The sequence below is a fragment of the Rattus norvegicus genome, chromosome 10 (genome assembly GCF_036323735.1).
Source record: "Rattus norvegicus strain BN/NHsdMcwi chromosome 10, GRCr8, whole genome shotgun sequence".
Taxonomy (NCBI): domain Eukaryota; kingdom Metazoa; phylum Chordata; class Mammalia; order Rodentia; family Muridae; genus Rattus; species Rattus norvegicus.
The window spans coordinates 34,173,015-34,237,037 of record NC_086028.1 but is presented as its reverse complement, the minus strand read 5'-3'; the positions used below and the strand labels follow the sequence as shown (position 1 = coordinate 34,237,037).

The window sequence follows — 64,023 nt, the reverse complement described above, 5'->3', positions numbered from 1 at the left end:
TCACTAATGGCACCATTCTGGACCCATGCTGCAAGATTTGTATTGGAGCACCACATGACAGCCCTTTTGGAAAAAAAGGAGAAAATGTAGAATATAACAATAAAGTGTTAGTATGTATGCTACTCTAATCAACACAAGTAAGGAGATTGAGGGGATTAAGTGCTGTGAAGCATTTTTAAATTTTGAGAGATGTGTTGTGCAGACTTTTAATACTTCTGTGTCCTATCAATGTTCTTTAAAGACTATCAAACTGGATCTGGTGAACTTACTCAGCATTGTGCCCTCAGCTCAGAGTGCAGCATTGGAGGGGTAAAAGTCCCTCAATGAACATTTCCGGGTGAATTAATGACTGTGTTCCATACCCTCATATTGTGAGGGAAACACACAAACATCTCAGGTATATTTATTTTCTGTGTAATAATGAGGAATTAACAATGTCTTACCATCATTCAGTGATACTCTAGATGGTTAGCCACTCATGCTGTACGTGATAATCCCAACTGTATTTGTACTATGATGTAGACATTTTTTAACATTCTTACAATTCAAAAAAACATAAAAAATTACATGAAAACTCCTGAAATCTTGTTTCCCAAAGCCTTAAACCCAATGTAACCAAGAGCTACAGACATTAAGCATCTTCCACAGTCTATCAAACAACACTGAACAGGCAAAATTCAACTGAGGTTCAAAACCTCGCCTGGACAGAGATGGAACTGAGAGGACCGTTCAACAATCATTTATGTTATGAGTAGAAACGAGAAAGTGACCCTGGAGAAGTGTTCAAAGAGTCAGTGTGAATGAGTACTGCCCACTTGACTAATGGATTTTAACAGATGCAAGGTAAGATTGGATAACATTCTGGTCTAGAACCTTAAAACAAGACCCTTAGTTTGGGAGGAAACTCAAAGGTAATTTCTCTTCATGTGAAGCATTCTCAAACCAAACTTGCTGAATAAAGCCCTGAGCTAGATTCTTCATGGGAATTTCTCTCTTTGACTCATTGATATATCATTGATATATTTTCTGGATAATATTTTTTAGTTTTCCATTTTCTTATGAATATAGCTATGAAAAATGCAGGTTTTTATAGATTCCCTGACAAAACTCAGTTTAGGAAGTTGGACTATTTCAGACTTAGGTACCTAGAGTAATGACCAATGCATGCAAGTGATTGATATACCCCTGAGTCTACAGGGATAGACTGGTTCTAGATTTGAATGGGTGCTTAGGCATGAAGCACTGCCATTGTGTCTGTCTTGTGTAGACAGTCGGGTGCAGACATAGCCTTGTTTACTTGGAATCTGATCTTGTATTTGAAGTCTAGTGTGCAGTGAGAGTCTCAACACCATGCTGACTGTAGCTTAACATTTCTTCATCTCTGCTCCACTGTACTGACTTTCCTCAGTCTCACCAAGACTCAGTCCTGCTTCTGTTTGTGAGAAAGGATCTGAGGTTCTGATTCCCATGACTCTACAGAATAGTCTGATCTTCACAACAACAGCCTTGCTGTCTGAAGTGAAATTCTAAGTCACATTTGAAACTGATGCTAGTGATGGTCTGCATCTAGTACAGCTTACCTCCCTCTCCCTGTGTACCTATTACTTAGGTACCATTTTTTGCACTAATGATAACTTCCTCTGTCTCACAGAGCTTTCCTCTACTCTTTCCTGGACTCAGATGTGCTAGTCAGCCTCATTGTATCTATTCTGTGAAGTCAAATAAAAATATCCTGTGAGCCTTTTCTAGTTTTCAAAATTAGATTCAAATTTATTCAATATGAACTTACATAGGTCCTTCCCATCATTTGTAGTTCCATATCTTGTAGCCTAGGTGAAGATTTGATTGTAGTTGCACTAGCTCAGGGACTGCGCAGCACTGAGCTTCCCTGTGGCAGTCCAGTGTCTGTGGAGAAGAGGTGAGGAAGGCAGAAATAACAGATCGTATTTGGTCAAAGACTGAAAATAATGGAAAATAGTGACATGTAAGCTCGAGTGAAGCTGACAACTTAAAATTTCTATTTCACTTCATGTTGCTTAAATATTGTATTCCAGGGAAGAAGAGAATGATGTTTATCTGACATATAACCATTCCATTATGGCTTCTGTTTCCATCCCATCCATCCACTACCTTCCTGCAACTGCACCACTAAACAAAATATGATGCCTGATATCAGATAGAATGCAGAGGATTAAGACATTGGTGGAAGGTTGCTTTAAAACTCTGATAACAGACCAAAGGACAATAAGGTTTACAAAGCATATAAGCATTGTAGATATAGAGCAGGTGATTTAAATAGAGCATTTAGATTAGAAAACAAGTGTGTAAATTCTTTAAAAGCAGCACACAGAAAACTCATCCCCTTTGCTTTGTTCTTAAAAGGTCCAGACTTAACCCACTGGTGACATTTCCAAGAAGGCAGGTTGTGGCTTAGTGTGAGCAGAAGTGACAAAAGAACGAACTGGTCTAAACCTACAATGATGCTCACTTAGAGCTGAAGATTTGATCAGAAAACTGTAAAACAGTCCTACGGGCATTGGCTGATGCACTGCGATATTGGAGACTACATCTCAGCCCTGATCTTTGTTTTGTAGGTGTTTTAAAAGTTTATTTTTTGTAGCAAATCTCTTTGGGCCACACAAACACTCTTGACATTTACATTCTTGATTTTTGGCTACAGCAAGGCCAGTGGATATCTGTGTTCAGCTTTCTGTGTGTTTATGTGCTTGACTGTGTGCATAGGAAAAGGTGTCCATACATAGTCTCCATAACTACTGTACAGATCAGGATTCATGGTTGATTTTATCTTCTAATAGCACGTGTTGTTTCATGTTTCATGCCAGTCCACTAATTTAATATTGTCAGGCTGCAGTGGGACACTATTCAAACTGCAACATTCAATCTTCTATCTGAGCAAGGGGTGGGTGGGAGATTCTGAGGAATTTTTTTCTAATTGCCTTTCCTGTTCATTGAATTTTACAATCAAGTCTAAGTCCAATTCTTTCTATCATACCACACAGGAAGCTCTGTCCCCCATGTCTGAGCTATCAACTTACTATCAAACAATTTCAGGTACCAGACCAGCCTCCTGCCCCACGTGTTCAGCTACAGGAGCAATAACTCTCTGATCAGGATATTTTCCTCCACACTAGAACCATAGCACCCCATACTGTCCCACAGGCGTTTCCAGGATGATCTTCAATACTGAGAATCACTCAAAACAACATGATGACAGTCAATGTACTGTCACAAAATCATGGTTTGAACCCTGCTACCTTTATTTCAGATGAAAGACTAAATTGACAAATTGCTTATTTTGTGTCTCAGTCTAAGACTTGGTTTCCTTTCCTTGTCTATCTTCCAGAAAGTCTTCCTGGTTTTGAAATTTGCAAGTTTAATATGTTGTACATGTTCAGGTTAGAGGATAGATGCCAATGAAGAATATCAATAATAAAGCATGACTTTTCATAAATTTAATGGTTTTATGTGCTCCAACCAGGAAGGTGGAGAGTAGGACCCAGTGTCAACTGCCCAGCAGAATATTGCCATTAGGAATTGTACACTGAATCCTGAGAATCTCATTCAATCATTACTCACCTAGAGCTCCAGGAGACAGAACCATTTCATTTACTCCCCTAGATTCTGTTGGCCTGTGAGACACATTTAAGACTGTCTGTATCCAGAGAGGTTCAAGGTAGACTTACTTCTTTGGTGTACTCATATCTTTTATGGGGTAGAGGTTTTGGGACAGGGCTCCCATCCTGGAGAAGTCATAATTAACCTTATACCTCTGTGCAGTCAATATTTATTCTAGCCAATGGAGACCTGGTAGAAGTACCTTGTTTATCAGAGGACCTCTGGATTTTAAGACTATCTACACATATCCCTATCCTCAGAGCATGAACACCTTAGTTCTGTCCTGGGGGTATTGTGTATTTCTCCTGAAAAAATAACCTGTTTATCAAGAACGTCCTTGGAGAGCTCTGTGCCCCAATGTGGCAATTAAATGCACTTGGCAGACTCTCAAAGACCTGTCCTACAGATCTGGCTATTCTCTATGCTGCACCCAAGCTAAACAGCGCTGTTCAGCATGCTCACAACATACCTTACTCACTCTTGAGACTCTGAATATTGAGATCTGCTTTGGCCCAGGTCCTCTCCACAGTCAGAACAAATTCCTTGTTTCATTTGGAATTTGACCACACATCTCCTTCAATGGACTCCTTAGACAACCCATTTAGTCTTTCCTATAGGTGACCATGAGCCAACTAAACATTTGTTTCCTTGACAAAAAGCTTGAAGTGAAATACAAAATATTGTATGTCACCACCAATATTTATTGTTTCATTTCTTATTATTATTCTGTTTTGTCCACAATAAATTTTAAAATCAATATGTTCTGTGGCAATGCAGACTCAGGTAAAAAAGGGAGATTTTAAAGTAGCCAATGGACAACCAGGGCACTGAGAAAACTGTCCTCAACAAGTTCTAAGCCTTTTAAAAATATGTTTCCTGAGACTTGGCCATCTCTGCAAAGAGGAAACCCATAAATGAGGGAATCTCTCTCCTTCTAAAGAGATCAGCCTTCAGCTCTAGTAGTGACTGTGTCCTTGAAGACTTTGGGTACTCAATGTTTTCTGGTGAAGCCCCTTTACGGATAACCATGCGATTGATTCCTCAGGTGACTCGGCACTGCAAGTACAAGTTCAAATATTTGTTTAGACAAAAACGCTTTCTTTTCTGCCTTGATTTGGATTGTGTAGTAACTAAAAAAATCACTAAAGTGTGCAGTATAGGGGAAATTAGTTGTCTCTAGTGGAATCTCCCTGGGCACACAAACCATGTTTAAGGCAGGCCCCATGCCCAGCAGTAGATGTCCAAAACCAGGTGAACTCAGTGGCAGTTTCAGAGGATGTGTCTCTCATACTGCTGTGTTTTGACATTTTTAAAGGACAAATCCTTACCAGGCTCTTGCTTTTCAATTTTGTATTTTTACAGGATTTTTCAATAGTCAAGTGTGTGTGAGTATGTACATGGGACACTGGAGTCTGGTCATCTTCCTCGGGGTGGGCGGATCAGCTGGTCCAGTATGAGTGCAGTGCAAGTGGTGACCCTGTCCACTTCAATGGCAGTCATCATCGTGGTTAGCAGGACAACGAAAGGTCCTTTTCACCTGGGCTCCACCATGTTCTGGTGAGGTCTTTTCATATAGACCCAGTCTTCTGGTTGAAACTTTTGTGGTTCTGGAATCAGGCCGGCTGCATAGAGGGCACAGAGTTTAGGCCAAACATACTTATATGAGCCCACTGGATTGCTCTGATCCTAGTTATTAATTCATCATCTTCCAGTTCTGCAACTGCAGCCAATTGCAGGTTAGGTTCAATGGGGGCAGGGACAACATACATAATCCCTAAAGGGGTTAATCCCATCTGATAATGAGAATTCCTTACCTGATATAGGGCAAAGGGAAGGAGCATCATTCAGGTTCCACCAGTCTCCATGGTTGATTTAATTAAGGTCTCTTTTAATGTTTTGTTCATTCTTTCTACCTGTCCTGAACTTTGGGGTTGATATGCACAATGTAATTTCCAATCTGCCCCAATAAATCTTGCTACATCCTGGCTTACCTTGGACACAAATGCTTGTCCATATTCTGACCCCATATGAGGGAATTCATACCTGGGTAAGATATTCCCCAGCAACTTCTTAGCTATTACCTTTGCAGTCTCGGTCTTCACCAGGAATGCTTCTATCCATCCAGAGAATGTGTCCACAAACACCAAAGTGTTTATGTAGGCATACTTCCCTGGCTTGATTTCTGTAAGATCAACTTCCCAGTAGGCCCCCAGTGACTGACCTCACAGTTGAGAACCTGGATGTTTGGCAGTGTTGTGGGTATTGTTTAGCTGGCAAGCTCTGCAGCTTGACACTGTATTCTTGAGGGCTCTCTGCAGGTCACTGAAAGTCACCTTAGATTGTCTTCACTGTGTCAGCCATCTCTCTGACTCCCATGTGAGTGACTCTATGGATTTTTCTGTGGATGGCTTTTGCCAAGGAGGTGGGTAATGTTGGCTTACCTTAAGCCTTTTGCCACCAGACTTCTGAATATTGACTCATGGGCTGATTCTTAGGCCATCTGATCACCTCTTCCATACAGACTGGGAATTCTGGCAGGTTGGGTTTGGGTGGCTCAGGCAGGATGCAGGTAACATGGAGGCAGCTGTTTCTTCCAGGGCTATCTCCTTAGCACTTTTGGTCAGTGTTGATTAGTAATGTCTGATATTGAGTCATGTGGGCATTACTGAGCCACTGATCAGGCAGCTGTTAGAGTATCCCTTCAGTTGCATGGGGTGTAGTTATGGCTAAATTCTGTCCCAAAGTTAATTTATCTGCATCCTTAACCAATAATGCTGTAGGCAAAATGATGGTGGCCATCCTAACTTCTTTGACAAATAAGCCCCTGGCCATTTCCATGGCCCCAGAGTTTGGGTAAGGATCCCACTGGCTGTTCCTTAATGTTCATTAACACAAAGACAGAATGGCTTAGTAATGTCTGGGAGCCCCAAAGCAGCGGCCGACAGCAAGACCTTATTTATTCTCTCAAAGGCCCTTTCATGTTCCTGATCCCAAACAAAGTCTTTGCCTTCTTTGGTGGCTTCATATAAAGGTTTGGCTTTCTCAGCAAAGCCTGAAACCCATAATCTGCAGAGCCTGTGGACTCCAAGAGCTCTCTCCCCTGTCATGGTCTCTGGGGTGGGGATGTTGAGGATCTTCTCTTATCTAAGCCATTGCTGGCCTTCTTTCAGAATATAACTAAGATAGGGGACTTCTGTCTTACACAGCTGTTATTTTTTTGGCAGATGCCCAATATCCCAAGTTCCCCAGGGCCTGTAGGAGATTCTGGGTCCATGTTTGGCAACTCTGTTTGGTTTCTGCTGCCAGTAATAGTCACCAATGTACTGAAAAAGAGTTATGTCTGGGTTATTAGCCCAGTACTCACCCAAGTCCTCATGCAAAGGTCCTCAAAATTAGTGAGTGAATTTTTATAGGCATGAGGCAGGCAGGTCCAGGTGAGTTTTCCGTTAATGACTCTTTGGGTATCATACCATTCAAAGGCAAAATATTCCTGGATTTTGGGAGCCAAGGTTAGGCTGAAGAGGGCATGTTTTAGGTCAAGAATGAAATACCATTTCTGAACTAGTGGCACTAGCTCAATAAGGAATAAAGATTAGGCACTCTGGTGGGGGTGGGGTGTATGTCCGTTACCCCGTGGTTAACTCCCCATACATAGGTCCTGGATGGGGCAGTGATCATTGGAATTTGGCTTCTTCACAGTCAATAAAGTGGTGTTCCAGGCTGAGTGAAATGGCCTGAGGACTCCCAGACCGAGCAGTTTTTGGATATGGGGGATGATCTACTTCCGTGCCACTTGAGACATGGGATATTGGTGGACTCAGGCTGGGTCTGCCTCATGGCTTAAGCTCTATAAATACAGGGGGCTGATGTTTCCCCAAGCTCATGCCTGGGGAACCTTTTTCAAGCAAACATCCAAATCTTGTTTGTGGGTGTGGGAGTAGGCTGGTGACTCATATAGTCTATGCTCATGTTCAGAAGCCTAGTTAAGTGTCAGTACCTGGATCAGATCACTGTTCTTATCCATTCACCAGACTTTCCCAGGTTTAAAATGAATTTGGGCCCTCAATTTTGCTAGGAGATCCCTCCCAGGAAGGGGTTGGGGGAATCAGGAATGACTATGAACAAATGGGTTACCAGTCCCATTCCTAAGTCTGCTTGATATTCTTTGGGTAGTCCATGAATATTGTTTGGTGCCTGTGGCCCCTTGGACCCAGTAGTTCTTGGAAGACAATGACATTTCAGCCTTTAAGAGCACTGAATGTTGAGCTCCAATACCCACCAGGAAGTCTTGAACCTTCCTCTCTACTCTAAGGGTTACCCTGGGCTCAAGGAGGGAGTTTGAACCCTGTCTTGCTCGATCTTTCTCAGTGATCATGGTCTTAACCTTTGGCTTTCTCTTTGAGCATTGTTTAGCCCAAGTCCTTCCTCCTTACAATAGGTGCATTGGTTCTTACCTGAGATTGGTCAATGACCTCCTATAGGCCCTTTCCCTTCCACCATACTTTGGAGCTGACACTTCCTTTCTCTCTGGTCTGGAATATTATTGGCAAGAAGGATTTTGGCCAAATCTCTGTTCAATATCATTCCTGTCTTAATCTTCTTTTCATCTTTTGTCTCCCTATTATGGTACATCTTCTCTGCAACCTCCACTAAATCCCTCAATGTCTTCTCTCCTAATCTTTCTAACTTCTGTAACTTCCTTCTGATCTCTGGTGCCAAGGGATGTATAAACACCAGTGCTATTGTGTTAGAATTTTCTGCCTCCTCAGGATCTAGGTGCCTAAAATGGTGGAATGCATTCATAATCCGCTCAAGAAACACTACATGGCCATCATTATTCTCCTGTCTGACATCATAATCCTTGGCTAAATTTGTGGGTCACTGAGCAGCTGCCCTGAGATCTGCCATTAGAGTTTGGTGATAGATTCAGAGATGCTCCCTACCTTCACCTGTATTGTATTGTCAAGATGATCTCCTGAGGGAAATTCCTCATCTATGTCAGCTGTGTTCTAGGTTGGAGTGCCATTAGCTCCCAGGACATTCTTTCGGGCCTCCAAAATGATGCCTTTCTTTTCCTCAGTGGTAAAGAAAATCTAAAAGAGCTGCTGACAATCATCCCAAGTGGGATGATTAATGAAAAGGATGGTGTCTAAGAGTCCGATGAGCTCTCTAGGGTTGTCAGAGAATCTGGCATTCTCTCACCTCCCATTATAAAGATCAACAGTAGTGAAGAACCAGTAATGGTGGGGTTGATTCCCTTGTTGCTTGGCTGGCCCCATTGCCCTTAAGGGTAAAGCAGTGGAATCTGCCTCTGGCTCAAAAGCCTCAGGAGGAGTTATGAACAAAATGGATTTAATAGATATCTACAGAATCTTTCATCCTAAAAAAAGAATATACCTTTTCCTCAGCACTTCATGGTTCCTTCTCCCAAATTGACCACATAATTGGTCACAAAAAATCCCTAATAGAGACAACAAGTTTGAAATAACCCCATGCATCCTCTCAGATCACCACATATTAAGGCTGGTCTTCAAAACAACAAAAATAACAGAAATTTCACATACATACAGAAGTTGAACAATCCTCTACTCAAAGATAATTTGGTCAGGGTTGAAATAAAGAAAGAAATTAAGGATTTTTAAAAAATTTTTTTTTCAGTTCATTTTTTTTTTATTAACTTGAGTATTTCTTATATACATTTCGAGTGTTATTCCCTTTCCCGGTATCTGGGCAAACATCCCCCTCCCCCCTCCCCTTCCTTATGGGTGTTCCCCTCCCAACCCTCCCCCCATTCGCCCTCCCCCCATAGACTAGTTCACTGGGGGTTCAGTCTTAGCAGGACCCAGGGCTTCCCCTTCCACTGGTGCTCTTACTAGGATATTCATTTCTACCTATGGGGTCAGAGTCCAGGGTCAGTCCATGTATAGTCTTTAGGTAGTGGCTTAGTCCCTGGAAGCTCTGGTTGCTTGGCATTGTTGTACTTTTGGGGTCTCGAGCCCCTTCAAGCTCTTCCAGTTCTTTCTCTGATTCCTTCAATAGGGGACCTATTCTCAGTTCAGTGGTTTGCTGCTGGCATTCGCCTCTATATTTGCTGTATTCTGGCTGTGTCTCTCAGGAGCGATCTACATCCGGCTCCTGTCGGTCTGCACTTCTTTGCTTCATCCATCTTGTCTAATTGGGTGGCTGTATATGTATGGGCCACATGTGGGGCAGGCTCTGAATGGGTGTTCCTTCAGTCTCTGTTTTAATCTTTGCCTCTCCCTTCCCTGCCAAGGGTATTCTTTTTCCTCATTTAAAGAAGGAGTGAAGCATTCACATTTTGATCATCCGTCTTGAGTTTCGTTTGTTCTAGGGATCTAGGGTAATTCAAGCATTTGGGCTAATAGCCACTTATCAATGAGTGCATACCATGTATGTCTTTCTGTGATTGGGTTAGCTCACTCAGGATGATATTTTCCAGTTCCAACCATTTGCCTACGAATTTCATAAAGTCGTTGTTTTTGATAGCTGAGTAATATTCCATTGTGTAGATGTACCACATTTTCTGTATCCATTCCTCTGTTGAAGGGCATCTGGGTTCTTTCCATTTTCTGGCTATTATAAATAAGGCTGTGATGAACATAGTGGAGCACGTGTCTCTTTTATATGTTGAGGCATCTTTTGGGTATATGCCCAAGAGAGGTATAGCTGGATCCTCAGGCAGTTCAATGTCCAATTTTCTGAGGAACCTCCAGACTGATTTCCAGAATGGTTTTACCAGTCTGCAATCCCACCAACAATGGAGGAGTGTTCCTCTTTCTCCACATCCTCGCCAGCATCTGCTGTCACCTGAGTTTTTGATCTTAGCCAATCGCACTGGTGTGAGGTGAAATCTCAGGGTTGTTTTGATTTGCATTTCCCTTATGACTAAAGATGTTGAACATTTCTTTAGGTGTTTCTCAGCCATTCGGCATTCCTCAGCTGTGAATTCTTTGTTTAGCTCTGAACCCCATTTTTTAATAGGGTTATTTGTTTCCCTGTGGTCTAACTTCTTGAGTTCTTTGTATATTTTGGATATAAGGCCTCTATCTGTTGTAGGATTGGTAAAGATCTTTTCCCAATCTGTTGGTTGCCGTTTTGTCCTAACCACAGTGTCCTTTGCCTTACAGAAGCTTTGCAGTTTTATGAGATCCCATTTGTCGATTCTTGATCTTAGAGCATAAGCCATTGATGTTTTGTTCAGGAAATTTTTTCCAGTGCCCATGTGTTCCAGATGCTTCCCTAGTTTTTCTTCTATTAGTTTGAGTGTGTCTGGTTTGATGTGGAGGTCCTTGATCCACTTGGACTTAAGCTTTGTACAGGGTGATAAGCATGGATCGATCTGCATTCTTCTACATGTTGCCCTCCAGTTGAACCAGCACCATTTGCTGAAAATGCTATCTTTTTTCCATTGGATGGTTTTGGCTCCTTTGTCAAAAATCAAGTGACCATAGGTGTGTGGGTTCATTTCTGGGTCTTCAATTCTATTCCATTGGTCTATCTGTCTGTCTCTGTACCAATACCATGCAGTTTTTATCACTATTGCTCTGTAATACTGCTTGAGTTCAGGGATAGTGATTCCCCCTGAAGTCCTTTTATTGTTGAGGATAGCTTTAGCTATCCTGGGTTTTTTGTTATTCCAGATGAATTTGCAAATTGTTCTGTCTAACTCTTTGAAGAATTGGATTGGTATTTTGATGGGGATTGCATTGAATCTGTAGATTGCTTTTGGTAAAATGGCCATTTTTACTATATTAATCCTGCCAATCCATGAGCATGGGAGATCTTTCCATCTTCTGAGGTCTTCTTCAATTTCTTTCCTCAGTGTCTTGAAGTTCTTATTGTACAGATCTTTTACTTGCTTGGTTAAAGTCACACCGAGGTACTTTATATTATTTGGGTCTATTATGAAGGGTGTCGTTTCCCTAATTTCTTTCTCGGCTTGTTTCTCTTTTGTATAGAGGAAGGCAACTGATTTATTTGAGTTAATTTTATACCCAGCCACTTTGCTGAAGTTGTTTATCAGCTTTAGTAGTTCTCTGGTGGAACTTTTAGGATCAGTTAAATATACTATCATGTCATCTGCAAATAGTGATATTTTGACCTCTTCTTTTCCGATCTGTATCCCTTTGATCTCCTTTTGTTGTCTGATTGCTCTGGCTAGAACTTCAAGAACTATATTGAATAAGTAGGGAGAGAGTGGGCAGCTTTGTCTAGTCCCTGATTTTAGCGGGATTGCTTCAAGTTTCTCTCCATTTAGTTTAATGTTAGCAACTGGTTTCCTGTATATGGCTTTTACTATGTTTAGGTATGGGCCTTGAATTCGTATTCTTTCCAGGACTTTTATCATGAAGGGGTGTTGAATTTTGTCAAATGCTTTCTCAGCATCTAATGAAATGATCATGTGGTTCTGTTCTTTCAGTTTGTTTATATAATGGATCACGTTGATGGTTTTCCATATATTAAACCATCCCTGCATGCCTGGGATGAAGCCTACTTGATCATGGTAGATGATTGTTTTGATGTGCTCTTGAATTCGGTTTGCCAGAATTTTATTGAGTATTTTTGCGTCGATATTCATAAGGGAAATTGGTCTGAAGTTCTCTTTCTTTGTTGTGTCTTTGTGTGGTTTAGGTATAAGAGTAATTGTGGCTTCGTAGAAGGAATTCGGTAGTGCTCCATCTGTTTCAATTTTGTGGAATAGTTTGGATAATATTGGTATGAGGTCTTCTATGAAGGTTTGATAGAATTCTGCACTAAACCCGTCTGGACCTGGGCTCTTTTTGGTTGGGAGACCTTTAATGACTGCTTCTATTTCCTTAGGAGTTATGGGGTTGTTTAACTGGTTTATCTGTTCCTGATTTAACTTCGATACCTGGTATCTGTCTAGGAAATTGTCCATTTCCTGAAGATTTTCAAATTTTGTTGAATATAGGTTTTTATAGTAAGATCTGATGATTTTTTGAATTTCCTCCGAATCTGTAGTTATGTCTCCCTTTTCATTTCTGATTTTGTTAATTTGGACACACTCTCTGTGTCCTCTCGTTAGTCTGGCTAAGGGTTTATCTATCTTGTTGATTTTCTCAAAGAACCAACTTTTGGTTCTGTTGATTCTTTCTATGGTCCTTTTTGTTTCTACTTGGTTGATTTCAGCTCTGAGTTTGATTATTTCCTGCCTTCTACTCCTCCTGGGTGTATTTTCTTCTTTTTGTTCTAGAGCTTTTAGATGTGCTGTCAAGCTGCTGACATATGCTCTTTCCTGTTTCTTTCTGCAGGCACTCAGCGCTATGAGTTTTCCTCTTAGCACAGCTTTCATTGTGTCCCATAAGTTTGAGTATGTTGTATCTTCATTTTCATTAAATTCTAAAAAGTTTTTAATTTCTTTCTTTATTTCTTCCTTGACCAGGTTATCATTGAGTAGAGCATTGTTCAATTTCCACGTATATGTGGGCATTCTTCCCTTATTGTTATTGAAGACCAGTTTTAGGCCGTGGTGGTCCGATAGCACGCATGGGATTATTTCTATCTTTCTGTACCTGTTGAGGCCCGTTTTTTGACCAATTATATGGTCAATTTTGGAGAAAGTACCATGAGGAGCTGAGAAGAAGGTATATCCTTTTGCTTTAGGATAGAATGTTCTATAAATATCCGTTAAGTCCATTTGGCTCATGACTTCTCTTAGTCTGTCTACATCACTGTTTAATTTCTGTTTCCATGATCTGTCCATTGATGAGAGTGGGGTGTTGAAATCTCCCACTATTATTGTGTGAGGTGCAATGTGTGTTTTGAGGTTTAGTAAGGTTTCTTTTACGTATGTAGGTGCCCTTGTATTTGGGGCATAGATATTTAGGATTGAGAGTTCATCTTGGTGTATTTTTCCTTTGATGAATATGAAGTGTCCTTCCTTATCTTTTTTGATGACTTTTAGTTGGAAATTGATTTTATTTGATATTAGAATGGCTACTCCAGCTTGCTTCTTCTGACCATTTGCTTGGAAAGTTGTTTTCCAGCCTTTCACTCTGAGGTAGTGTCTGTCTTTGTCTCTGAGGTGTGTTTCCTGTAGGCAGCAGAATGCAGGGTCCTCGTTGCGTATCCAGTTTGTTAATCTATGCCTTTTTATTGGGGAGTTGAGGCCATTGATATTGAGAGATATTAAGGAATAGTGATTATTGTTTCCCTTTATATTCATATTTGGATGTGAGGTTATGTTTGTGTGCTTTCATTCTCTTTGTTTTGTTGCCAAGACGATTAGTTTCTTGCTTCTTCTAGGGTATAGCTTGCCTCCTTATGTTGGGCTTTACCATTTATTATCCTTTGTAGTGCTGGATTTGTAGAAAGATATTGTGTAAATTTGGTTTTGTCATGGAATATCTTGGTTTCTCCATCAATGTTAATTGAGAGTTTTGCTGGATACAGTAACCTGGGCTGGCATTTGTGTTCTCTTAGGGTCTGTATGACATCAGTCCAGGATCTTCTGGCCTTCATAGTTTCTGGCGAGAAGTCTGGTGTGATTCTGATAGGTCTCCCTTTATATGTTACTTGACCTTTTTCCCTTACTGCTTTTAATATTCTTTCTTTATTTTGTGCGTTTGGTGTTTTGACAATTATGTGACGGGAGGTGTTTCTTTTCTGGTCCAATCTATTTGGAGTTCTGTAGGCTTCTTGTATGTCTATGGGTATCTCTTTTTTTAGGTTAGAGAAGTTTTCTTCTATGATTTTGTTGAAGATATTTACTGGTCCTTTGAGCTGGGAGTCTTCACTCTCTTCTATACCTATTATCCTTAGGTTTGATCTTCTCATTGAGTCCTGGATTTCCTGTATGTTTTGGACCAGTAGCTTTTTCTGCTTTACATTATCTTTGACAGTTGAGTCAATGATTTCTATGGAATCTTCTGCTCCTGAGATTCTCTCTTCCATCTCTTGTATTCTGTTGGTGAAGCTTGTATCTACAGCTCCTTGTCTCTTCTTTTGGTTTTCTATATCCAGGGTTGTTTCCATGTGTTCTTTCTTGATTGCTTCTATTTCCATTTTTAATTCCTTCAACTGTTTGATTGTGTTTTCCTGGAATTCTTTCAGGCATTTTTGCGATTCCTCTCTGTAGGCTTTTACTTGTTTATTAATGTTTTCCTGTGCTTCCCTAAGTGTGTTCATGTCTTTCTTGAAGTCCTCCAGCATCATGATCAAATATGATTTTGAAACTAGATCTTGCTTTTCTGGTGTGTTTGGATATTCCATGTTTGTTTTGGTGGGAGAATTGGGCTCCGATGATGCCATGTAGTCTTGGTTTCTGTTGCTTGGGTTCCTGCGCTTGCCTCTCGCCATCAGATTATCTCTAGTGTTACTTTGTTCTGCTATTTCTGACAGTGGCTACACTGTCCTATAAGCCTGTGTGTCAGGAGTGCTGTAGACCTGTTTTCCTCTCTTTCAGTCAGTTATGGGGACAGAGTGTTCTGCTTTCGGGCGTGTAGTTTTTCCTCTCTACAGGTCTTCAGCTGTTCCTGTGGGCCTGTGTCTTGAGTTCACCAGGCAGCTTTCTTGCAGCAGAAAATTTGGTCTTACCTGTGGTCCCGAGGCTCAGGTTTGCTCGTGGGGTGCTGCCCAGGGGCTCTCTGCAGCGGCAGCAACCAGGAAGACCTGTGCCGCCCCTTCCGGGAGCTTCAGTGCACCAGGGTTCCAGATGGTCTTTGGCTTTTTCCTCTGGCATCCGAGATGTGTGTGCAGGGAGCAGTCTCTTTTGGTTTCCCAGGCTTGTCTGCCTCTCTGAAGGTTTATCTCTCCCTCCCACGGGATTTGGGTGCAGAGAACTGTTTATCCGGTCTGTTTCCTTCAGGGTCCGGTGGTGTCTCTGGCAGGGGTCCTGCCGCTCCTGGGCCCTCCCCCACGGGAGCCCAGAGGCCTTATACAGTTTCCTCTTGGGCCAGGGATGTGGGCAGGGGTGAGCAGTGTTGGTGGTCACTTCCGCTCTGCAGCCTCAGGAGTGCCCACCTGACCAGGCGGTTGGGTCTCTCTCTCACCGGGTCTGGGAGCAGAGAGCTGCTGCGGGCCGGGATCCGCGGGTCAGATTTTTAAAAATTTAATGAAAATGAAGGCACAATATACCCAAACTTATTGGACACTACAGAAGCAATGCTCAGAGGAAAACTCATAGCTCTGAGTACTTCCATAAAGAAATTGGAGAGAGCATAGACTAGAAGCTTAACAGCATGTCTGAAAGCTCTAGAACAAAAAGAAGCAAATACACGTAAGTGGAGTAGATTGCAGGAAATAGTCAAACTCTGCGTTGAAATCAATCAATCAGAAACAAAGAGAATTATAGAAAGAATCAACAAAATCTACTATATAAAAAAACTAAAAAACCCCCACATGATCATCTCATGAGAAGCTGAGAAAGCACTTGACAAAATTCAACACCCATGCATGTAAAAAGCATTGTAAAGAGAGGTATTTAAGGCCCATATGTAAACATAGAAAAAGCAATATACAGCAAACTATTAGCCAACATCAACCTAAATGAAGAGTACTTTGGAGCAATCCCACTAAAGTCAGGGAGAAGACAAGGCTGCCCACTCTCCTCCCCCACCCCCACCTATTCAATATGGTATTCAGACTAATTAGGTGACAAACATCAATCAAAGCAACGCAAATTGGAAAGGAGGAAGTGAAGATATCATATTTGTGGATGATATGATAGTATACATAATTGACCCAAAAATCCATGAGAGAACTCCTACAGCTGATAACTTCACCAAAGTGGCTGAATATAAAATTAACTACAACAAATCAGTAGGTTTCCTCTACTCAAAGGATAAATGGGCTGAGAAAGAAATTAGTTTCTTCTCTCATCAATAAAAGTATCTTCGCCATAGTAATAAACAAAACAGTAGTCCATCTGTGTAGCTTTTGATGCTTTTATTTGGTGCTGTTTTACAGATTTTGTATTTTGTTTAAGTGTAATGATATCATATTTAAAACTCTACAGGTTCAAGGACCTAGTTATATCCACAGTCCCCTTTTATTTCTGTAGTAACAGGAACTAAAAGACTTGAAAGACAGAGGCGACCTGAGAACCCAAATCCAAAGGAATGAGAGGATGCTGAGCTAATTAGGAAACAATGTGGTGAGCAACGTTCTATGCTTATGGGCAAAGTGTCATCTAGGTGACATACATTTGGGAGTCACTGGCTTTGGAAAAGGGATGTGACAATCAATTAACTCTTCACTCACCTCCGAAATCCCTGTTATTTTCTGAATGTGGTGAGAATACCTCATCTTCTCAAACTTTCTTGTGCAATGTTTGAGATGAGTCAACTTTTACTTTTTACTTGTAAGGAGCTTAGACATTAACAGAGAAAAAAGTTAAAAAGATCTTGATTTCAAGTTCCCAATGATGAAAACAACAAAATTCTGAGACTTACTGCAGGTTACTTCTTTATTTGTATAAAAGGGTAGACTTAAGGATATGAGTGTTATCACAGAAAGTTGTAATGGTCCTGCTTTTTTCTCTGACTCCTAGTCTGTGCCTCTACCTAGCACCTTCCATAGAGCCCCCTTCACATCCTTGTTCCTCAGGGTATAGATCAGAGGGTTGAGCATGGGGGTGACAATAGTATAAAAAAGGGCAACAAACTTCCCCTTGCTCTCAGAATACGTGCTCTTGGGTTGCAAGTATGTGTAAATGGCTGAGCCATAAAACAGAGAAATCACTAGAAGGTGAGACCCACATGTCCCAAAAGCCTTTCTGCGTCCAGCCATTGACTTTACCTTTAGTACTGCTCTAGCAATGTGTCCATAGGAGGCAAGAATTAATGTTGCAGGGAAGACCAAGATTATGGCTCTGGCTACAAACATCTTAGCCTCTGTGTCTCCTGTGTCCTTGCAGGCCAACTTGAGGAACACAGGCATCTCACAGAAGAAATGATTCAGTCGGCGTCCACAGAGAGGCATGGTCATCATGAGTCCTGTTTGAATCAGAGAGTTCAAGAAGCCTCCTACCCAGGAAGCAATGGCCAATGCCTGGCAGAGAACAGGGTGCATGATGGTCGTGTAGTGCAGTGGACGACACACAGCAGCATAGCGATCAAAAGCCATCACCACCAGGAGCACACACTCAGTGGATCCCAGAGCAAGATATATGAAAAGCTGGGCCACACACCCTCCATAGCTGATGGTCCTGTCAATTCCATGAAGGTTGATCAGGAGCTGGGGCACAGTGCTGGTTGTGAAGCAGAGGTCCAGGAAGGAGAGGTGTGAGAGGAAGAAGTACATAGGGGTGTGCAATCGAAGGTCCATTCGGGAGAGAGCAATGATGGTGGTGTTACCAAAGAAAGTTAGGGAGTAGACAATTGAAATAAAAACAAAAAGGATGAGTTCCAGCTGAGGCCAATCTGAAAAGCCCACCAAAATGAATCTCTCTTCTAAAGTGGCATTGAAACTGTCCATAGCCTTTTATGTGCACAAACAGCAATGGGTAACTTAGTGTGCACTATGAAGATCAGGAATTTATACAACATTCCCTAAACCAGGTACTTTGATTTCCATGTTGCTGCTCAGTTACATCTGTTGAATAGTCTTTCTCCCGTTATTATAGAGATCAGTGGATTAGAATGATATGGCATTTGTTTGAACGTTAGCCCTACTGCCTGTGTTTTCCAGAACTCTAGTCACGTTTGTCAATTCCTTGAATCTGATGCTTCCTTTTGTGAAAGTAGAGGTGATATCTTGCCTTGCAAACAGAACAGATATTTGTATCCAAGTGCACTAACTTGGAAATAGCATTTAAGAAAAAATGAAGGGCTGGTGTTTGTCTTGCCAATATGGTGTTTCGCTTTGGTTCCAAGCACTTCAAAAGTCAAGCAAAATAAATGAAAATTGAACATGCAAAAATGCAATACAATTCTGTGGTCTTCTCTTTGCTTCTCTACCAGGTACAGTGTTCCTGTCTATTAAGTCCCAGGGCTAAGCAGACAGAGATGACATGTTTGTCCCCTTCTACACATCTATGGCCTTCTTCTTGCTGTATGTTGTTTTTACACCAATCTGCAAAACCTTCTCACACCAGAGCCACTTGACTTAAAAGATTAAGAAGAGTGGAGTTCTGTAATTTCAAGGGAAAATTACTCATAAATTTGTTTCTCTTCACGAGTCATTGCTCTTCCGATTTATGGCACATCTTCAATCAACTTATCAACCCACCTTTGGAGTATCCAGGAGGAGTTGTTCTTATTTCTCAAATCTAAAGTTCCTTGCATCAATATTCTCTAAAATTTGTTACAGTTAATGAAAATCTTTCTCATCTCTTTATTCTTCAAAAGCTCCGAGTTTCTGGCACAATACAACACAGTGAGTTTAAAAAGACTTGTCATCCCTTATAGCATGGTAATCTTAATAATATTGACAAGTGCTATGTTACTGTTACTTTCATCCAGAGCATGTAGAAGATATAAATTATTTTGTTTTTTGTGAAATAGCTGATTTTTCTCTTCAATATAGTCTCACGAAATATTATTATCCATGAACACACTTTGATGAATTATAGCAATGGGATACTCATAAAATTCCTTGTCATTAAGGTTTAATAGTTCTTGTGACAAAATAGTAAAAGTATATGAAAAAGTTCCTCACAAAGAAAGAAATCAGTGTTGACAGAAGTCTCACCTCTGCTTAGTATGAGAACTTCTGCCAAGTTTATACAATGCCTTTTCATTAAATCTATATTAGAATCTATATACTAATGGCACCATGCTGGTTCCATGCTGCAAGGTATGCACTGGAGTACCACACTACAGCCCTTTTGGAAAACAATGGAGAACATGTAAATTATAAACATAAAGTGTTAGTATATATGCTTCTCTAATCAACACAAGCAAGATAGATTTAATTGGGACTAAGTGCTGTGATGCATTTTTAAATTTTGAGAGATGTGTTGTATGCACTTTTAATACTTGTGTGTCCTACCAATGTTTTTTAAAGACCACCCAACTGGATCTGCTGAATTTACTCAGCTGATCACAGTGCACAGTGGAGGAATAAAAGTCTCTCAAGAAACATTTCTGGGTGAATTAATGAATGTGTTCCATATCCTGGTATTGTGAAGGAAACACATGAATATCTCAGACATATTTACTATGCAATAATAATGAATTAGCAATGTCTTGTTCTCGTTTATGGTATGCTAGATCCTGGTTACTCATGCTGTACACACTAATCTCAATTATATTTATACTATCATATAGACACTCTTAACATACTTACAATTCAATAAATATCAAAGAATTATTATATGAAAATTCCTGGAAATCTGATCCCCAAAGCCTTTAACACAATGTAACCAAGAGCTACAGACATTAAGCAGCTTCCACAGCCTATGAAACAACACTGAACAGGCAAAGTTGACCTGAGGTTTAAAACCTCAGCTGGACAAAGATAGAACTAAGAGGACCGTTCAACAATCATTTATGTTATAAGTAGACACCAGAACGTGACCCTGGAGTAGTGTTCAAAGAGTCCGTGTGAATATGTAGTGTCCACTTGACTAATGGACTTTAACAAATGCAAGCTAAGATTTGATAAAATGTTGGTCCAGAACTTAAAAATAATACCCTTAGTTGGGAAGAAACCCAAAGGTAATGTCTTCTTCATGTTCAGGTTCTCAAACCAAACTTGCTGAATAAAGCTCTGAGCTAGATTCTTCATAAGAATTTCTCTCTTTGACTCATTGATATATCGTGCCAACTATCTTCAGGATAATTATATCTTTAGTCTTCCATTTTCTTATAAATATAGCTATGAAAAAACGCAAGTTTTTATAGTCTCCCTGACAAAATCAGATTATGAAATTGACCTATTTAAGACTTAATTACCTAGAGTAATGACCAATGCATGAGAGTGCTTGATATACCCCTGAGCTGACAGGGATAGACTGTTTCCACATTTGAATGGGTCCCTAGGCATGAAGCACTGCCATTGTGTCTGTCTTGTGTAGACAGTTGGGTGTAGACATACCCCTGTTTACTTGGAATCTGGTCTTGAGTTTGAACTCTAGTGTGCAGTGAGAGTCTCAACACCATGCTCACTGTAGCTTAACATTTCTTCATCTCTGTTCCACTGTACTGACTTTCCTCAGCCTCACCAAGACTCAGTCCTGCTTCTGTTTGTGAGAAAGGATCTGAGGTTCTAATCCCCATGACTCTACAGAATAGTTCGATCTTCACAACAACAGCCATGCTGTCTGAAGTGAAATTCTAAGTCACATCTGAAACTGATGCTAGTGACTGGTCTGGGCTGCGTCCAGTAAAGCTTACCTCCCTCTCCCTGTGTACCTATTATTTAGGTATCACTTGCTGCAGAAATGATAACTTCCTCTACGTCACAGAGCTTTTCTCTACTCTTTCTGGGGCTTGGATGTGGAAGTCAGGCTCATTGTATCTATACTGGGGAATCACAAAATAAAATATCCTGGGAGCCTTTTCTACCTTTCAAAATTAAATTCAAATTTCTTTATACATGAACTGATGAGTCCTTCCCATCATTGGAAGTTCCATATCTCATAGCCCAGGCGAAGATTGGATTGTGCTTGCACTAACTCAGGGACTGGGCAGCACTGAGCTTCCCTGTGGCAGTCCAGTGTCTGTGGATAAGAGGTGTGGAAGACACAAATAACAGATTTTATTCGGTCAAAGACTGAATATCAAAGAAAATAGTGACATGAACTCTAGTGAAGCTGACAACTTAAAATTTCGATTTCACTTCATATTGCTTAAATATTGTATTCCAGGGAAGAAGAGAATGATGTTTATCTGACATATAACCACTCATGATGGCTTCTGTTTCTATTCCATTCATCCACTACCTTCCTGCAACTGAATCTGTAAACAAATAGGATGCCTGACATGAGACAGAATGCAGAGTATTAAGTCCTTAGTGGAAGGTTGCTTTAAAGCTCTGATAACAGACTAAAGGACAGCAAGTTTGATAAAGCACATAAACATCCTACATGTTGAGCAGGTGATTTAAATAGAGTTTTTAGATTAGATAACAAGTGTGTAAATTCTTTAAAAGCAGTACACAGACTGTGCACCCTTTGCTTTGTTCTTAAAAGGTCCAAACTCAACCAACTAATGACATTTCCAAGATGGCAGATTGTGGCTTAGTGTGAGCAGAACTGTAAAAAGAATGAACTGATCTATAAGTACGATGCTGTGAATGGAAGGGACTCCCCTTTACGTGGAATGATGCCTGGACACTTAGAGCTGAAGATTTGATCAGAAAACTGTAAAGGCACCCTGCAGTCATTGGCTGATACACTTCGATGTTGGACACTACTTTCCAGCCCTGATCTTTGTTTTGTAGGTTTAAAAGTTTGTTATCTGTACCAAATCTCTTTGGGTCACGCAAAGCACTCTTGACATTTACGTCTTGACAATACTTGATTTTGGCTACAATAAGGTCAGTGGTTATCTGTGTTCAGCTTCCTGTGTGTTTGTGTGTATGACTTTGTGCATGGGCCAGTGTATCTCTACACAATCTCCATAGTTACTGGTCAGGATACATGTTTGAAATTCTTTGCAAACAGCACATGTTATTATATGTTTCATGCCAGTCCACTAATTTAATATTGCCCACCTGCAGTAGAACACTATTCAAACTGCAACATTCAATCTTCTGTCTGAGCAAGTGGTGGGTGGGAGATTCTCAGGAATTTTTTTCTGATTACTTCCCTGTGCACTGTATTTTATAATCCATTTCTTTCTATTATACCATGCTCTGTCTTCAGTATCTGGGCTAGGAAATTACTATCAAACCACTTCAGGTACCAGACCAGCCTCCTGCCCCACATGTTCAGCTACAGGAGCAATAACTCTCTGACTCAGGTATTGTCCCCTTCACTAGAACCATAGCATCCCACACTGTCCCACAGGCATTTCCAGGGTAATCTTCAATACTGAGAATCACTCAAAACAACACGATGACATTGTCAGTATACTGCCACAAAATCATGGTTTGAATCCTGCTACCTTTTCTTTTTCACATGAAAGTCTAAATTGACAAGTTGCTTATTTTGTGCCTCAGTCTAAGGCTGGGTTTCCTCTCCTTGTCTATCTTCCAGAAAGTCTTCCTAGTGTTGAAATCTGTAAATTTAATATGCTGTACATGTTCAGATGAGTGAATAGATACCGATGAAAACAATCAATAATAAAGCATGCCTTTTCATACATTTAATGTTTTATATGCTCCAACCAGGAAGGTGGAGAGTAGGACCCAGTGCCAATTGCCCAGTGGAATATTGTCATTAAAAATTGTACACTGAATCCTGAGAATCTCATTCAATCATTACTCACCTAGAGCTCCAGGAGAGAGAACCATTTCATTTACTTCCCTAGATTCTGTTGGCTTGTGAGACACATTTAATACTGTATCTAGAGAGGTTCAAGGTAGACTTACTTCTTTGGTGTACTGATATCTTTTATGGGGTAGAGGTTTTGGGACAGGGCTCCCATCCTGGAGAAGTCATTACTAACCTTCAAAGTAGAGATATGCCCCTGTGCAGCCAATGTTTATCCTAACCAATAGAGATCAGGTTGGACCTGGTAGTTTATCAGAGAACCTCTGGATTTTAAGGTTACCTACACATATCCTGACCCTCAGAGCATGAATGAACACCTTAGTTCTGTCCTGGGGGCATTGTGTATTCCTCCTGACAAAAAACTGTTCATCAAGAATGTCCTTGGAGACCTCTGTGCCCCAATGTGGCAATTAAGTGCAGTTGGCAGACTCTCAAAGACCTGTCCTACAGATCCAGCTATTCTTTATGCTGCACCCAAGCTAACCAGCGCTATTCAGCATGCTCACAACATACCTCACTCACTCTTGAGACTCTGCATATTGAGATCCTCTGGTTCAGCCCAGGTCCAATCCACAGTCAGACCAAATTCCTTGTTTCATTTGGAATTTGACTGCACATCTCCTTCAATGGACTCCTCAGACAACATTTTTATTCTCCCCTATGTGTAAACATTTATTCCCTTGATGAAAACCTTGAAATGAAATGCAGAATATGTATGTCACGTCCAATAGTTAATGCATTCTTTCTCATGTTTATCCTGTTTTATCTACAATAAATCTTAAAACCAATATTTTCTGTGGTAATGTAGACTCGGGCAGAAAAGGGGAGATTTTAAAGGGGCCAATGGACAACCAAGACACTTAGAAAACTGCTCTCAACAAGTTCTAAATCTTGTTTCTTTTTGTTTCTTGAGACTTTGCCATCTCTGCAAAGAGGAAAACCATAAACGAGGGACTGTCTCTCCTTCTAAAGGGAAGATTGGCCTTCAGCTCTAGTAGTTGCTGCCCTTGAAGATCAAGGTTGGTCAATGTTTTCTAGTGATGAACCTTTAAAGATAACCATGTGATCCCTCAGGTGACTCAGCACCACAAAGACAAATACATATTTTTGTTTAGATAAGAAGGCTTTCTTTTCCACCTTGATTTAGATTATATAGTAACTTTTTAAAAAATCACTGAAGAGTACAGTATAGGGAAAATTAGTTGTCTCTAGTGGAACCTCACTGGGTATACAAACCATGTTTAAGGCAGGCCCATGACCATCAGTTGATGCCCAAAACCAGGTGAACTCAGTGGCATTTTTGGAGGATGTTTCACTCATACTGCTGTGTTCGAGCTTTTTTTTTTTTTAAACCTTATCAGGTTCTTCCTTTTCAATTTTTTGTTTTCACAGGATTTCTCAATAGTCAATTTTGTGTGTGTGTGTGTGTGTGTGTGTGTGTGTGTGTGCGTGTGTGTGTGTGTGTGAGTGTGTGTGTGTGTACTTGTAATGTGTTTCTTGTGCTGTCTGTTTCATTTGTTTGTTTAATTCTTTAATGAGAAAGAGAAAGAAATGAGGAGTGTGGATTTGGGTGGTTGAAGAGGTGGGGAGGATCTTGGTGGAGTTTCAGAGAAACTATGGTCAGAAAACAGTATGAAAAAATCAATTTCAATAAAAACAAAACCTTTTGCATTAGATGACAGTAACTACAGTGAACCGTAGCTATTCAGCATGCCGAGACTAAGGACTCTGGAGTGCTCAGCCCTAAGTGGGACATTTGTATTAGTCCATCTCCCCGCAATGCTCAGATAGCATTGCAGGAGAAGATTTAGGAAGATTGTAAAGACACAGGCAGTGGACACTTGCAGTGAAATAGTATTTTCAGGGTATGGAAGTGTTATTGCACACATGTGGTCAGACTGGCTAAGATCACACGCTCAACCTAAACAAGATCATATTGGCCAAAGTGCCAGCATGGAAGGGGAGGGCTCATGAAGCCCCACCTCTAGCTGAGGAAGTATTGACAATTGATCAAAAAGGTCAGTTTTTTTTAAAGATATATTTCTGGAGAGTCTGCACATGCTCTCACAGATGATGCTGTACACATACCATAAAGAGGGGTAAGTAGACACAGTGGGTTTAAAACCAAGGCACATGGAATTGGAAGGGAAAGAAGTAAAGTAGTTAGGGGAGGAGCCAGAGCAGGCATTGAGGGAAGAGTTTATCAAACACATTATACTCATATACGAACTCTCAAAGAATAGAAAGAGATTTTAAATAGTCATTAAGTCTTTGATAGCAAATTTTTCAGGAGCAAAAGGAGTTATTGTTACAAAGGTTGGCCTTGAGCATAACTGATTTTCAAAATTCATTTGCCCTCTATATGGTGAAACCATTAGACATGGCATTGGAAATCCTCACCTACAAGTTAGAGAATGTTCCTAGACCTGAATCGTACAACTCCACATGGCAGACTCTGTGGCATGGAATGTCGCTGACCATGCATTGTAACCCATCTCGATCCCTACCAGAAACGGCAACTTTGCTCCCAGCATGACTTCTCATTCTAGTCCCTTATCTAAACACTTCATGGATAGCCCACTATGAATGGGACTTTATAATCTCCTATTAAATACCCCAATGACTATCTGATTCCAGAAAATTAATGGCTGAGTTCACCTGTCCTAATACAAATAATAATTCCTAAAATTTTCCAGCATATTGGATAACTGTGGTTGACAGCATTTAATTGTACACTTACAAACAGCTAGTTGAGATGATTATGATTGTTTTCAGGACAAAGAATAATAAATGTTTGAGGTGACAGACATGCCAATCAGCCAAGTTGATCATTGTATACTGTATCTGTCTATTGAAAGATCATGCCATACTCCAAAACTACTACAGGTCTTAAGACTAGGCTTTTTCAAAATATAAAATAAAATAGAAATAGTGTTGGCATATAATTATTAAAGCTGAAATTATGTGAGAAAATGCAACTTTAGGCATGCCTATGTAGTCTGCCTTTTCCTGCAAGCAGGAAGCCATAATGATGACTTTGACTTAGTCACCAAGACTGGTCATGTAAGGTTGTAATGAATCTGAATAAACAAGCCCACAAAAGTAATATTCATCTTAAGGCTGATTCTGTACCTACAGGTATGTATCTAATGAAGTCTCTAGAATTTACTACTCAGAGATTTGTTTGTTTGCCAGTCCTTTACAAATTATTTCTTCTTTTCCTGAAAAGTATAAAAAAATGACTTGATTCAGCATTTTCTTGGAAAGTTACACTTCTGTAAAGTTCTTCATCTATATATAAACTAACCAAACTTGTATGCTTTTCTCTTGACAATCAGCTTTGTATGAATTGGTTTACTCTACACAGCTAAAGAACCCACATAAGAACCAAGAGGTGGTCTCAGGAAATCTCTCCTTTCTCAATGGTATTCACAATTCCTATGCATTAGTTAAATTACATAATATCAAAATGATCTCCAAGATAAAGATAATATAATCCCCATATGACCTTCTAATAATTTAATATTCTTCCTTTGTTATGTAAGTGCCTTGAATCTATTTGGAGTACTGGGATGAGGCTGTCAAAGCTTCTTCAGAAGGATTAATATATAAGATCTGTAGCTGGTATTTTTTGCTACTTTGTGGGTTCTTCTTTCTTCCACCATCCTCAACCTTTTTTCACCCCCTTCAACCCTCTAGTGCTAGATAGGAGAAAGAAAAAGGGGAGATAAAAAGAGTAGAGAAGGGGCTGGGGATTTAGCTCAGTGGTAGAGCGCTTACCTAGGAAGCGCAAGGCCCTGGGTTCGGTCCCCAGCTCCGGGAAAAAAGAACCAAAAAAAAAAAAGAGTAGAGAAACAAACAGGGGGAGGAAAAGGAAGAGATCCCCGAAATTAATTTCTTCTTGTTTCTTCTTTGAGCATAACAAACCACAAACTACGACATCCATACCCATCCCAATGACCACCAACTACCAACATTGCTTTTCAGGGTTCTGGCATTTATATACCATCTGAAGAGTTCCCAGAATTCCAAACATCGCACAATTGCAGAAACTATCTGCAGCTGGCATAAACACACCTCTGTTAGAGCACGAGGCAAATCAGTCAGCTACTACAGACAGTCGGAAGCAGCTCCATATCTGGGATTAAAACAAAAATACCTCCTTATAATATTTCTGTGTTTGGAAGCCAAATTCCATATGCTGAGTAAAGCATCTCAGATTATGATCTTATTTTCCTGGGAACAGAAGCCAGGAAACTAGAAGGGTAGAAAATGTCAGGAAAGTTAGAAATAGCTTTAAGCAGTTGGGAGGGTATGACCAGTGCCACAGTTACTTAGGAAGTAGGTGGTAATGACTTGTGTGTTTAGGCACAGTGTTATCTGTGTTAGGAATCACTGACTTGGTAAAAAGTGATGTCACATTTAATTATATCTCCTGCCATTGGTCCAAATATTTACAGCCCATTACAACTTTTCCAAGTACATTCTTGTGGAAAACGGTGATATAAGTCACAGCTTACTCTGTTTTACATGAAGAACACAGACATAGACCTCTAAAGCATCTCAATGTATGTGTATTCAAAGGAGGGCTCTAAAATCCTGAGAGCTACTTAGCTGTTTGCTATGATCAGTGAAAGATAATGGTGGGATTCTAGACATGAGAGCTACCACAGAAATGTTATGAACTCTTCTCTTCACCTCTTACCCCGAATCTGTGCCTCTCCCTAGCATCTTCCACAGAGCCCCCTTCACTTCCTTGTTCCTCAGGGTATAGATCAAAGGATTGAACATGGGGGTAACAATAGTATAAAAGAGGGCAACAAACTTTCCCTTGCTTTCAGAATACTTGTGGACTGGTTGAAGATATGTATAAATACCTGAGCCATAAAAGAGAGAAACCACCATGAGATGGGACCCACAAGTCCCAAAAGCCTTTCTGCGCCCAGCCATTGACTTGACTTTCAGTACAGCCTTAGCAATGTGAACATAGGAGCCTAGTATCAGTACTGCAGGGCAAACCAAGACTATTGTTCGAGCCACAAACATCTTAACTTCTGTTCCTCCTGTGTCCTCACAGGCCAACTTCAGGAATATGGGCATCTCACAGAAGAAGTGATTGATTTGATGGCCACAGAGTCGCATGGCCATCACAAGCCCTGTCTGGATCAGAGAGTTCACAAGGCCTCCCACCCAGGAGGAGATGGCCAATGCCCTGCAGAGGATGGGGTGCATAATGCTGGTGTAGTGGAGTGGATGACACACAGCAGCATAGCGGTCGAAGGCCATTGCCACCAAAATCAAACATTCTGTGGAGGCCAGAGCAAGGAAAATGAAGAGTTGTGCCACACATCCTCCGTAGCTGATGGTCCTGTCGAGTCCGTAAAGGTTGATCAGAAGCTGGGGCACGGTGCTGGTGGTGTAGCAGAGGTCCAGGAAGGACAGATGGGAGAGGAAAAAGTACATAGGTTTGTGTAGCCGTAAGTCTAGTCTTGCAAGTATGATGATGGTAGTATTGCCAAAGATCGTTAGGGAGTAGAAAATCAAAATAATGACAAAAAGAAAGACTTGCAGTTGAGGCCAATCTGAGAAACCCACCAAAATGAAACTCTCTTGTGAACTGGTGTTGAAATTTCCCATAGCCTTTCACTTGCACAAATAACAAACTCTACTCACTGTTTCCTGTAAGGAGTGTGGGTTAAAACACTTTCTATAAACACGAAAAATGATGCATGTTATCTTCTAGTTTGCTATTCCATCCTCTCTGTCCATTCTTCTTTCTATTTTGTTCTTCAGATAAGAGATCGCTGGTTTAAGGTGTTGCGGTCCTTGTTCGAATTCCAATTTTGCTGTCCAGATTTTGCCAAACAACTCAATCCTTTCTGTCCCATGCTTCTCTTTTTCTGAAAGTAGACAAATTCCACATTGCTTCCCTGAAAACACTAAGATGCAAAATCCAAATGCAATCACGTTGAAATGGCATTTAAAAATCTAATGTTGGTATATGATATCTGCTGGGAGACACACACACACACATACACAGAGAGAGAGAGAGAGAGAGAGAGAGAGAGAGGGAGGGAGGGAGGGAGAGAGAGAGGGAGGGAGGGAGGGAGGGAGGGAGGGAGGGAGAGAGAGAGAGAGAGAGAGGGAGGGAGGGAGGGAGAGAGAGAGAGAGGGGGGGGAGGGAGGGAGGGAGGGAGGGAGGGAGAGAGAGAGAGAGAGAGAGAGAGAGAGAGAGAGAGAGAGAGAATGAATGAGACTAGTAGGTTGAATACACACCAGGTTGGGCCCTAATCCCAACACTAGTTGGGCAACCCAAACCAGACTAGATGGGAGAAAGCACAATTTGGGTAGGAGGGTAGAGAAGATGGTTATGGAAGGATTTAGGGGAGGGGTGAATATGTTAAAAGCACAGTGTATGAAATTCTCAAATAATTAGAAAATGCTGTTGAAAATGTGGGACTCATGGTGGAGATTACTAATAAAGAATTGTCTAGCATGTGTAGGATCCTGTATCCTACCCCCAGCACTTAAGGAAACTAAAATAAACACATAGATAAAATGAACTTTATAAAAATATGGCTTAAGTTCTATTCTCCTTGGTTCATCTCTTTGATTTATGAAGAATTGTGCAAATAGCTAAAGATCCGAATTATCCAGGCCAAGGTCATGAACCTGACCATAGTGATTATCTGTTCCCATTCGCTGAGCATACGTTACCCATACGGCGCTCCCAGAAGAGTCACCGCTTCAGCTACCTCTGTCAGAAGGGCCAAGGAGAGAAAAGATCTGTCCTGTAGGGAAGCAGAATGCCTTGCGATGCATATGTGACTATCCATGCATCACCATGCCTGGAACATGTTCCTACTTTCTGCCCACTGACAAAGCCCACCTTTGAACTTCCATGGAAGAGCAGTCTTCCCCTCTCAAGCCAAAATTTCTTTGTACAGTTTCTATCTACACTTACACACTGCTTTTCAGTTAGCAGCACAAGGATTTTACCTGTCCCCGCCTCATCAATGATGCCTTTAATGAACTCACTAAAATTTTTTACACTTCCTTGTCTTCTTCCAATCCAAGAAGCTCCTAGGCACTTAGGAACATGGCCAGTAAAAAAAGTTAATGTCTTCTCTTACAGTATATAAGAGGCATCACCTTAATGCTAATTTCATTCATGGCATTTAGTAGATATTAAAAAACTTGACTCTCCATTTTCATAAAAATCTGTGTTCTGTACCTTTAAGAATTAACTGTGAATGCACCTTCATAAACTATATTAGCAAGGTATAGACAAAAGCAATCATAAGTGGGCATTTATCATAGATTTAAAATCTGAATAGCACATAGGAAAGCAGAAAATGACATTAGTAACCAACAGAACCTTCACCCATGCTCCACACAAGCAATTCTGGCAAATTAACACACTTTCCTCTTCATTGAGTCTACGCTAATGGACATCACCACCAGTGACCTAGTGCTGGAATGATGACCCCAGGAAGGTACTTGACTGCCATGCTGGAAGCCTCTGAGGGAAATAAAAACAAAAAGTGAATTGTGAGAGAAAAGGAATATACACATATTGTAGCCAGGACATCTAAGATGGGTTTGAATGACTGACAGTTGAGTACAGGTGTTTATGAAGGTGATGGTCACCCCTCCCCCCACACTCATATGAACTGCCTCCTCTCCCTACATATACACATATGGACTTTATCACCTGTTCTGTTTATGCATAAGTACAAAATCCTCTATTTTACAGGGTTTTGATGGCAATTAAGTTCTGTGAAACCCTTTGAAATGATAAAAAATGTATATATATATATATATCCTATTTACACCAGCAGTCTGTGTACAGCTAAGGTTGAAGTGTCAGGTGTTTAAGTCTTCAATTACTAATTTGCCAATTCACTGCTTAGGGGAAATGGGCTCTCAACAAATGTTAAACTTATTAGTAAGTACATCTCATGTCTAGTGCCATGCCTGCTCCAAAAAATACCAGAAATACTTGTTTTCTTGAGGTAGGAAAGAACACTTTCATCCTGCACAATTAGTAGCACGGAGCTTTATGGTCTCTGCCCTGTCAGTGATGCTTGTAATGACTCGTAGACAGCTTGTGAGATGGATATTCGGAAAGAAAGATACTGGTGTCATAATCCTACCAGATTGCAACAAAACAAAACAAGATGCTGCAGGTCATAAAGTGGCCAGCACATATGTAAGGCAGAATTCCGTTTAGCTTCAGAATTTCAGTCGGACACAAACAGAATGGAAGAGATGGAATTAAAAGCTTTCAAGTCACCCAGGCAAAGAGTACAAAATGAAAAGGACCTGGGATGGATTGACCAAAAGGTACATAATAACCAGCTGTGCTAGCAGAAGCCAGAGGCATAGTGAGTCATCGCAATGAACATTTGCAAGGAAAGAAGTGTGGACAAAAGGGTATACAGAGGGGCACACCATGACATACTACAGCTTCCACAATAGGATATTTTTCTCTCTGTTGGTAGGGAAAGGTTGTAAGGGTGGAAGATGGGTACAGGGGAAGGGGAGATGAGTGGGATTGGAGTGCATGGTATGAAATTCACGTAGAACCAATAAAACAGCTTTTTAAAATGATCAGTGCTGACTTAACTACGGAGTGTTATCAACTGCAAGCTAAGCCTAGATTAAAATATGGTGGTACACAGCTTGTGACTATTTGGTTTAGAAGGTAACCTGAAAGTCATTTCTTCCCATAGGTGCCTTTCCACGCACGTCTGTACACATTCTGAAACCCAGGACTTGCTCAATGAAACCTCTGTGGATTTCCTCAGCCTTTTGTGTCCTTCTCCATTATGTACCTCAGTTACTCCTGCCATGTCTAGGTGTAATAATATTGTTTACTCCTTGGTCTATCATTTCTCCTCTTTCTGGCCCAAATCCTCCTTTTATTTTCCCTCTGCCTCATGCAACCAGATCTGGAATAATGTAATTGGGTATATTTACCATTTCTGAAAATTAGATCCGTAAGTTAACCTATCTCATTCAATCTTTTGTTTCTTGGTGTCTAGAATAGTGACTGGTACATGAAAGCCAGATAGATCCTTGACTCCAAAGGACTTCCTCATACCAACTTTTTAGCAGTTCTTTAGGAGTGAGCGTGAATTCTTGTAGCAGTTTCAGTATTCCTTAAAAAGTAGGCTGTGATAGTATCCTAATTTCTTGAAATCTGTTCTTTTATTTGGCAATCTGGTGTGCAAAGTGAGATTCTCAATAGTCTTTGAAGGTGAAGACTTTCCAACACCCTCTCTACTGGCTTTTCCTTGTATAAGCAAGATCTTGATGCATGTGGTTGCTTATAAGAGCCATCTTTGGGGGATATGTACTGCTCTTTAATTCCCAGAGTCCTGCAGAAGGCACTCTGATCTATCCCATCACAACACTTATGTTTATGTGAAATGAAATGTCCCACTAAATTTATCTTGAGACTGGTGCCATCAGTTCCTAGTGCCCACTGCTCATGTATCTGCCACTCAGGAACTTGCTGCAGTCCTGACACCTCAGTCACTCAGAGTTTTTCTTCACTCTTTTCTTGACCTGGCTAACTGGGGCCTTCTCAATTATACACATGTTCTGAAATCACAAAACGAAAATCTCTTGGGAGCCTTTTGCATCATTTCATGTGAGCTACTCCTTACATGAGTGCAACACAGATGTCATACATCGCTCCTTGTCATACATCTCATAACCCAGGATGATTTTTACCTTTGTCATCCTGGCTTGGGGACTGGACTTCCCATGTGAGCCCAGAACATGTGGGTGCAGATGGGACAGAGGTGTTAGGGTACCCATACATAGACACAGATCTTTTCAAACTGGCTACTCTCCATACACCCAGATAATGAGCTTCAAGTTCTGGAGTCCATATTCAAATAGAGTAACTCTTTAACAATTTGTATTTCCTTTCATATTGTATACATCTTTTATTCAATAAAAAATAAAATTAGGTTAAGCAATGCAACAGGTCCTAATTATTAATTCTTGCATCTCAGCCACCCCCTAGCTTCTTAAACATTATTCTGCTATAACTTCACACCTTTGTGGCTCAGTGTGAAAAAATTAACATAAAGAAGTATAAAAATAGACTGTCTAGAAAAAATTGATCTTTTCAAAAAGTCAAAGCCTCCATATCAAATTCTGAAAGTTGAACATTTCAGGAACTTAGAAAATTGTTTCTGCCTTAACTGAATAATTGGGAGGGTTTGAACCCTCCTGCTCAGCTGGGATTTTTTTTTAAATTTTTCTGATCTCAAGTTTTTAAAAGTTGAATCCACTATTCCTCATCTCCTTGGCACACATAAGGCATTTTGACATTTATGCGTTTGCTTTCTGAAATATAATAGTCAGTAGTCATCTTTGTTAAAATATGTGTTTATGTCTGAGCATGTTCTCATACCTGTGAGCCAGTGCATGAGCTCTGTAAATAATGCTTACATCAGCAATCAGGAAGAGTGTTCATGTTGTAGCCTTCATGTGAGCCTGCCTATATTTTAAAAGCCAAGAACTCATTGTATAGTCTAGGAAGGCCATGACCTCACATCCTCCTGTCCTTCCCTCCCAAGTTCTGGGATGATAGGCTTGTACCATGGCCAGCTTGCTGTCAACTAATCCCATGACATTTTCAGATTACAGTACAATAACATTTGAGTAGTGACATTCAATCTACCTCAGCAAAGGGCATGCTACACATTTCTTCCCATATCTCTATTGTTCAACCGTGTACTCTTTTAATCTGATTTCCCTTCCAACTCTTATGCCTACATGTGGGACTCTCTTGTTACTGTTTGAAAGGTTAACTTACGTTCAAACCTTTCTAGCCACCCGAGTGTCCTACTAACCCCTGTTACCATCAATTCTTCTATAAACTGTTATTTCCTGATCTGGACCATATTCCTTTCTCACTAAAAATTATCCCATATCTCTTCCAATTCCACAAGTTTTTATGATGATCTTTAGTATCTCAAAGACCTCAAGTGTCACTACAAATTTTCTAGTATAATACCAGATAACCAAGGTTTGAATCCAGTCAGTCTAATAGGCAATGCCTACATTGAATTAATGGTTTAATGAATTAACAGTGACTCCTGATACAAAATGTCAACTCCATCTAAAATAAACTCCTAGTTTTAATCTAATCTTCTAGCTAGTCCTCCTTGATTTCACTTCAATAATGTTGACACACCCCTGCTCTCTATCTTCTGACTTGGAGAATATTTTCTACATGTTGTGTATAGTGAAATGAGCGGATAGAAGAATAGATTTTAGAGAAAGCTGACTAGTGATAAAAATGGTCTTGTTTTAATTTAACATTTCTTTACCCCCGAAACCAGGCAAGGAGCAAAGGGAAATTCTGTTTTAGTTACTTAATGTAATATTTCTTGATTCTGTTTAAATTGTAAACTGGTGTACCCATATAGTCAATACTCACTCAGACCTCCACAAAGGAAACTAGTGCACTACCATCATCAAATTTCTTGATATCAAAGGTGATGTTTGTGACCCATCTACAGCTAGAGATGTTCTGGGTAGAGTTGATTTACACAGTAGGGTCCCGGCCTTGGATGGGAGCTCTTGTCTGAAGAACTTACTTATTTTTATGAATATCCATGATTCTCTCTCCAGGGGGACTTTTCTTATTGGTGTTCCTAACTTAAGGGGTGGCTGCATCTTCCCAGTTTGCCCCTTACCAGTGAGACATGGATGGAGCTGGCATATTACCAAACCTCCTCTTAGCTTAGTGCATCACACATGCCCTGGGGAAATTGTCAGAGACTCCTTAGTAGCAGCAAAGAAAAATTGTTTAGCAAGGATGGCCTTGGAGATGTCTGAGCCCCAGGGTGGCAATTACAACCAAGCGATGGGCTCTCTGAGTTCTAAATTTCAGACTTCAATGCTCTATATTCCTAAATGATGCCCAAGTGAAGGTGCTCTAGTTAGTATTCCCATAACATGACCTCTTTTATCTCTCACACACAGTGTACCACTATTGTCCTTTTTATTGTTGTGATAAAGCACCACAATCAAAAGCAACTTAAGAAAAGTTTATCTCATTTTACAATTCCCAGGTTATAGTCTAATATTAGGGGAAGACAGTACAGGAATTCAAAGCAGGAACCTAGAGGCAGGAAGAAGCAGAGGCCATGGAGGGATGCTATTTACTGGCTTGTTTTCCATGGTTTGCTTAGTTTGCTTTTTATTTTATTTTATTTTTTTATTAACTTGAGTATTTCTTATATACATTTCGAGTGTTATTCCCTTCCCCGGTTTCCGGGCAAACATCCCCCTCCCCCCTCCCCTTCCTTATGGGTGTTCCCCTCCCAACCCTTCCCCCATTGCCGCCCTCCCCCCATAGACTAGTTCACTGGGGGTTCAGTCTTAGCAGGACCCAGGGCTTCCCTTTTCCACTGGTGCTCTTACTAGGATATTCATTGCTACCTATGGGGTCAGAGTCCAGGGTCAGTCCATGTATAGTCTTTAGGTAGTGGCTTAGTCCCTGGAAGCTCTGGTTGCTTGGCATTGTTGTACTTTTGGGGTCTCGAGCCCCTTCAAGCTCTTCCAGTTCTTTCTCTGATTCCTTCAATAGGGGACCTATTCTCAGTTCAGTGGTTTGCTGCTGGCATTCGCCTCTGTATTTGCTGTATTCTGGCTGTGTCTCTCAGGAGCGATCTACATCCGGCTCCTGTCGGTCTGCACTTCTTTGCTTCATCCATCTTGTCTAATTGGGTGGCTGTATATGTATGGGCCACATGTGGGGCAGGCTCTGAATGGGTGTTCCTTCAGTCTCTGTTTTAATCTTTGCCTCTCCCTTCCCTGCCAAGGGTATTCTTTTTCCTCATTTAAAGAAGGAGTGAAGCATTCACATTTTGATCATCCGTCTTGAGTTTCATTTGTTCTAGGGATCTAGGGTAATTCAAGCATTTGGGCTAATAGCCACTTATCAATGAGTGCATACCATGTATGTCTTTCTGTGATTGGGTTAGCTCACTGAGGATGATGTTTTCCAGTTCCAACCATTTGCCTACGAATTTCATAAACTCGTTGTTTTTGATAGCTGAGTAATATTCCATTGTGTAGATGTACCACATTTTCTGTATCCATTCCTCTGTTGAAGGGCATCTGGGTTCTTTCCATTTTCTGGCTATTATAAATAAGGCTGCGATGAACATAGTGGAGCACGTGTCTCTTTTATATGTTGAGGCATCTTTTGGGTATATGCCCAAGAGAGGTATAGCTGGATCCTCAGGCAGTTCAATGTCCAATTTTCTGAAGAACCTCCAGACTGATTTCCAGAATGGTTTTACCAGTCTGCAATCCCACCAACAATGGAGGAGTGTTCCTCTTTCTCCACATCCTCGCCAGCATCTGCTGTCACCTGAGTTTTTGATCTTAGCCAATCGCACTGGTGTGAGGTGAAATCTCAGGGTTGTTTTGATTTGCATTTCCCTTATGACTAAAGATGTTGAACATTTCTTTAGGTGTTTCTCAGCCATTCGGCATTCCTCAGCTGTGAATTCTTTGTTTAGCTCTGAACCCCATTTTTTAATAGGGTTATTTGTTTCCCTGCGGTCTAACTTCTTGAGTTCTTTGTATATTTTGGATATAAGGCCTCTATCTGTTGTAGGATTGGTAAAGATCTTTTCCCAATCTGTTGGTTGCCGTTTTGTCCTAACCACAGTGTCCTTTGCCTTACAGAAGCTTTGAAGTTTTATGAGATCCCATTTGTCGATTCTTGATCTTAGAGCATAAGCCATTGGTGTTTTGTTCAGGAAATTTTTTCCAGTGCCCATGTGTTCCAGATGCTTCCCTAGTTTTTCTTCTATTAGTTTGAGTGTGTCTGGTTTGATGTGGAGGTCCTTGATCCACTTGGACTTAAGCTTTGTACAGGGTGATAAGCATGGATCGATCTGCATTCTTCTACATGTTGCCCTCCAGTTGAACCAGCACCATTTGCTGAAAATGCTATCTTTTTTCCATTGGATGGTTTTGGCTCCTTTGTCAAAAATCAAGTGACCATAGGTGTGTGGGTTCATTTCTGGGTCTTCAATTCTATTCCATTGGTCTATCTGTCTGTCTCTGTACCAATACCATGCAGTTTTTATCACTATTGCTCTGTAATACTGCTTGAGTTCAGGGATAGTGATTCCCTCTGAAGTCCTTTTATTGTTGAGGATAGCTTTAGCTATCCTGGGTTTTTTGTTATTCCAGATGAATTTGCAAATTGTTCTGTCTAACTCTTTGAAGAATTGGATTGGTATTTTGATGGGGATTGCATTGAATCTGTAGATTGCTTTTGGTAAAATGGCCATTTTTACTATATTAATCCTGCCAATCCATGAGCATGGGAGATCTTTCCATCTTCTGAGGTCTTCTTCAATTTCTTTCCTCAGTGTCTTGAAGTTCTTATTGTACAGATCTTTTACTTGCTTGGTTAAAGTCACACCGAGGTACTTTATATTATTTGGGTCTATTATGAAGGGTGTCGTTTCCCTAATTTCTTTCTCGGCTTGTTTCTCTTTTGTATAGAGGAAGGCAACTGATTTATTTGAGTTAATTTTATACCCAGCCACTTTGCTGAAGTTGTTTATCAGCTTTAGTAGTTCTCTGGTGGAACTTTTGGGATCACTTAAATATACTATCATGTCATCTGCAAATAGTGATATTTTGACCTCTTCTTTTCCGATCTGTATCCCTTTGATCTCCTTTTGTTGTCTGATTGCTCTGGCTAGAACTTCAAGAACTATATTGAATAAGTAGGGAGAGAGTGGGCAGCCTTGTCTAGTCCCTGATTTTAGTGGGATTGCTTCAAGTTTCTCTCCATTTAGTTTAATGTTAGCAACTGTTTTGCTGTATATGGCTTTTACTATGTTTAGGTATGGGCCTTGAATTCCTATTCTTTCCAGGACTTTTATAGTGAAGGGGTGTTGAATTTTGTCAAATGCCTTCTCAGCATCTAATGAAATGATCATGTGGTTCTGTTCTTTCAGTTTGTTTATATAATGGATCACGTTGATGGTTTTCCGTATATTAAACCATCCCTGCATGCCTGGGATGAAGCCTACTTGATCATGGTGGATGATTGTTTTGATGTGCTCTTGAATTCGGTTTGCCAGAATTTTATTGAGTATTTTTGCGTCGATATTCATAAGGGAAATTGGTCTGAAGTTCTCTTTCTTTGTTGTGTCTTTGTGTGGTTTAGGTATAAGAGTAATTGTGGCTTCGTAGAAGGAATTCGGTAGGGCTCCATCTGTTTCAATTTTGTGGAATAGTTTGGATAATATTGGTATGAGGTCTTCTATGAAGGTTTGATAGAATTCTGCACTAAACCCGTCTGGACCTGGGCTCTTTTTGGTTGGGAGACCTTTAATGACTGCTTCTATTTCCTTAGGAGTTATGGGGTTGTTTAACTGGTTTATCTGTTCCTGATTTAACTTCGATACCTGGTATCTGTCTAGGAAATTGTCCATTTCCTGAAGATTTTCAAATTTTGTTGAATATAGGTTTTTATAGTAAGATCTGATGATTTTTTGAATTTCCTCTGAATCTGTAGTTATGTCTCCCTTTTCATTTCTGATTTTGTTAATTTGGACGCACTCTCTGTGTCCTCTCGTTAGTCTGGCTAAGGGTTTATCTATCTTGTTGATTTTCTCAAAGAACCAACTTTTGGTTCTGTGGATTCTTTCTATGGTCCTTTTTGTTTCTACTTGGTTGATTTCAGCTCTGAGTTTGATTATTTCCTGCCTTCTACTCCTCCTGGGTGTATTTGCTTCTTTTTGTTCTAGAGCTTTTAGGTGTGCTGTCAAGCTGCTGACATATGCTCTTTCCTGTTTCTTTCTGCAGGCACTCAGCGCTATGAGTTTTCCTCTTAGCACAGCTTTCATTGTGTCCCATAAGTTTGGGTATGTTGTATCTTCATTTTCATTAAATTCTAAAAAGTTTTTAATTTCTTTCTTTATTTCTTCCTTGACTAGGTTATCATTGAGTAGAGCATTGTTCAATTTCCACGTATATGTGGGCATTCTTCCCTTACTGTTATTGAAGACCAGTTTAAGGCCGTGGTGGTCCGATAGCACGCATGGGATTATTTCTATCTTTCTGTACCTGTTGAGGCCCGTTTTTTGACCAATTATATGGTCAATTTTGGAGAAAGTACCATGAGGAGCTGAGAAGAGGGTATATCCTTTTGCTTTAGGATAGAATGTTCTATAAATATCCGTTAAGTCCATTTGGCTCATGACTTCTCTTAGTCTGTCGACATCACTGTTTAATTTCTGTTTCCATGATCTGTCCATTGATGAGAGTGGGGTGTTGAAATCTCCCACTATTATTGTGTGAGGTGCAATGTGTGTTTTGAGTTTTAGTAAGGTTTCTTTTACGTATGTAGGTGCCCTTGTATTTGGGGCATAGATATTTAGGATTGAGAGTTCATCTTGGTGGATTTTTCCTTTGATGAATATGAAGTGTCCTTCCTTATCTTTTTTGATGACTTTTAGTTGGAAATTGATTTTATTTGATATTAGAATGGCTACTCCAGCTTGCTTCTTCTGACCATTTGCTTGGAAAGTTGTTTTCCAGCCTTTCACTCTGAGGTAGTGTTTGTCTTTCTCTCTGAGGTGTGTTTCCTGTAGGCAGCAGAATGCAGGGTCCTCGTTGCGTATCTAGTTTGTTAATCTATGCTTTTTTATTGGGGAGTTGAGGCCATTGATATTGAGAGATATTAAGGAATAGTGATTATTGTTTCCCTTTATATTCATATTTGGATGTGAGGTTATGTTTGTGTGCTTTCATTCTCTTTGTTTTGTTGCCAAGACGATTAGTTTCTTGCTTCTTCTAGGGTATAGCTTGCCTCCTTATGTTGGGCTTTACCATTTATTATCCTTTGTAGTGCTGGATTTGTAGAAAGATATTGTGTAAATTTGGTTTTGTCATGGAATATCTTGGTTTCTCCATCTATGTTAATTGAGAGTTTTGCTGGATACAGTAACCTGGGCTGGCATTTGTGTTCTCTTAGGGTCTGTATGACATCAGTCCAGGATCTTCTGGCCTTCATAGTTTCTGGCGAGAAGTCTGGTGTGATTCTGATAGGTCTCCCTTTATATGTTACTTGTCCTTTTTCCCTTACTGCTTTTAATATTCTTTCTTTATTTTGTGCGTTTGGTGTTTTGACAATTATGTGACGGGAGGTGTTTCTTTTCTGGTCCAATCTATTTGGAGTTCTGTAGGCTTCTTGTATGTCTATGGGTATCTCTTTTTTTAGGTTAGGGAAGTTTTCTTCTATGATTTTGTTGAAGATATTTACTGGTCCTTTGAGCTGGGAGTCTTCACTCTCTTCTATACCTATTATCCTTAGGTTTGATCTTCTCATTGAGTCCTGGATTTCCTGTATGTTTTGGACCAGTAGCTTTTTCCGCTTTACATTATCTTTGACAGTTGAGTCAATGATTTCTATGGAATCTTCTGCTCCTGAGATTCTCTCTTCCATCTCTTGTATTCTTTTTTTTTTACTCTTTTTTTTATTAACTTGAGTATTTCTTATATACATTTTGAATACATTTCGAGTGTTATTCCCTTTCCCGGTATCCGGGCAAACATCCCCCTCCCCCCTCCCCTTCCTTATGGGTGTTCCCCTCCCAACCCTCCCCCCACTGCCGCCCTCCCCCCAACAGTCTAGTTCACTGGGGGTTCAGTCTTAGCAGGACCCAGGGCTTCCCCTTCCACTGGTGCTCTTACTAGGATATTCATTGCTACCTATGAGGTCAGAGTCCAGGGTCAGTCCATGTATAGTCTTTGGGTAGGGGCTTAGTCCCTGGAAGCTCTGGCTGCTTGGCATTGTTGTACATATGGAGTCTCGAGCCCCTTCAGGCTCTTCCAGTTCTTTCTCTGATTCCTTCAACGGGGGTCCTATTCTCAGTTCAGTGGTTTGCTGCTGGCATTCGCCTCTGTATTTGCTGTATTCTGGCTGTGTCTCTCAGGAGCGATCTACATCCGGCTCCTGTCGGTCTGCACTTCTTTGCTTCATCCATCTTGTCTAATTGGGTGGCTATATATGTATGGGCCACATGTGGGGCAGGCTCTGAATGGGTGTTCCTTCATCTCTGTTTTATTCTTTGCCTCTCTCTTCCCTGCCAAGGGTATTCTTGTTCCCCTTTTAAAGAAGGAGTGAAGCATTCACATTTTGATCATCAGTCTTGAGTTTCATTTGCTCTAGGCATCTAGGGTAATTCAAGCATTGGGCTAATAGCCACTTATCAATGAGTGCATACCATGTATGTCTTTCTGTGATTGGGTTAGCTCACTCAGGATGATGTTTTCCAGTTCCAACCATTTGCCTACGAATTTCATAAAGTCGTTGTTTTTGATAGCTGAGTAATATTTCATTGTGTAGATGTACCACATTTTCTGTATCCATTCCTCTGTTGAAGGGCATCTGGGTTCTTTCCGTTTTCTGGCTATTATAAATAAGGCTGCGATGAACATAGTGGAGCACATGTCTTTTTTATATGTTGGGGCATCTTTTGGGTATATGCCCAAGAGAGGTATAGCTGGATCCTCAGGCAGTTCAATGTCCAATTTTCTGAGGATTCTCCAGACTGATTTCCAGAATGGTTTTACCGGTCTGCAATCCCACCAACAATGGAGGAGTGTTCCTCTTCCTCCACATCCTCGCCAGCATCTGTTGTCCCCTGAGTTTTTGATCTTAGCCATTCTCACTGGTGTGAGGTGAAATCTCAGGGTTGTTTTGATTTGCATTTCCCTTATGACTAAAGATGTTGAACATTTCTTTAGGTGTTTCTCAGCCATTCGGCATTCCTCAGCTGTGAATTCTTTGTTTAGCTCTGAACCCCATTTTTTAATAGGGTTATTTGTTTCCCTGCGGTCTCCATCTCTTGTATTCTGTTGGTGAGGCTTGTATCTACAGCTCCTTGTCTCTTCTTTTGGTTTTCTATATCCAGGGTTGTTTCCATGTGTTCTTTCTTGATTGCTTCTATTTCCATTTTTAGTTCCTTCAACTGTTTGATTGTGTTTTCCTGGAATTCTTTCAGGGATTTTTGCGATTCTTTCAGGGATTTTTGCGATTCCTCTCTGTAGGCTTCTACTTGTTTATTAATGTTTTCCTGTGTTTCCCTAAGGGAGTTCTTCACGTCTTTCTTGAAGTCCTCCAGCATCATGATCAAATATGATTTTGAAACTAGATCTTGCTTTTCTGGTGTGTTTGGATATTCCATGTTTGTTTTGGTGGGAGAATTGGGCTCCGATGATGCCATGTAGTCTTGGTTTCTGTTGCTTGGGTTCCTGCGCTTGCCTCTCGCCATCAGATTATCTCTAGTGTTACTTTGTTCTGCTATTTCTGACAGTGGCTACACTGTCCTATAAGCCTGTGTGTCAGGAGTGCTGTAGACCTGTTTTCCTCTCTTTCAGTCAGTTATGGGGACAGAGTGTTCTGCTTTCGGGCGTGTAGTTTTTCCTCTCTACAGGTCTTCAGCTGTTTCTGTGGGCCTGTGTCTTGAGTTCACCAGGCAGCTTTCTTGCAGCAGAAAGGTTGGTCTTACCTGTGGTCCCGAGGCTCAAGTTCGCTCGCGGGGTGCTGCCCACGGGCTCTCTGTGGCGGCAGCAACCAGGAATACCTGCGCCGCCCCTTCCGGGAGCTTCAGTGCACCAGGGGTCCAGATGGCCTTTGGTGTTTTCCTCTGGCGTCCGAGATGTGTATGTAGAGTGCAGTCTCTTCTGGTTTCCCAGGCGTGTCTGCCTCTCTGAGGGTTTAGCTCTCCCTCCCACGGGATTTGGGGGCAGAGAACTGTTTATCTGGTCTGTTTCTTTCAGGTTCCGGCGGTGTCTCAGGCAGGTGTCCTGCCGCTCCTGGGCCCTCCCCCACGGGAGCCCAGAGGCCTTATACAGTTTCCTCTTGGGCCAGGGATGTGGGCAGGGGTGGGCAGTGTTGGTGGTCTCTTCTGCTCTGCAGCCTTAGGAGTGCCCACCTGACCAGGAGGTGAGGTCTCTTTCCCACAGGGTCTGGGAGCAGAGAGCTGCTGCGGGCCGGGATCCGCGGGTGTCTATTCTTTACTCTTCGTTGTTTCTGCTTTTACTTTCACTTATGAGACAAGATTCCTCTGTGTAGCTTTTGAATGTCCTAGAACTCGCTCTGTATACCAGGCTGGTCTCAAACTCACAGAGATCTGCTTTGCTTCTGCCTCCTGAGTGCCAGGATTAAAGGCATGTGTCACCACTGCAGGGTTATAAATTCTTTTTTAATCTTTACAATGGCTCATAGCCAGGACTTTGCATTGAGTCTGACAGGAGAATTTGAACTTGACCTTTTAAACAGTTCTCTAGTTGTTAAGACTAATGGGACTCCTGGAGACAGGGTGAATGAATTTTTCATGATAAAATGGATGTGAGATTTTTGATGGAATCATAAGTGGAATGCTATAACTTCAAAGTGATATATTTGGGTTTCAGCTTGACTGGTTGATTTCAAATGATTGTTCTTCTTTGACAACTTGCCTGGATTTAGAATCACTGAGGAATCAAATTTGAGTTGTGTCTTTGAAAGTGTCTGTGAATACAGTTCTAGAAAGGATTGCCTGAGGTGAGTGCCTGTGGCACGATCTTTGGTTAGAGGATTGGAGAAAATAAAAGGGAAAAAGGAGGAGGAAGCCAGCCGAGTACCTTCATTTTACCCTTCTCTACTTCCTGGCCAATCATGATGTGAAACTGCTTTGCTCTTTCATGACTTCCCCCATCATGATAGACTGAACCTCCTGAAGCCACAAGCAAAGTAAATCTCTATTTAAGTTGTCCAGTAATTTGGTCACAACAATAAAAAAGCAACTGCCATACAAAGGCACTGATCAAATGTTACTAAGATTATAATCATGAATTCAAATTTCTTTTATTTGTCACCAACTGCCTTGACTTAGTGATACATTTTCATTGTTTTGGGTAGAATTTGTGTTACTTTCTTGACATGCTTTTATCACACCTAGTAAAGTCACAAATATATAATAAGAAATTATTTATGCTCAAGAAATGAGTAGCTAGGGAAGGCCAAAGTAAGAGCCAATTCTTTAGATTCTGAGTATGAAAATGGATGCCACATTTCCCACTAAAACACATAGCAGTGAACTCAATGTACTTTGTACTAAGACTCAGTGCCTCCTCTTCTGAGGTACCCTAAAGGAAATCAGAGACTTTTTGGAAAAGATGCTAGCACATTTATGAGTCTTTTCTCACTCTGAGATATTCACCAGTCTCTGCTTGGAGCTAGAACACACCACCTTCCCAAGCCTTCTTTAGAATGTTGTGATATAAGCCAACTTTCTTTCTCTGGCACTGATATAGAAAGATCTTCAAATCGTCCCACCTCCCCAGTTGGAAGACTCTCAGGTCTACCGAAGGTTTTTTTGTTAGTGACCAATGGTCCTAAACAAGAATATGAAAGGTATAACGGAAAAAAAATGTCCTGGCCTCTTCTCTTCATCTTACTCAGAGTCTGTGCCTCTCCCTAGTACCTTCCACAGAGCCCCCTTCACATCCTTGTTCCTCAAGGTATAGATCAGAGGGTTGAGCATGGGGGTGACTATAGTATAAAAAACTGCAACAAACTTCCCCTCACTTTCAGAATAGGTGTGAGTGGGTTGAAGGTATGTGTAAATGGCTGAACCATAGAACAGAGAGACCACCAGAATGTGGGATCCACAAGTCCCGAAAGCTTTTCTGCGTCCAGCTGCTGACTTGACCTTTAGTACTGCCCTGGTAATGCAAGCATAGGAACCCAGGATAAGTGCTGCAGGGCAAACTAAAACTATTGTTCGAGCCACAAACATCTTGGCCTCTGTCCTTTTTGTTTCCTCACAAGCCAACTTTAGGAATATGGGCATTTCACAGAAGAAGTGATTCAGTCGATGGCCACAGAGAGGCATCACCATCATGAGTCCTGTCTGAATCAGAGAATTCACAAGGCCCCCTACCCAGGAAGAGATGGCCAGTGCGTGACACCGCTGAGGGTGCATAATGGTCGTGTAGTGCAGTGGGTGACACACAGCAGCATAGCGGTCAAAGGCCATGACCCCCAGTAACACACACTCTGTAGATGCCAAGGCAAGAAAAATAAGGAGCTGAGCCACACACCTTCCATAACTGATGGTCCTGTCTAGACCATGAAGATTTATGAGAAGCTGGGGCACGGTGCTGGTGGTATAGCAGAGGTCCAGGAAGGAGAGGTGTGAGAGGAAGAAGTACATTGGTGTTTGCAGTCGAAGGTCCAGTTGAGAGAGAGCAATGATGGAAGAGTTGCCGACGAGAGTGAGGGAGTAGAAAATTGAAATGACAATAAAAAAGACAAGTTCCAGGTCAGGCCAGTCTGAGAATCCCACCAAAAAGAAAGCCCCATATGAACTGGAATTGAAGGTTCCCATCGCCTTTGACCAGTGCAAAGCATAAACAATGCAATGCTTCCAACAAGCAGTGTGGGTTTCCAAATTATGTCCTAAACACTACAAGTTCATAGATTGCATTTTCCATTTTTCTCTTTAGTTCCACTTATCCAGCTATTTGTACCTTCTCATCTTTAGATACAAGACATCCATGATGCCCTCTTTGCTTGAGTTCTAGTTCTGATGATTTGTGCCATGCTTTTATTGAGATCACTCAACTGTGGATTCAATGTTTCCATGTCCGGAAGGAGAGATGATATATCGCTACAATCACAACACCAAGACACAGATCCAAATGCAGTAATGGGAATCTGCTTTTAAAACTTAGTGTGGGGTTGCAGATGCAGCTCATAGGTTAAGCGCTTGTCCAGCATATGCAACTCCCTGAGTGTGAGCTCTGAAAAAAATACTATCAATTAATAAAATCTAATGTGTGCCACCTGTGGCTCATTTTGTTCATCATCTTGGTCTATGTGACAGGGTATTTCAGTAGATGAAGGCTCAAGAATAACCAGGTTGAGATGGCAAATTTGCCCTTTGGCATCCATCTGCTTCCTCCTGCGTAGACAACACTGTCATTACACCCGTTCTGGGCTCCGCACTCACACAGCTGCTGTCTGCCACAAAGGACTGAAAAGAAAATGATTATTACTTATGTTCTGTGTCAAATAAGCATGGCAGAACATGCTATGTTTTTTCCACTGATTTTATAATCCTGTGTATGTGAGGCATGTGCACATAAGTGTAGTTACCCAAGAAGCCCAGAGGAGTGTCTTGGATCCCCCTGGACCTGGACCAACAGGAAATTGTGAGTCCCCTAAACATGGGGGCTGGAAACTGTATTCAGGTCCTTTGATAGATCATTGAGTTCACTTAATCACCGAGCGACATCTCCAGTTCCTGCAATGCTCTTCTTTGAGGTTGATGAAAGGGCTACTTATTTAGCATTTTATACCATGTCAAATGCAGTGTATGGCAAAGAAAGGTCTCATCACACACAAACGAATAGATGAGTGAATGTTTTCCATGCCCAAGCAACATGCTTAGTGGGCAGGAAATAACCTAAACTTAGTTTCTGAGCAACAGGAAGGTATTATCTCATATGTGTTATCTATCACCTACTAGTACAAAGACTGTCAATATTCCTGCTTTATGCTTTTATTAATGTGGTCTCCAAACAATGCTTGAAATGTTGGCAATGTTTCAGAAACAGTTTAATTAATGGTTATATAAAAATGTTGGGGTCATTTCCAAAAATGATTTCAATATAATGAAACAAGGAGTCGTGAATGTAAGTGGTCACTCTAATACCCAAGAGAACAAGAAACAAATAAAGTTAAACTTGTCTTCAAAACAGCCTATACAGATATAGAATATGAGAGAACAGAACTGAAAACTTAACATGCCTCTTGTGGGAGTTTATGTGCATGTGTGTACAAGTGCCATCACGTGTGTGTGTGTGTGTGTGTGTGTGTGTGTGTGTGTGCGCGCGCGCGCACATGTGTGTAGGCCAGATGTCAGTCACTCTCTACTTACTTTTTGAGACACAAAGTCATATCACTAGCCCCATTAGGCCTTTATTTATTTTTTTTTTTTGGTTCTTTTTTTCGGAGCTGGGGACCGAACCCAGGGCCTTGCGCTTCCTAGGTCTAGTGCTCTACCACTGAGCTAAATCCCCAGCCCCAGGCCTTTATTTTTTAAGGAGAAAAGAATGACAACACAGGAGTATAGTGACCAAACTAGCTTAAGCCAATAGTGCTAATTTGAGTGATAGAATTTGCCAGTACTATATGAGACTAGATACAAATGATGACACAGATCTGTGACCACGTAGATTTTAGGGGAAATCCAAAGGATAATTCTTCCCAGAATCCTACATCATCTGGTGGAAGCCTTCCTATATAGAATCTCCAAAAAAGAACTTTCTTCATGTAGCCTCATGGTCATCTCCTCATCCACACTTGTTTGTATATTTATCTCCCCATTTTCAACCTCTATTTTCATCATGTATTCAACAACTTGATTTATCAAGCCAACAGTTTCCTTACTAATGTCACGAATTCATTACATCTTTGTTTCAGGCATACAGTTCTGACAAAAATTAACTCTATTTCATCCTTATTACTAAAATAAGATTGATAAATTCTTATTGATCATTCTTCTTTACAGTGTTAGGCTCTAAAATAATGATTGACACACAACATGTCCAAGAGGTTCCTGCAGCTCTAGGAACACACCTCATTCAGCTCTGCTAGCTACATCTTACTGAAAAGCACAAGCCCAGTGGCAGCTTTGGTCTCATCTGGGCACAGGGATATGGAGGTATCCCTACTTCCTTGGAATCTGATCTTTTTACAATCTATAATCTGTTGTATAAAAGAGTACCATGTTACCTTAAGGTAAACTCTCTTTGAATGCTCTTCCATAATACCTACTTTCTCCTATCTAATCAAGACAATAACACTTATGTGCCACCTTGTAAATCATTCTTTGGGGATTGTGTAGTAAAGACTGCAGGATCCTGTAAAGAATGGGCTAAGCTACAAAACCACAATACTCATGCTGGTCCTCCTAAAACTAGTGAGTCTTAGTGTTCACATAGCCTAAAATCCATCTCTCCTAGACTGCCCACATGTCTGTCACTCAGGAGAAAATCTCTAATACATCTCAATATCTCACAGAGATTTTCTCTACTCTTTTTTTAACTTTGGTGATGTGCTCTCCCTCATTATGCCCACGTCTGGAAAATGTGAAAACAAATCTTCGTGGAGGGCTTTTTCATGTGTCAAGAATACTTGTGAAAGCTCATTTATACGTGAGGTCAAAGATTGGACTCTGGCTCATTATACCCAGTCTCCATCTCCTATGCCAGTTGGGCTTTGTCATGGCCACACTGGCCAAGACATTGGGCAGCACTAAGCCTTCCCATGGGAAGCCAATGTATGTGAAGGATACAGACCTTCAGTTGACAGTCCTCCATATATTGAGCAGAATGATCATAAAATTCAGAGATTTCCAAGTTCAACATTTCTCCGTACAGAGTACAATGTGAAAACCTTTACTTTCTTATGATCCTTTATCTCCATGAACAAATGAAATTATGATAAATGCAAACAACTTAGTCCTTACAATGTAGTTTTTCACTGTAAGTGCTACATACACTCTAGGAATTATCCTTTTACAACTTCACACTTAAAGGATTAAAGGTCAGTCCAAGTGACAATCGGGCAAGCACACTGCTTGAGAAGCTGATATTAGCTGATATTATTTAATTAACTTTTCTAAATTAGAAAAAGACATCGTAAGACAACCATGATAACTTTCGCTCATGCCTAAAGATCTACCACATGGCAAATATGTCCAATTTGCTTTCTTTTTTTTTTTTTTTTTTGGTTCTTTTTTTCGGAGCTGGGGACCGAACCCAGGGCCTTGCGCTTCCTAGGTAAGCGCTCTACCACTGAGCTAAATCCCCAGCCCCCCAATTTGCTTTCATTTTTGCAAAAAGCCAGAACTCAGACAAACTTCTGAAGTGCACGGGAGAAGAGACTGTGGGTCAGCCAGGAGTAAACTTGAAAATGAAGTTTTCTATCTCTAACTGGCAACTATCTTCTACCTTCGTATCTGTCTTCTCACTCAGAGACCATAAGCTGATCTCTCAGTATAGGTCAAAACACATTTTTGCATTAACCAAATGTTTGGCTGTAATGGAAGCATTCCACCCATCCACAATGTTTGTTTTTCAAACAATATAAAATCATCTTGGAAAACGTCATCACTCTTCTTTATTGTCCCCTCAAATACAAGACATTTTGATGGTTGCATACTTGATTTTCTGTAATACAAGTGTCAGTGACTTCCTTGTGTATGTGTGCACATGTGTGTGTCTACTCATGATCTCTATAAATGATGAATTCACCGATGAGAAACCATGTTTAATTATTTCCCAAAGCCACATAATACCACTTCATTTGCCCACTGACTTAATGTACAGTTATTAGAATCACATTTAAATAAAAATGTTACTTGATATCTAATAAAAAACTCCAAAAATTATTCTTTAATCATCCTCAGTAGTAACAGTATACATTGTATAGTTTGAATTGAATTTACATCTTCCTTTTGTGCCTGTATGTGTAGTTTTCTCATTAGTTTTTGGGAGGCTGACTCACTATTAAACCTTACCACCAAAACTTCCCTCTACCAATTCTCCATCACCATCGTAGGTTTCCTTGCAGACCATCATTCTTTGATCTGGCCCATATTTCATTCACACCAGAAACCACACAGCAGCCCATTCTATAACACAGGTTTTTGAAGTGATCTTCAAGACTCTTGAACAGTTAGCACAACTACAGCAGTGGTTCTCAACCTTCCTTATGCTGTGACTCTTTAATACTGTTCCTCATGTTGTGGTGACCCCCAAACCATAAATTTATTTTTGTTGCTACTTCATAACTGTAATTTTGCTACTGTTATGAATCATAATATAGTATCTGTGTTTTCCAATGGCCTTAAGTGACCTCTGTGAAAGGGTCATTTGACTCCAAGGTTGAGAACCAGTGTTTTAGCATCATACCAGGTAACCGAGGTTTGAATTCAGGTACAGTATTAGACATTCCAAGACTAAATGAATAAATTGTTTTAACTTGTATAAGTCATACATAGCATTATTTCATTTAGATTACATTCCTTCCCTCTGGCTGTTCTTACAACAAATCTTCCTTGATGTGTTGTCAACTGACCACATCCATATTCTTATCCCCTGGTTCTGATACGTACAAGTTCCTTTGCATATTAGAGCTTTGAATTTTTCAGATTTGAGTTTTAGAAAATATTTTGAAATTATTTTAAATGGACATTTCTTCTTCACATTAGAAAAATACTTACTCTTTTAACTGTGCATTTGGATATAAATGCATGCAACTTGGAATATTTTGTCATGCTGTGTCTAGCGAAGTAAGTAGACAGGTGCTATAGAAGGAAAGAGTATTAGAAATAAATCATAACTTCAATGTCTCCAAGCCAGCTAGCCATTAGAGTAGAGGTCAGCCTTGCTTATGTAATGGGGATTTATATCATGATTTTATCTGTGAAGTTAGAGTAAATCATCTGGTCAGTACTTACCTAATTACTAGGAGCAGAAACCACCATTTATGAGCCTGAATTCTATTGGCTTCAATAGAGATTTGAGACCCACTTGAGACCATTTTTATAGAGGGATGTGCAAGGTGTATATGTCCTTCTGTGGTCCTGAATTCTTTCTTGAAGTAGAGGTCTTAGATAAAAGCTCCTGTCCTAGAGATCATCATTTCACACAGTTCTGCACAAGAAAAGTTGCTGAAGCCCATGGCATCTTTGCAGTGCACTCCAAGCTGCCCTTGGTTGGTTAACTGAGAATTGAAAGGATCTGATGTATTACCCCATGACAAATCACCCCATGACACTATTTTTAGTGCACCACAAATGCTCTGGGGACATTGCCAAGGCTCCATAGCAGCAGCACAGAAAGAATAATTTTCAAGGTGTGGCCTTGGAGACCTGTGGGCCCCGTTGTGGCAATTATACTCTACTAATGGGCAGTCTATGATCTACCTTGAAGTTCTCAATTCCCTTTGTTCCCCAAACATGGTTATATTCAACATCCTCAGCATACCTCACCTGACTCTGACTCAAGCTTCCCTACTTCCACAACAGTCCTATTTTGACCCATCAGAATCCATTCCAAGACTCACTCAGGAGCAAACATAGGCTTAAATCACTTAAATCTCTGGACTCTTCAAATAGTGCTCATGTATTCTAGTTACATGAAACATCAATTCAGCTAAATATTTATTTCCATGATAAAAACTTTTATGTTTTATATTATGCTATGTTTGACATATGAATATTAATTTTATCCACAACAAAGCTAAAGAAAAAAATTTGTCAATGCATTCTAAAATTATGTATTATATATTTAATGCTATTGCACATAATATAGGAAATATTTTAAACTATTTATTGGTTCTTTGTGAATTTCCCATCATGCCCACAATCCCACTCATCTTCCACTCCTCTCATACCTGCCCTTCACCCTTGTAACCTCCACACAGCAGAGGAAAAAGTTCATTGTGGAAACTTTAGTATGTTCCACAGTATACCCTTTTATTCATACTTCTTTGCTTACAAATGTTCATTGCAATGACTTCTTGGTCTACTAGGAGGCCTTTCATTTCTGCTACTCTATAAATATTGGAACTTCACTGGGATTCTTCTTAGATACCCTGTTGTTGCCAGGTGTCATGGAGATCTGTAGTTTTGGATCTGTAGGATTCGCTCCTTCATGCACTCCAGCAGTTCATCAATGGGGTAGATGTTGGAGTGTGCCAATTCAAAGCCCTAGATCTGGAATTGAAAGATATCTGAGCTGGTCAAATAAAAAACATTTAAAGATAAGGTAGCTTGATAACATGACCATTTAGTGATGTCGTGTACAATGAAAAATTAAAATCTACCATTCAATGTTTTTTAGTCTGTTCACTAAGTTGAACATCTTTTACTTCAGACTTTCTTTTGTGAAGTTATTAAAATATTTTGAACTGGGTGAAAATACATGTTTCAAAAGGTTTGGTTTTGTTATGTACCAGGAAAATTTGAATTAACACCACAATGGCCATTACCAAAACAAGCAAAACAGCAAATACTGATGAGGAGACAGAAGGAGGAGATCTGACAGTTGGTAGGAATGCAATTTGGTTCAGACATTACACAGAATGATGTGCATAGTCTTCTAAAGACTGGAGTTATAACTGATTTAATACACAATCTAGGTGTCCCATTTCTGGGTGTATATCTCAAGGAGCTGAATCAGCATTCCAAAGAGATACGTGCTTACTGTGTTTTGCTGTGACATTATTCACACTAGTCATGATGTAGAATCACTCTGCATGCCAATGAATGATAAATAAGAAAGTGTCCCATATATGCATAATTTAATGTTACTCAGTTATAAAAAAAGGATGAAATCTTGTCATTTGACCAAAATTGATGAATTAGATGGTAATGTTAGGTAAACCAGACATAGAAAGACAAGCGACATTTTCTCATATGTAGATGTTAAAAAACATTAGCCTGAAAGGAAATTAGTGATTACTAGAGTTGGCTAAGAATGGAGGGGAATGTTGATAGAGGCAGGATTTTATAAGTTCATTTGATCCACATGTTGAACTATCATATTGAATCAAATTAGCATGTAAAATTAATATTACCCAAAACCAAAATTGAAAAAATAACATATACAGTGATTGGCAAGAAGTAAACGTTAATAAAAATAGACATATCTACTGGTCTGTAAAGGTACATAGAAAAAGGATGAAATGTTAACAAAATATTGAGAGGATATTATGAGATCTTAGATGATTTTTTAAAATAGACTCTAAATTACTTGAATATAAAACAAACCCTAAATTGCTTGAATATATCTACTTATCTTAAAAACACTTTATGGAGTCAGATTATATCACAGCATTAGTGAATCTAACATAAAAATGCAATGTTCAGAACCATAAAAAAATATACCCTTAAGTGTTTTCTAGTGAGATGGCATGAAACTCAGTGTCGTGCTAATTTGCATTTCATTGATTATATGGATATGGGAATACCTTTTTCCACGGTTTATTTTCCATTTCATTTTCTTTAATTACCTACTCACATTTTTCCCCATCATAATAAGGTACTTATTCTTTTTTGGAAGAGTTAGGACATTGGTTGTGCACATGGTGTTGGAATTAAAAACATGTGCTGCCACTACAGGTAATGCATGAAGTTGAAATTTTTGGTTTCTTTGGAGACTCAGTTGTGTCATGTGATTTTTTTCTGGAAACTGTCTTATGAGAGGATGTTTTTGCTAAAGCAGAAATGTGGGAGGATGTTTTGCTGAGAGCAGATGTGGTGTTTTTCCAGAAGCAACCTGGAAAAAGGGTATGTGATGTTTTGCTAAAGCATATTGTTGAGAGGACATGTGACATTTGGAAAGCGTATAGATGTAGCCCAACAGATAGTGGATGCCGTGTGGTATTGGTATGCCTTACTATTCTTTGCTGGCCACAGTTGAGCTTTGCTGACAATGACCATGACAACAATGACACGATGACTATGACTTGTATGGTATTGGTTTGCTATACCATTCTTTGCTGGTCATCATTTGTTACCTTTAGTGGCGCTCTGGCAGCTTCTTGCTGCTTCCATAGACTCAGAGCCACAAGCAGAGCCTCTCAAACTGCCGTTGCTGATTCATGAATCGTGTTTGCCAGCGGATCGAGCTGCCACTGCTGTTTCATGGGAACTGAACTACTGATATCCTGACATGGCAGATTGAATTTGCTCAAAAAGAACTATTTCTTTTTTTTTTTTTTTTTTGGTTCTTTTTTTCGGAGCTGGGGACCGAACCCAGGGCCTTGCGCTTCCTAGGCAAGCGCTCTACCACTGAGCTAAATCCCCAGCCCCAAAAAGAACTATTTCTAAACGGCTTCTTTCACAGTATTAAGCTTTTTAAAGTTCCACTACCTCTGGTAGGCTAGAAGGGATGTCAAAACATTTAAGACCTCTTATTATAAGTAGGTTCTATTTTTGTAAGCCTAGAAGTATATACAGTGTAAGTCCTCATCTGCAGCTTGTTTTAGTTTATTTTTCTTTATCTATGAATGAGATACGGATGATAGATAGCCTGTAAATGATAGATAGGTGATGGAAGTTAGATGACAGATAGATAGATAGATAGATAGATAGATAGATAGATAGATAGATAGATAGATAGATAGACGACAGACAGACAGATAGCACTTAGTCATACCTCTAATCCTAATCCATCATTCATGTTTAAGGCTTCACAATGACAACTACAATAACAAACTATGTCTACCTGGAGCCACAGACATCCATCAATACCTGTTCATAGCAGTCAATTATCACTGCTCTATACTCAGGAGTCAGTAAATTTTCCCTATTCTAGTTTCAAACCACAGGGGAAAGTTACCACATGATTTGGACAAAATCTGTATATAAATCTATCCTAAAAGCAAATAATCCCAATTTTATAAATTCACAGTTCTATATCTGCCCCAAGAAGTAGGCAGCTTCCAATCTCCGGCTCTCTGATTCAGAGCAGCCATCTTGTCTCTTCACAGCAGGGGACCTCAGAATCCTCTTTCTTTGTTTCAAGGTTCCCTTGCTTGAGCCAACATGTGATTTGTTTCTGTTCAGGTAATCAAACCTCCAAATTTCTAACTAAATTTCTTTTTTATTATTGATTGATTGATTGATTGGATTTTTAAATTTACATTTCAAATGTTATTCCCTTTCCCGGAAGCCCCTATCTGATTCCCCCTCCACCTTCTTCTACTCCCCAACCATCCCTCTTTTCCACCTCCTGACATTCCCCTATACTGGGGGCTCCAGCCTTGGCAGGACCAAGGGCTTCTCCTCCCATTGGTCAGCCTCTGCTACATATGCAGCTGCAGCCATGGGTTTGTCCATGTGTAATCTTTGGGTAGTGGTTTAGTACCTAGGAGCTCTAATTGGTTGTTATTGCTGTTCTTATGTTTTTGCAAGCCCCTTCAGCTCCTTCAGTCCTTTCTCTAACTCCTCCAATGGGGACCCCACACTCAGTTCAATGGTTTGCTGCTATTAATTGGCTCTGTATCTGTCATGCTCTGGCTGAGCATCTCAGGAGACAGCTATATCAGGCTCCTGTCAGCACGCACTTCTTGGCTTCATCAATATTGTCCAGTTTTGGTGGCTGTATATATATATGGGTTGGATCCCCAGGTGGGGCAGGCTCTCAATGGCCATTCCTTCAGTCTCTGCTTGAACTTTGTCTCCATATCTCTTCCTATGAATATTTTTGTTCCCCCTTTTAAGAAGGACTGAAGCATCCACACTTCAGTTGTCCTTCTTGAGCTTCATGTAGTCTGTGAATTGTATTTTGAGTAATTCGAGCTTTGGGGCTAATATCCACTTATCAGTGAGTGCATACCACATGTGTTTTTTTTGTGATTGGGTTGTCTCACTCAGGATGATATTTTCTAGTTCATTCCATTTGCCTATGAATTTCAGGAAGCCATTGTTTTTGATAGCTGAGTAGTACTCCATTGTGTAAATATACCCCATTTTCTGAATCCATTCCTCTGTTGAAGGGCATCTGGGTTCTATCCAGCTTCTGGCTATTATAAATAAGACTGCCATGAACATAGTGGAGCATATGTCTTTGTTGTATGTTGGAGCATTATTTGGGTATATGCCCAGGAGTGGTATAGCTGGGTCCTCAGGTAGTACTATGTCCAATTTTCTGAGAAACCTCCAAACTTATTTCCAGAGTGGTTGTATCAGCTTGCAATCCCACCAACAATGGAGGAGTGTTCCTCTTTCTCCATATCCTCCTCAGCATGTGTTGTCACCTGAGTTTCTAACTAAATTTCTAACTATAGGCTAAGAATCTTAAATTTCTAGTGGATTCTTACCTCCCATGTTGGACATCATCTGTTGCATGAAATATTAATAAAGTACCATCCCACGCTAATGCTGACTATTTTCTGGGCCTCGGGAGTGTCACTGCATCCATGACTAGCCCCTTGCAATGACCACCCATCTCACAGTTATCTTGCTGCAGATTCTGCTCACATTCCCAGCCATCCAGCTCCTGTGGTTACAAATTTAGCTGTCACAAATTCCTGTGACCCAGTAAAATCAAAACTCTAGAGGCCTGTAATTTATCAGTTAGATTTATATCAATAAATTCTCACCCCACAAAACGTCCACACAATGAACTCAGAGCCAATTGATATTGATATAAACTCCCCACCTAGATAAGACAAATTGTCCTATAATTATCCATCCCTTATAAAATATTCATAGCTACTCATGGCTACTTAAACCATGTGGAATCTGAATTGTTTTTCTCTTCCTCCATCTTCCTTCCTCCTCTTTTTCTCTCTGACCTGGCTAGCTCTGTTGGTAGAGCATGAACCTCTTAATCTCAGGGTCATGGGTTCATGCCCCATGTTGGGTGCCATATATTGTATGAAATATTAATATGAATTTCATGCTACCGCCAGCAAGGCACCAGTGCACAGGCCATCCTGGCTTGTTCTCAGCCTGGCAGACTCTCTGACCCTGGAGCTCTGAAATCTCTCCACCTGGGTCGCTAAGTTCCCAAAGCAGGTCACTACTATGCCAGCCCCATGCTTCCAAATTCCCATGATAGCTGGGGTGCATTTCTCAAAAACCCATTCTTTGCCACTGTACCTTCTCTCTGGAACCCAGCTGAGTTGCTGCATGAAGGAAAACACCACCAAATCTTAGGTTAGAATCAACAGGTAACACAGTTGCTGGGTGCAGCAATTAGCATCCTAATTTGCAAGCTGTTCTAAGTTCTAAGTCCTCTGGTAGCAGATCCGGACATATCCACCACTGGAACCAGGGGCTTTCCCCACCTACATTTTGTCTCCATCATCTTTCCCATCCAAAAGCTACTTTAACAGTCTCTTATATGTTATTTACTCTTTGTTTTGAAGCATATAAAAGAAGTTTGCTTTGGTGATTTTCTTAGGATTTTACTGTTTTATGAAGATCCCAATGTATATAAAATCTTATTAAAAGGTCTATGGGCTTTCTCTTGTTGGTCAGCCATTTTATTAATCTGTGCACTATATTCAGTCAAATAGCTACAAAATATTAGGGACTCTACTCTTCTTATAGATTCTTATTTTATATTTTTAATGGAAAAATATAAACTACCTCCAAGATGAAACTATATATTTCCTATATAATCTTAAAGCTTTAAGATCTGTCTTTTCATATTCCTTGAATCAATTTAGTGTCTGAGAATGAAACTTAGAAGCTTAGTTAGAAGGAAGTAGACACTTTGGCAGAAAACCATCCTCTAAACACATGGAAAGGGCCGGTGAGAAAGCCAGGGCTCCACACAGGGCAAGAGAGGACTGACTTCTGCAAGCTATACTCCATTTCCATATTCATGCTTCAGTGTACTTACACATACACACATGTGCATGTGCACACATAAATAGATAGGTAGGTAGATAGATAGACAGACAGACAGACAGATAGACAGACAGACAGATGATGGATGGGTGGGTGGTAGATAGATAGATAGATAGATAGATAGATAGATAGATAGATAGATAGATAGATAGATAGATGTAAAGCAAACTGTCAAATACATGGCGGAAAATGAGCATGATAGTTTCAAGAACCCATTGTCTGTTTGAATTTCTCGCATCTGCCTAGTTCAGAAGCCTTCTGGTTTTGTTTTCTTCTTTCTTCTTTCACATACCTCTCCTTCATGGATCATTCTGCTTATGCACATGTCTCCTCTAGTCTCTTTCCTCTTACATGAGAGGCTTCTCATGGCAATGAGCCTCCTGGCATGGTTTCCTGGTACAGCTAGTGACACTCTGATTCTTCTTTGGGTATAAGTATCCTAGTGGCAATACCTTTAATATCTATGACTCTGCCACAGGCCACAACTTCCTTATCTTTCCAAGTAACATGAGCCAGTGAAAGGTCAGTGGGGTAACTACTATCAGAAAATGTAAAAACAGTACCTAAGGTGTTCAGGAATATAGCATGGTAATTATTTGGAAGGCCAGTCATGAATTCATGCCCTATGACTTTGAGCGAAGGGTCATCTACATGACACCACACTGGGAATCAATGACTTTGGAAAAGGTGATGTCATGTGTAATTATACCTTCATTCTTAGAAACACTTAGTGCCTATCTCTACTTGCAGTTCAAATGTGAGCCTTCCCTAGTATTCTTTTGGAAAGTAGCCAAATAGATCAGCTCCTCCTCTCAGACAGGGACCTTATACACTAACCTAGAAATCACTGCAAGAGACTCCTGCCACTTCCAAAATCCTAGATTAATAGTTCTGGGACCCTGGGGCGTGTTAGCTTGTTGCTAGTGGCCCTCAAATGTGGGTTTCAGATTATGAGTGGTATCACAGACAATGTACTGTCTTGCTTCCTCCTTTTACACTAAGTCTGTGCTTTTCCCAAGACCTTCCAAAGAGCCCCCTTCACATCCTTGTTCCTCAGAGTATATATTAAAGGGTTGAGAATGGGGGTGAGTATAGTATAAAAAACAGCAACAAACTTCCCCTCATTCTCTGAATATCTGTGGATGGGTTGGAGATATGTATATATGCCTGAGCCGTAAAACAGAGAAACCACAATGAGGTGGGACCCACAAGTCCCAAAGGCCTTTCTGCGCCCAGCCATTGACTTGATTCTCAGAATTGCCCTGGCAATGTGTCCATAGGATCCCAGAATCAGTGCAGCAGGGAAGATCAAGATTATTGTTCGGGCCACAAACATCTTCACCTCTGTTCCATTAGTGTCTTCACAAGCCAATTTCAGAAATATGGGCATCTCACAGAAGAAGTGATTCAGCCGATGGTTACAGAGGGGCATGGCCAAAACAAGTCCTGTCTGAATCACAGAGTTCACAAGGCCAGACACCCAGGAGGAGATGGCCAGTCCCTGACATAGCTGAGGGTGCATAATGGTCGTGTAGTGTAGTGGACGGCACACAGCAGCATAGCGGTCAAAGGCCATGACCCCCAGGAGCAGACACTCTGTGGAGACCAAGGCAAGGAAAATGAGGAGCTGAGCCACACAGCCTCCATAGCTGATGGTCCTATCAAACCCACAGAGGTTAATGAGGAGCTGCGGTACGGTGCTTGTGGTATAACACAGGTCCAGGAAAGAAAGATGGGAGAGGAAAAAGTACATGGGTGTGTGCAATCTGACATCCAGCCGAGAGAGAGCAATGATGGTGGTGTTGCCAAAGAGAGTTAGCAAATAAAAAACTAGAATAAAGACAAAGAGGAAAACCTCCAGTTGAGGGAAATCTGAGAAGCCTACCAATATGAAGCCTTCCCATAAACTGGCATTGAAAGTCCCCATTGCCTTTCACTTGGGAAAAGAGTGGACATTCACGCAGAACGTCTGCTGAGCAGTGTATGCTAAAGCTTTATCCCCATGATTCCCTAAACATTCCAGAATCACGCATCATGTTCTCTATTTTACTAACAAATTCCACTTTTCCAGTATTTTTTCCTCTTTAGAAAGGACGTCACTAAGTCAGGAGTGAATGGATTTTGTTTGAACTCTGGCCCTGCTTCTTATATGTTCTCTAATTTTGTTCTTACCACTGAAGCATTTGGGAGGATTCCTTTGGCCGCAATCCTAGCCCTCCTTGTCTAAAGGTGATGTAACTGTCACCTCCCTCACAGCATGAGGTTAGCTTCCAAATGCAGCAACATGGAGAGCCAATGTGGACCTTTGGGTGTGGCTGACTAATGGGAGTATTTCTGTAGCATATGGTCCCCAAAAATTAAAACATAGAGGTAAAACAGAATGTAAAATGTAGTGTTAGTGCTTCCTTTCTGCTGTTTTGATTGTTCCTCTTCTCTTTCTAGAAGGTGGAGTATTTCTGCAGATACCGACTGAAGTCTAACAAGGTTGACATCATGTGTCTCTCCTCTGAGCACTCATCTATTCCCATCCATCACTCCGGGTGTTGTCAGTGTGCCAACCCTGGGAAGCCTCCCACCGTTGGCAGCATCTGTTGCAAAGGATTGAGAAAAGTTCAGACAGTTAGGTGGTAACTGGTTTGCAACAAATTTCTTATTACAAATCACAATTTACCAAATATATTTCACTTAAAAATGTAGCTAGGAAATCCATCCCTGGCCTTATCTGAAAGAGTTATTTTTTCCTCTCTAGACTTTAAGATCTGCCTTTTCCTATTCCTTGAATCAATTTAGTGTCTGAGAATGAAACTTAGAAGCTTAGTTAGAAGGAAGTAGATAGACATTTTGGCAGAAACCCATCCTCTAAACACAGAGGTAGGGCCAGTGAGAGAGCCAGGGTTCCACACAGGGCAAGGAGAGGACTGACTTCTGCAAGCTGTTCTCTATTTCCACATGCAAGCTTCAGTGTACTTACCCAAACACATGTGCATGTGCACACATAGATAGATAGGTAGGTAGGTAAGTAGATAGATAGATAGATAGATAGATAGACAGATCGATAGATATAAAGAAAACTCTGTGTTTATCACAGCTTACCTTCTTCTCCATGCACTGTTCTTGAGCTTATAATTTATACACCATTGGCTGTAATTATAGGACCTTCCTTGCCTCTCAGAGACCCTTTTACCATTCCTTTCACAGAGCACTTGTTGAAGTCTGTTTCCTCACATCCACAGATGGACATTCAAAAAGGAAACTCTCCTAGGAGTTCTTTAAAAACAATTGAAAGTTCTCTATGTGATTCCAAGGATGGGTCTCAGGGAGGCCTACACATTATTCTTAGATTTCCATGTAGGCTGTGATCCCAGTCACCCTAAATAAGGAATTAGGCAACACAGAGCTTTCTATGGGGACATGATACACATATGTGTGAGGTGTGGGAAATTCCCATGAGAGTGTACACAGGTGAACATAGACTTTCTTAGGAAAATGCAAATACTAGTGGGATCCACATTCCACAAAAGAGGATGAGACTCTGGCAACATCTGTCTCCTTTCATAATGCCCCAAACTCTCATCTCAGTAAGAGAATGAAGTGATGATGGGTGAGTACAACTGGTTCTTAATGACCCACAGGGAATATTAAGGGCTATGCATGTGCTTGGCGGTAGGCCAGCTTTAACAACTTAGAAAGTAGATTGCTTCAGTATAGTACCCAAGTGCGTGCTGACTGAGAAGTGGGTGTGGACGATTGAGTTTCAGGTTGCAAAAGGCTTCAAGGTAAGTGCATCCCCACTTGGTGATTTCTCACATGGAAAATACATCCAACTGGTTTTGTTCTCACAAACCAATGGTTATCACAACCAATGGGATCGGGGAGACAGATTGGATAGATTGTGGTTTAGTATGGAGAAAAAGTAAAACAAAGATGAATCAGGTTGAAGGCAGACTGCCTGGACAGGAAGTGATATCCCCCTGCCTAAATACTGGCCTGCACTTTCAGATTATGCAAGGTAAATTCAGAGATGATGTAAAAAGAAATATATACAAGTGCTCGATTTTGTTATGCAGCTGTTTGTGGTCAGCTGTGCTTAGCCCTGTGTTTGTTTCTGAGTTGTGAATGCATCTGGCCATGCACGATCTGCCAGTGAACACACCTTTATCAGAAAGCGTGTTCAAATTTGTACAACAACATTTAATATTACATTTTCCATGAGTCCACTAATTTAATGGCATCACCAGCCTATAGTAGAACAACATTTAAGAGATATCTCATTTAATTGTATCTCATTGGAGCAAAGGCAGAGATTCCATACGTTCCTTCTAGTCACGTTCATTGCTGTGCTGGGGGACTTAAAGTTTGAGTATAACTTCCCTTTGTTTGATTAAGCCTACATGTGCACCTCTCTCAGTGTTTGGGAGATTAGGTTAGCTCCATATCAAACCTCCCAGGCATCAAAGCATCCTTGTACCCAATTTCTATTTCTACCTTTCCTACAAACTTATTTATCCCCTAATACGGATACCATCTGTGTCTTACTAGAAATCAGACCATTACCCCATCTTACTGCATAAGCTTTGAATGCTGTGCTCAAGATCCCTAATCAGCCAAAATTCACAATATCTGTAGTGTAAAATCAGATAACCAAGGATTGGGCCAACTCACTTCACTGGACATTCAAAGTCTAAATTACTTAACATGGTGCCTGTTTTCCCTGGCGCTACCCATGGAACATCGACATGGTCTAGAATGGGTTTACCTCTGCCTCACACTCTTCCTACAAGCCTCCCTTGATTGATCAACAGCACCTGCAACCACACTTTTCATCTTTGTCTCCTAGTGCTGATGTCTACAGTTTACTTTGCATACTAGCGCCTTAGCTATTTGGAGTCGAGCTTCAGAAAGGACTTAAGATTATTCTAAACCAACACATTCACACTTTATTAAAGGGGTATTTCTTCTCCTAATTTTAAGCAGTTGTAGAAAAAGAGATGCAAGTGAGAATGTTTTTAATGTGCTGTGTATTCTTAGGTAGGTGGATGGATGTGTGGATGGTAGAAAGAATATCATTAGTAAAACCTTTTGCAAAACAACGACTGCATGAAATTCTTCGGCAAATGGATGGAACTAGAAAATATCACCCTGAGTGAGGTAACGCAGTCATAATGGAAAACAAATGGTATGCACTCACTGGTAAGTGGGTATTAGCCCAAAAGCTTGGAATACCTAAGAAAAAAATCCACAGGTCATTTGACCAAAATGTGGATGCTTTAGTCCTTCTTAGAAGGGAGAACAGAATACTCATGGGAGGAAATACAGGGACAAAAAGTGGAACAGGGACTGAAGAAAAGGTCACCCAGAGACTGCCCCACCTGAGGATCCATCCCATATGCAGTCACCAAACCCAGTCACTATTGCTGATGCCAAGAAGTGCTTGCTGACAGGAACCAGATATGGGTGTCTCCTGAGAGGCTCTGCCAGAACACTACTGATACAGATGAGGATGGTTACAGCTAACCATTGGACTGAACAAGGGAACCCAAATGGAAGAGTTAGAGAAAAAAACTGAAGGAATGGAAGGTGTTTGCAACACCATAGCAAGAACAACAATATCAACCAACCAAATCTCACCAGAGTTCCCAGGGACTAAACCACCAACCAATGAGTACACATGGAGGGACCCATTACTCCAGCCACATATGTGGCAGAGGATGGCATTGTCCAGCATCAACGGGAGGAAAAACCCTTGATCCTGTGAAGGTTCATTTCCCCAATGTATGGTAATGCCAGGGCATTGAGTTTGGAGTGGGTGGGTGGGAATGGGAGCACCCTCATAGAAACAGGGGGAGGGGGTATGGGAGAGGGAGGAAAGGGGATAACATTTGAAATGTAAATACAGAAAATATCCAAGAAAAATAAAATTATTTAGAAAAAAGGCAACCAACAACCAAGAAACAAATATTGCAGAACGGTCTAGTAAAGTAAGGCTTAAAACACACTCATAAGATTTGAGAATTAAAGGTGTTTTGTGATTCTCTAGAATGTCTTCAGTAACGTGGTAGTAATTTTAGCTACCATAACAAAAAAAAGCAAATCTTTACTTTTCCATGCCTCAATGAGATAATTAGCAGTAGTGGAACCTGATGCCAATTTCATAACAGAATATTGATTTTCTAGTTTTTAACTTTGAAGATAAAGTAGCACTTAACCTCGGCAAATTGAAGTTCATTACTATCCTTGATTCTATTGGCTTCAAAGTCAATAGGAGACCAAATTGGATCGGTCTATAACTAGAGATGTTCAGGAAGAGAAGTTTTTCTTAGTTTTGTGGGCAGAGACCCTGGGTAAGGGCCTCGAGAAATCATGATCACATACCTTCTATCCCAGCAGAGACGTTGCTGTGAGTCATGACTTAGAAGACAGCAGCATTCTCCCTGTGCACCCTCCACTTGCCCTAACCAACTGAGAACAGGGAGGAGCTGATACATTGTCAAACCACCTCATGACCCTAAGATTCAGTGCATCACA

The 64,023-nt window shown here is 40.6% G+C and overlaps 4 protein-coding genes across 4 annotated transcripts; all 4 read right to left on the bottom strand.

Annotated features, from left to right (window-relative positions):
- Nucleotides 1-17,163: 17,163 nt before the first annotated feature.
- On the bottom strand, nt 17,164-18,093 carry Or2y1c (olfactory receptor family 2 subfamily Y member 1C). Its single transcript, NM_001001091.1, has one exon. It carries the CDS (start codon nt 18,091-18,093, stop codon nt 17,164-17,166), a length of 930 nt encoding a protein of 309 aa, NP_001001091.1.
- Nucleotides 18,094-27,697: 9,604 nt separating this feature from the next.
- Or2y15 (olfactory receptor family 2 subfamily Y member 15) lies at nt 27,698-28,633 on the bottom strand. The gene has a single exon (NM_001000524.1). It carries the CDS (start codon nt 28,631-28,633, stop codon nt 27,698-27,700), a length of 936 nt encoding a protein of 311 aa, NP_001000524.1.
- Nucleotides 28,634-44,508: 15,875 nt separating this feature from the next.
- Nucleotides 44,509-45,444, bottom strand: Or2y16 (olfactory receptor family 2 subfamily Y member 16). The gene has a single exon (NM_001001090.1). The coding sequence runs from the start codon at nt 45,442-45,444 to the stop codon at nt 44,509-44,511; it is 936 nt and encodes a 311-aa protein (NP_001001090.1).
- Nucleotides 45,445-58,495: 13,051 nt separating this feature from the next.
- Nucleotides 58,496-59,425, bottom strand: Or2y1d (olfactory receptor family 2 subfamily Y member 1D). The gene has a single exon (NM_001001089.1). It carries the CDS (start codon nt 59,423-59,425, stop codon nt 58,496-58,498), a length of 930 nt encoding a protein of 309 aa, NP_001001089.1.
- Nucleotides 59,426-64,023: the final 4,598 nt, after the last annotated feature.

Bases quoted from the DNA above. Each gene is read 5' to 3' on its own strand.
- Or2y1c (NM_001001091.1), bottom strand. From the start codon at position 18,093: ATGGACAGTTTCAATGCCACTTTAGAAGAGAGATTCATTTTGGTGGGC.
- Or2y15 (NM_001000524.1), bottom strand. From the start codon at position 28,633: ATGGGAAATTTCAACACCAGTTCACAAGAGAGTTTCATTTTGGTGGGT.
- Or2y16 (NM_001001090.1), bottom strand. From the start codon at position 45,444: ATGGGAACCTTCAATTCCAGTTCATATGGGGCTTTCTTTTTGGTGGGA.
- Or2y1d (NM_001001089.1), bottom strand. From the start codon at position 59,425: ATGGGGACTTTCAATGCCAGTTTATGGGAAGGCTTCATATTGGTAGGC.